The 68,405-nt window shown below is 40.0% G+C and overlaps 1 protein-coding gene across 1 annotated transcript; it reads left to right on the top strand.

The window, feature by feature from the left end:
- Nucleotides 1–7,700: 7,700 nt before the first annotated feature.
- On the top strand, nucleotides 7,701–60,940 carry LOC108920392 (B-cell lymphoma/leukemia 11B-like). The gene is made up of 3 exons (XM_018729120.2): nucleotides 7,701–8,522; nucleotides 19,453–19,785; nucleotides 57,733–60,940. Exons 1-3 carry the CDS (start codon nucleotides 8,462–8,464, stop codon nucleotides 59,703–59,705), a joined length of 2,367 nt encoding a protein of 788 aa, XP_018584636.2. The 5' UTR covers nucleotides 7,701–8,461; the 3' UTR covers nucleotides 59,706–60,940.
- Nucleotides 60,941–68,405: the final 7,465 nt, after the last annotated feature.

The raw sequence follows: 68,405 nt of genomic DNA, 5'->3' as shown, positions 1-68,405 counted from the left end.
GAGCCTACCCGGCAACACAGGGCGCAAGGCAACAAGTTGAAAAAGGTCACATGTTGCAGTTGTGCCTTTTTTAGTGGATGTCAGTATCAGTCAGGGCTGTTGGTACTGATGCAAGGTTTTCAGAAATGATCTTCATTTCTTTACTTAATGCCTTGTAACTTGTATCATTTTATTTTACATTAGGTGCAACTAGTAGTTAAGGTATTCCAGTCAAACAAGGGCATTTTTGTGGTGGAACTGAAAAAAATCTGTCATAAAATTGGAAACAAGCCTACATTTACATATTTAGCTGACACTCTTCATCAACACAAGCTACTTACAACAATTTACCCATTTATATAACTGTAGGTGGGATTTGAACCTGCAAATGTTGGTCCCATAGACAGCAGCTTTAACTACCATGGGACCAGCTGATGGATTTGACATTTATATACAATAAATAATTACTGACCTGGCCATCCCCCATGGCATTGCCTGAAGGAATCAAACTCCTAATGCTCTCAGAATTTGGATGCCATATTTTATTTATGACATTTCTTACACAATTAAATCAAGACTCTTCAAAATAATTTCATTGTATCTGACGCAGAATTAGGACTAAGCTAAGCACCCTTCAGCGGTTTTAAGCACTGCAAACTTTTATGTTAAGGGAACATTTTAACTCTTTGATTTTTTTCTTAAGCTCATGCTTACTGATATTTCAACACAGGGAACTATAGCAATATGAGAACTGGTGGACTCATATTTCACACACACATTGTCTGAAGCTACAGCAAACTGGAGCCCAACCCAGCAACAGAGGGTGTAAGGCTGGAGAGGGAGGGGACACACCCAGGACAGGAGGCCAGTCCGTCACAGGGCACCCCAAGCAGGACTTGAACCCCAGACCCCCCAGAGAGCAGGATGCAGCCAAACCCACTGCACCCCCTGGCTCATGTTTCTGCTTTATTCAAATAATATTTTTATCCTTACCCTTTGTACTGGTATAGTAAATGTGCTGCAGTCATTATACATTGACTGAAGATTCTCCCTATCAAATTATTTCCCTTCCTGCTGTATAATCAATCTGACATCTTCCTTTGAGACTGCAGGTGTTATAGGGATTTGGCCAATAGGTGGCAATCATTCCAGAGAAATGTAGTATTTTAAGAGAACTAGAGTATATACTTCAGGTAATGGAATCTTTGGAACTGTGACACCACATATTGCGCATAGATACACACGTGTATGTATATGTAATGTTTTTTGAATATGTATATATCAATGTAATTAATAGGAGTAACAGTGTTGAAATGTACATAGTAGAAAATTAAAGAATGTTCTCACATGTGTTTTTATTGCAAGCTTTTTGCCACACACATAGTGCAAAATTAGATGCATTTGATGTCCCCTGTGTAGTATTAGTGTTTTTCCTATATTTTTCTTTCGTAACTTTATAACTTATTTTTAAGGGCTCAAGGAAAAATTGGTGGAGAAATGTTGAAGAATAGATTAAAAAGGCTTAAAGACATACTTAAGATAAACTTCAATGAATGAGAAGACGGTCATACTAGGACACCAAAATCAATTCATATTTATTTCATAAGAAAATAAATGAACCTTAATCAGAAAATAATTAAATTTTTTTTTTAAAAAAAAAAAACAACAACAGTTATGACAATATTTAATTCAGGTGACAGGTCACTTTACAAAATAAAACGCCAGTTTACAATATGCCTTTGGGAAATTACTACCTCATGATGCATATTATTGTAATTGGATACATACACTCACAGACCGCTTTATTAGGAAGAACTCTACACCTGCTTATTCGTGCAATTGCCTAATCAACTAGTCATGTGGCAGCAGCTCAATGCATAAAATCATGCAGATACAAGTCAGGAGTTTCACTTAATGTTCACATCAAACACCAGAATACGGAAAAAAATGTCATCTCAGTGATTTTGACTGTGGAAAGATTATTGGTGCCGGACGAGCTGGTTTGAGTATTTCTGTTGATCTCCTGAGATTTTCACACACCACACTCTCTAGAGTTTACTTGGAATGGTGTGGAAAAGAAAAAAACGTCCAGTGAGTGGACAGACATGCTTTGTTGATGAGAGAGGTCAGAGGAGTAAGGCCAGACTGGTTTGAGCTCACAGAAAGGCTGTGGTAACGCAGATAACCACTCTTTACAACTATGGTGAGCAGAAAAGCATCTCAGAATGCACAACACTTTAAACCTTGAGTTAGATAGGCTACAACAGCAGAAGATCATGTCGGGTTCCGCTCCTGTCAGCCAAGAACAGAAAAGCTGAGGCTACAGTGGGCACAGGCTCACCAGAGCTGAAAAGCTTAAGACTGTCACAGAGAAGGTAGGGTCAGAAATGGGCATCAACAACATGAATCCATAGACCCAACCTGCCTTGTGTCAACAGTCCAGGATGGTGGTGGTGTAATGACGTAGGGAATGTTTTCTTGGCACTCTTTGGGCCCGTTAATACCAATCAGTCATCGCTTGAATTCCACAGTCTATCAATATGAGTATTGTTGCTGACCATGTGCATCCCTTTATGGCCACAATTTACCCATTTTCTAATGGCTGCTTCCAGCATGATAATGCACCATGTCACAAAGGAAAAATCATCTCAAACTGGTTTCATGAACATGACAATGAGTTCAGCTTTTTTATTTTATTTATTTATTTTTATAGAGTGCTCTTCTCACGCAGTGACACAGAGCGCTTTAACACAGGCATAAACTAAGAAAAACAGATACAAACAAAGAAGACAGTCGACTAATGGTTACCATAATGAAGAACTTATTATAGAACTATAAGCATACCTACGGGCCACCGGGGAAAGTTTTTTTGAATGGCCTTCCCAGTTACCGGCTCTGAATCCAATAGAACACCTTTGGGATGGGGTAGAACGAGAGATTTGCAGCATGGATGTGCTGCTGATAAATCTGCAGAAATTGCATGATTCAGTCATGTCAATATGGACCAAAATATAAAAGGAATGTTTCCAACATCTTGTGGAATCCATGCCATGAAGAATTGAGGCTGTTTCGAGAGCAAGAGGAAGCCTTATGTAGTATTAGTATAGATTTCCTAATAAAGTGCTACGTGAGTGTATGCTTTCAAGTTAGTTGCTTTAGTTTTTTTCTAATTATCTGTCACGCCTTCCACCTTGGCAATGAGGAACACCTGCGGCTGATCAGGGTCCAGACGCATAAAAGGACAGCCCGGAGCTCAGAACATTGCGGAACCATGTTCAGCCTTACTGCTCACCAGTGTTTCTTGCATTGCCCCGTTTACCTTTGCTGACTTCCCTTCCCTAGCTGCCGTTCCTCGATCCTCTTCCTCCTGATTTTCCTTGTTTCCTTTGACCCATTGCCTGATCTTTGACTCACAGTTTTTGGATTCTCCTTGTAACGATGTCTGCACCTCAGTGACCCTTGCTAGTTTCCTGACCACGACTTTCGGATCCTCCGCATCACCTGGTGCGCCTCTGTGGTGCACTTGGGTCTGATGACCCACTTTCCAGATGGAAACATGACAATATCACTGTGTTATATTATAAAAATTCAAAGAACAACCACATATTCTGTAAATAATTTTTAAGTAATTTAGATTCAGTTAAAAAATTATAGACATCTATCAAAACCTATTCATTAAGCGACTTAAAATGATTTACCCATTTATACAGCTGGATAATTTCACTGTATCAGTAAGTACCTTGATCAGTGGTACTTCAACAAGAGGTAAGATTTAAACCTGGGATCTCCAAGTTCAATCGCATTGGTTTTTGACCAAAATGTGACATGTTGCCCCAATTAGATATACTGTTAAAATACATACATATACTGCCTATGTATTATACTGTATATCTTTACTTTTGTTCTGCTTTATCCAAATTAAAACATGTTTTAAAAATATACAAAAATTTAAAATATAATGAATGTCAAGATAACTAAAAGAAATGCAATTTTGGAACTTGATAACTAATGATTTTTAAATTGATATTCAAACAGTCATGAAAATACAGTTACCATTTAAAATCTAAAATTTGTTTCTGGTTCTTTCCATTTATTACCCATAGTAGGAGATTCAAAATTATATTGTTTGCTTTAATTTTCCTTTTCTTCATGCTATTAATATTAATCTGGTATTCATCAGACAGACATGGGTTTTAATTACTTGATAATTACATTGTTGTTATTAAGTGGGTTAAACTGCAAATGAAAATTACATAGGGTCATAACACCTTTTGTTATTATTCAGAAATCATTTGGAGAAACTCACCAAATATTTACACCTTACAACTTGCGGGTAATACAGCATATTTACATTACATCTTATGTTGCTGTCATTTATGAATATAGCTTTAAAATGTGTATGTGTGTGTGTAAGGTGGATAGAGTAGGGATATGGGGTAATGGCATCAAAAGCACATCACACTGATAGCCAACAGAGGGTACTGTTGCTTTAGAAGTTTAAAGTAGCCGAGCTATTAGAATGCAAAATATCAAAATTCCCATCACAAAAGAAATTTAACATGGTCACACATGTATTCTAAACAAAACATTACATGCTTTTGGAGTTCCTTTAGAGTAGAGGTTCTGCATGAATAAATTTAATCTGATGTGTTCCATTTTAAATTAACTGTTTTTACTCATTTACAACAAGTGACCCATGTATGTAGCTGTCTATTTTACTGAACTGTGTGTGCTGATGTGTCTTATTTTTTGTTAAATATCAAACCAGCTCTATGCATCTTTAATTAAATTGTGATGAATTACTGACCATGAACGTTACATGTTCACATTATTGAAATTCCTCAGATCAAAGCTCAAACGGGCACAATGGTGAATGAAATCATTTCATATCACTAATAAACAAAAATGAAGTGTTGCAATAATAAATTGTCTTAACTATATGACTCTGTAAAAGCAACTATATGGAAGAAACAAAGAAAAAATAAGGCATTAAAAGTTGCGCAGAAAGACGGCTGTGTGCGGTGTCTGTACGTGGTGTCTGATTATACTATGTATCAAGGTCAACCAATCAGTGTAAAAATACCTCGCTATGTAAGCTGTATTTACCAATTCAAGGGTCAGTATAACATGGGATGAATATGAGTTTGTATCAGAATATAAAACCTTTGTAATGTAAATGATCTGTTATTTGTGTAAGATAATTTTTTTTAAGTTAGTCTCAACAAATAATCTTTAGAAGAACACATCAGATAACGGGCCAATCAAGCTTTGTGATTTTATATTTTGCAGTGCTTGCCTTGGCTAGCTCAATTCAAACATTAACCACACATGAGAAAGGTGCAGTAACTGAATAAAACTAATCCATATTAATATTTTCTCATGGTTGTATGGAACAGACTCCAAGGACTCCATGATGCCTAGGTCCTTGAGCTGGATTGCTCTGAGGAACATCTGCAAGCCCTTGTATGACGGCCTTCATCTGGCACTGAAGGTGCTTCTGCGGAGCAAAGGGCATGTGGAGGTTTCCCCTTCTAGTTCAAGGTGAGTACTTTGCTTAAGTGAACTACAGTGAGAACAAGGATTCAAAACTGGACCCTTTTAGTGTAAGACAGCAGCTTTAACCACTACTCCGTCCAGACATAACTTCGGCTCAAATGCATGCTTTAAATCATCCTTTCCTCAGCACCAACTGCTTCTGCCTTAACTGTAAACTAAAACAGCATTTGTTTGCTTTATCATAAGGGGTGAAAGTAATGATTTTTAAGAAGCTATACTACATTAAGTCGGCTAAATTAGATTAACATTTAAAGTTAAAGTTTTATACCGTTAAACAAAGGTAAGTTAAAGGGACATCAGATTCTGTGCAGCACTGTGGACTCAAGACTGACAGGGTGAATGGAAAATATGCTGCTGCTGGATACGCCTTTGGACTATGACTGACATACCATTGGACTGGGTCCTCCCTCCAGGCTGGTTCACCTGAACTAACTTTGTTCAGAGGTTTACTTTACTGAGGGTGTATTGAAAGCACTGCTAGACAGAATTTTAAAAAGTGTACAGGCTGGCAAGCAGTTGTAATAGTGAAGAGGAGATTGCCAAGTGTCTGGGGGTCTGGTCAGAGGCGGAGAAAGAAATTCCTGCAGAAACCAGAATGTGAACATCAGAAAATCGAGAAAGGCATGGCTGGGAGACATGCAGGGACGCAAAGAGAAAGTAGGGAAAAAGGAAGACGAACACATCTCAGTGGAAAAAGGAAGGAGGGCAGACAGTGCCCATATCAGCGCTGGTAATAAGACAGATATCTGCAGACACCACCTCATGGTATGAAGAGCTCAGATGTTCAGCCCTACAGACACCTAAAGCCCCTACCCAGCACAGGCCATGCTATTGCTTCCAGTCAAAAGCAGCCACTGTGTAACTGAACTTCAAGGGATGCTTCTAAAAAGGGACATTTCTAGATTTGTTTAGCCTGAAGAGTAAAAATAGCCACTAGGCGATAAATATCTCGCGTACATTTTCGGCATTTTCCCCATTCACATTATAGCGAAGTCAGTGGCATGAAGAAACTGTCACTGAACTTATCAGTGTAAAATTCGATCTCAGAACCGTCTTAATTGATAAAAGCGGTATGTTACCTCATTTTCGACCCGACTAACCCACTAACTTTCCGCAAAAAATCTAATTAATTATCTAATCATTTAGAATTATGAAATGAAACAGAAAATAAAAGACCGCATTGACTGAATTATTTTATAATTGTAATGCCAAGGTTACAAAAGAGCTAGTGTGGTCTAATGAAATAAAAGGACTTGCACTTCAGTTAACTTTAAATATTTATACATACGTCGATAAACGGATGTCAGTTTTCGCAAATTATAAGCTATTCTTCACTGTTATTTTTTCAGCATTGTAACGTTATACGCAACAAATGATAAAACAACGCGTCGTCGTTATAGAAAAACACATTTTAACACTGAATTTTATCTGAGTTAGTTGTCTAAAGAAATAAAACTACAATTAGAAGTTAATTTATCTTTGCTTCTGTTATATTATAAAAATGTTACTGCCACGACGATTTATCCACTTCTTATATAGCGAGAAGTGTAATAAATATATGTATTTTAAGAAAAAACTCACTTGTGCTGCTTTTTCTTAACAGACTTGGTCTTGGAACGCGCCTGATGTATCTGATTGTGTGTTAATTGCTATTGTTATTTTCAACTGATAACTACAGTGAATGAAACGTTTTCACTTTTTCGGACTAAAGGTAAGCGCTGCCTTACCGCTCTCCATTTTCGGTGACGTTCACATACGTTGGTTGGTGAATCTCGAGGCAAAAGTGCCGTGTTAAATGCAAAGTTCACCGCAGAAGAAACTATTTACATTTACATTTGCTTATGCAAATATTTAGACTTGATTTTTTTTTCTCAGTGTAGATGCACATGCTTCTAAAGTTCCCATTACATCTGTCCGTTTTATGAGGCTAAACCACTATTCATTTGTACCGCATAAACTCGCTTCTTGTAAGCACGAAACCCAGGTGCTCTGCGGTGTCCGTACGCGCGCGCTCAGTCCGCGGGGGGCCCATAGATGTGCGGAGCGGCCGCTAGTCGCCCCCAGTGCTCTTGCGTGTCTCCGGTGCTCCTTTCTCGCCATATACACTTTAACGTCACGTCCGCACTTGAACTTGATTTTTATGCCACTGTACGCAGGCAGCTCAAGGCACAGACACAGAGAGAGCCGTCGAAGAAGCACAGTTCGCAATTTCACCATAAAAAAAAAAAGAAAAGAGGAAGAAAAAGAAGCCGTGCCGTGGGTTTTGTTTGGAAACAATCCCCGTCCCACGGTCTCGTCCATTACTGTGGAAGGAGAGCCAGTGCCAAGAGTTGGGATTTCCTATAGCGGTGCCAGGGCAGCAATCCACAGAGGTGCCAGCTGCTGACAGAAGACTGGATTTTTAAATACACTATTATATTTTGTCTTGTTCATTTTTTGAAAAAGGTTACAAAAGCAGACAGTGACCCAGCACAGTGAGCATCGCTCTGGCGAACACTGGCACTAAAGGGACCCTGCTGTGAACGCGCTTGGCCCACATGCGCCCAGTGGTCATCGTCGTGCGCGTTTCTTCCCTCGCAGCTGTCGGAGCCCCGACACCCTGATGCTTCTCCGCGCTTCTTCTACCTGAGCACATTGGTGGACCATCATGCACTCTTGCCAGAAGGTTTCACTTAGCGGTGCTGAAGCCGGACTGCCGCAGGGTCTATAATCCCCTTCAGCGATCACACCGCGGGGCTTGAGCTCCTTTGCTGAGCGAATTAACTTCAAGTGACTCGATCTCTCCGTATCCACAGGCTCTCTTTTTTTTTGGCAAGTGCAGGAAAACGTTACGGAGAGAAGAGGGAGAAGAGAGAAGGAGGGCGCGGAAGAAAGACGGCCGATCGAGTGCGAGTGCCCTGGCGATGCCAGTGTAGATGCCAGGGCAATGTCCCGTCGCAAGCAGGGAAACCCGCAGCACTTGTCCCTGTCGCAGAGAGGAGCGCAGCGTAAGTACGGCCGCTCACTGTTGTTAAATGAGCAGTGTTAAAAAGAAAGAAAGAAAGAAAGAAAGAAAGAAAGAAAGAAAGGTGTAGGAACACGTGGTGCACTGATACACTCAAGCACTAAGTTTTTAACGAAAAGAATGTTTGATAAAGTAACACTTCCGCGATGAAACACTAAGTTTAGTTTGGCATGAGCGAAATAATGGGAGAAACGACGCTGTGTAGAAAACACAAGTGAATAAGTGTCGCTTTTTCTACTGAGTTCATGCGTGCGAGTGCAGAGCTCTGAAGGAGCCGAGGCCCTCCGCGGTAAGACACAGCGGAGCGCGCTGCGCGCCCAGGGGCTCTGGAAACACACCGGGGAGACGCGACATGTGCGACATGCCAGCACTGCTTGGGCTTCCTTCTCTCACACAGCACATGACAAATTAGAACATGAGTTTCCTTCGTGAGTGAGTGTATGCGTGTGTATCATACTAGGAGTGAAAAATACAATGCACACACCAATCCAGGTGACGAACTCAGACGTTTAAAAATGCACGCAACTCACAACTTATCATTGAGATACTATTTTACTGAACCAAAACGGAAACTGAACTCTTCTGTGAAGAGAGAAGTTTGTTTAACAGTTACATTTTTTCCGTTAGTACGAGTATCAATCAGTGTCAAGCCGGTGTTTCGTACTTTGGACCAAATTCTGAGTGTAGCAAAAAAAAAACCGAACCGTTTTCAGGAACAACCACAAGAATAAAAATGTACACGATTATTAAAGTTAAAACAGGGTGTCATTAATTTGTTTCGACGAAAAGCTTAATGATTATCTCAATATTATAATAGTTTACGGCATAGCCATTTCAGTATTTATAATATTGTTCATAGCGTTAAGTACAACTGAAAACTATAGTATTTGATTACTTTTATATATATAATAGGGAGCGGCAGAAGATGTTGAATATAAGCAATCTGCAATTAGATTTGGACGTATATTACAAGTACTGTATATTATAAGTAGCGACCGTGTGTTCAGTTGAAAATAATACATTACTAAGATTAACAGATCGTCTTGTGTTGAGAAATAATTCTTAACGCTTTTATTTCCTAGAATTTATTAAAACGCCTTTATTTAATAACATTTCTGATTATTTGTGAAAGCTAATTTTGTTTTGTTGTTTCAGTTTGACATTTTTCAACCTCATGTGACAGATGAACATAGTTAAATGCACAAGGTGGTTCAACGCTGAAATTTCATGCATATTTATATTTGCAAACGTTTTAACGAACTTTTCTGGAAGAAAAAGAACGAAAGCACGAGGAAAGACATTTGCTGTGTGTCACTCCTTGTCTGAGCATATAGACACGTGCGCTGGCCTAGCATTGTATGAGAATGGATCATCATTTTGGAAGCTATAAGTTCTGCACCAGTAAATTCAACAAGCATTAGCTATTCAGTAGTTTCTAAAATGCATAGTTAATGCGTTTTCTTTTTACATTTCCTGGGTATTGCATGATTCAAATGTACATTTTCCTTACGGTTTTAAAAAAAAATATGTTACTGTTGTGTTATTGTTGAATAGATCTATGAAATATCATCACTCACTGTTATCATAATAAATATACCACGATGAGGAATGTGAGCAATCATTTGTCACTCTGTCTTCAATTAAAATCAAGACAGTATTATAGTATTTTTATTCTGTAGAATTTACTCTAACTAAAATGAAACCTAATAAAGCCAATTAAAATAATTTCAATTCAATGGAATTTGCAGATCTGAGCTATATAACTTCTCTGATCTATTTACTTTTTCTTTTGGATTTGGCATATTGCAGTGTATCCTTTAATTTATGAACTAATAATTTAAATTGGTGTTCTTAGATTTATTAATTCTTATTAATGTTTATTCAAACACATTCCATTTCTGTTTCTGTCCCGACTGGGAACCAGTGTTGAATCAGAGTATATACGGTCCTGTAATAAGTCTAAAGATCTATTCATTTTTACATGTAAATATATAGTAGTCATGATTATTTCCAACAAGTTTACCACCTTGAGAAAGTGTTTACGCAAACGAAAGGATAATGGTAACTTGAATCGTCACCAAAATTTTCAGCAATGAAAAAAAATACCACAGTTATATCAGGGAAATTTGGATAACAGTATCTGACAGTATATGAATGCCATCAAGTGTTATGATGGTGTTTTAGCTTTTTGCCTATTATAATTAGTACATATACTCCATGCACTTATGCACTATAATTAGTCCATATTATAATTAGTGCATATACTGCATATACTCACCAAACTTGTAGATAAAGGAAATGAGTAGACTCATAGCCATATATGAACACCACTGTTCTAGAACTTGTCTAAAGTGGCCAAAAGGAATTTAGGTTATCCTCAAAGGTACATACTGTACTCAAAACCTGCTGTAACAAAAATTAAGAACAAACAAACAAAAAAAAAGTAGGCTAATGAGTATAGTGTTAGGGGAAACCCAGTCCATCACTCATCATTAAACGTGTTGCTACAACGGGACACAGAACAATGCAGAGTTTCAAATTCATGAATTACGGGTCTGGTCTGCAGAGATATTTCACCTGAGGTGATGTGCCTGTTAGAAGAGGCCTCATCAGCACAGAGGAGCAAACAAGAATATCTGCATATTTCATGACTGAGGTTTCAAACAAATACAGACAGTGCTATTTGTGTTCGTTGTTGAACACACACACACACACACACACACACACACACACACACACACACACACACACACACACACACACACACACACACTACTGAACAAACAGGTATGCATGCATTTACTCAAGTAGGCTGTGTGCTGTTCTAACATGAACATGAAAAAGCTTTGCCTCCCTTTTGCTGCACAGTTTTAATCCCAACTGATCTGTATTGAAACAGTGTGACAATTACATCACAGTGGAACACAATCTGTATTTTTATCATTTCTTAATCATATAGCCCTATAACAAAAGTCTAATGAAATATTATCAGGTAAATACTGTATGGCATTGTCCTTAAGTCACTTTGGAGAAAATCGTCCGAATGAATGAATTTAAATGCAAATGTCAAATGGTAATTGGTTTTACACACATGCACATAGATAAAAAAGTACAGATTTCACTGCGCAAATATGCGGCTTTTTGTCAACGTGGTGTCTACAATATCTAAGTCTCGTCAGTCTGGAGTGCAGTAGTGAATTATTTCTGACTCAGTTGTGGTGACTGGAGTTCCTGAAGAGATTCATGTTAGTTCATGAGTTTTCTACAAATTAACGTATTCAGGTTGCTTGGAACCTGAATGCTCTGCTCTTTGCTATTTATTCTTTTGTGAAATTTCTGTATAATACAGCTGCTCATGAAAAAGTACATAGTGTTTTCTTTTTTGTTTGGTACATTTTATGTATGTACATTTGCAATGAATTCAATATATAGTGTTTTAGAAATTGAAAGAGAATTGAAAACCCCGTTCTGTGTCATGTTTAGTTTGTACCATTGCCTGGAACATTAAATGTGCAATGCTTTTTCTTGCTTTGTGATGTCCTGGTAGTGCAAATTTAAATTGTTTCCATACTTTAGGTGTACATGTTATAGAAGTAAATCTGGTATCTACTGATGCACACGTTAGAAGGGAGGTGCACGCCTTGCAGTTTGTTGAGACTGAATACTTATGGTTTAAATATTTTCTAAATTTATGAGTACCTCTAGGAGCATTCATCATCACACTGGAAATAATAATTCCAGTTTCAATTAAATTTAACACTATTGTTAGTATAATGGAATTTTTGGATAATTTTGGACCTTTCTGATGAATACCTACATTTCTAAAAAATAAAAAAATTATTAAAGAAAGCTTTTTAGCAGTATAAGAGTGGAAATCTAACTAAGCAGTAAAATGTAACGTCATGTAGTAGTATTTTATGAAAGCTTGGTTTTAATTTTGTCTTTACTATGAGTCTGACAGGTTAATTTACCACCTTTCATAAGTTATGCATTTTATATCACACATAATTTAATCATAACCAAAGATTTAAAAAAACAACAACGACAAAGCACGTTATTTAGAAAAACATTATCTAGCTACCCCCTTCAGGGTAAGGTCATTTTATTGTAGCAAAAGAACAAACAGAAAAATGCTTTTCCAGCCAGTTCTGTGCTGAGCTTAAAATAAAATAAAGCCGTTTCATTCCTTAAAACCATTCTAATGAAGAATGGAACATTTTTCTATAAATTAATGACTCTAGTCTGATACCATCTCTGGTAGGAAGATTATATAGTACATTTTTATTGTTTCCCTTTGAAACTTAGAACAGCTTTTTGGGTTACAATTGTTTCAACTTGTTGGTCATTAAATTAGGTGCTTTGCTTGTGTTGTACAGTACAGTGATTTTTTTCCTTTGGTTTTATGAAATGTGTTTTTCAGCACTCGGGCTGCCACAGCCTTGTTCTGCACTGAAGCTGCTAGGGGGCGTTCTTAGCCTGTTAGTTGGGGGGCCTGTGCGCATGATGGCTTTTTCACATTTGTCACTGTGGTCTGAAGGACCACAGGATCTCGTAAGATATCATTTTTTTTTAAGTTTCTGCTTTGGTGTTCCAGATTATGTCGCTGTATTTCTACCTAATCTGGCCTGGTGTAAACATAACCCGCCATTTTACGGTTTAGAAGCAGCCCATGTTAATGGGGTAGCTCTTGCCTGCATTACACCGGCACCACATTTACATTTATGCATTTGGCAGACACTTTTCTCCAAAGCAACATACATCTCATATAAAAAACATGAGTACATTACATCAACAATCACTTTATGGACATGTTATACATTCAGCTCCCTCCTGGCATTTGAGGCCTGTTTTAAACTAGTGCTTCATCAAACTTTTTTAGCTCAGGGAAAAAAAGTGTAATTTAATTCATAACATATAATTATGATTTGATGCAGAGTAAGGGTGTTTGTGGCACCGAGACAGATGTGTGGTGCAGTATGGTGAAAGAACTTCACATGACATGTCTGAACGCCACACCAGCAACATTTTGCTCTGAGTTGTTTGCACACCTTTGCTTTTCACTTTCACTGTGTGCTGGGGTATTTAAATTAATACCTGGAAATTGCAAATAAAACTGGAAAAAATAAACTGTCACTATAGTTCGACAGTACATTTATGCAAATTATAGGTTAATAATCTCTCTTTACAAGCATATACATCTGAGAGAGACTAAGAAGGCACTACACAGGCGATGGGATATCTGTTTTGTGAAACTAGAAGTAAGTGGCGTAAAATTACACAAGAAGTACAAAAAAATCACCAAATACAATTACAAAATCATAAATTAGGCAATTAAAAATACACGTTTTAAAATAATTTTTTCATAAAATTATTAATAGAGAGGGGGGCACGGTGGCGCAGTGGGTTGGACCGGGTCCTGCTCTCTGGGGGGTCTGTAGTTCGAGTCCCGCTTGGGGTGCCTTGCGGCAGACTGGCGTCCTGTCCTGGGTGTGTCCCCTCCCCCTCTGGCCTTACGCCCTGTGTTGCCCGGTAGGCTCTGGTTTCCTGCAACCCCGTATGGGACAAGCGGTTCAGAAAATGTGTGTGTGTGTGTGTATTAATAGAGAATTTTGACTGCTCCTGAAATGTACAACTCTTTTTTTAGAAATTAGTTTAATTTGTAAATGAGTGTTCATTGACAGTTGTACACAGTTCTAGTCGAAATGACTGAAATAAAACAATCAGAAGTTGTAACTGAAGATATTGTAACTAAAATGTAACTGAGTGCTTGTTGTTCACTTCTTTCATTTCATTCATGACATTGTTGTTTCTCAGAAAGGCTGAAAGGCTTTGCAGACCCAGTCCAAGCATTGTGTCTCTCAGCGTGGACACTTTCAAGATGGGAAGCGTTCTTTCCTTTTTTATTTACAGGCTGAGTTAAAAGACTTTCAAATGCTGAGACGTGGCCTGCAGTGTGATGCCAAAAGACGTGTGTTCCCGCTTTCTGTGCCTTGGTGACAAAATATTTTAAACTGGCTCATATGCAGTTTCCCTAGAAAGAATGAAGGAGCACATTCATGGCATCGTACGGAATATAATGCATGGCATAAATGATCACTTAGTTTTGGAATAATGAGGCACCAAGGCAAGTTCCCAAAATGTGGAGATTAGGAATTTCTAGCCCCTGCCCCAACTTCTCAGTCCTTCATAGGGAAAATATGGGATGGTGGACTGGCGGGTTGATGACACAACCCAATTTCCCCAGTAGACAATGTCATGCTAATCTTATTTTATCTTTAACAAGAATGATTTTCACTCTTTTGTTAATAATACAAAAGGCAGTTGATGAGGGAACCTGCTGTCAGATAATCCTACAGTCCCCCATTTTGTCATCTTGCAGATCCACACCCTTTAGTGGAAATTTACAAATATGTCACATCACATCTCTTCTATATTTCTCTGCATGCACTTAATACATACATAAAGAAACACATTTTAAAATATTTTTTTTATAATGCTGTTATAGGTGATTTTAACATCTGCCTTAAATATTGTCCTTGCCAACTTTTGTGATATCGGTCATTTAATCTGATGTTTAAAAAGCTTTGCTGTCAAATTGTTCAGAACATCTTATTGTTTTAGTTTTATTTGGTGATACTTTTGACTGTTGTTTTTAATTATTATATGTCTGTAAAGTAAAGAGAACATACTTTTTGCATTTTATTTTAATGTATTTGTTTGAAGAATACTTAGATTGTTGCACATCTTTTTTGTGATTCTAAGAGGCAACATTATTATATAGGTGTGCTGCTAGGAGGACATTAAGCCTCCTGAGACTCAGCAGATTGTTGCCTATGGTGTGTGATCTGTTCGAATAAATACAGACTATAGAGCTACCCCTTTGCCAGGCCTCTCACATACACCCTCAGACATATACAGGTAACCACTTCCCGCTCCCTTTCATTTTGAATGCGGTTCCTAGCAGTGAGCTTGCAGAGCCTTTTTAACAAGTCCCAGAAACGAGTCACAGTGGCAGGCATGCGTCTGTGGAAGAATCTCACCCCTACCTGGTCCTAACATGAGGTGCTGCTGACCTAGCATCAGGCCGCATGCATTCTGGGAGCAACATGAGTCATAAGCTATCATTGAAACAGAGGGAAGTTGATTTGGCCTTTATCATGATTTAATTATTCTTTTTCTCCCTCAGCATTCTTTTTAACATAGCAGTAATTACATTAATACTCATTGCTTGCTTAATTAAAAGGGGAGCACTTATGTCCGGAGCTACTCAATATTTACAGTTTTTACTTTTCTTAATGAAAGCTGTTTTGGTTAAGTGCCTTGGTCGACAGTGCAACAGCAGGATATGTCTTGGTTTTTAACTGACCATCTTATAGTCACAAGTCTAACTAATTAGGCTGTGTAATTTTAACATTTCTTTAAGTAAGGAGCATACTTAAAATAAAATCTTATTAAATTACTTTAAATCTTTCACATACATTTTTAGGAGGAGTGGTTGTTTTATGTTTAACAATTTCATATGGCTTTGTTGACTTTGTAAAACTGGGGATATGAATTATATTGCATGATTTTGTTTGGTGAGATTTCTGTAGCACTCTAACCACACACTGAAAACAGAATGTGGTGGTTTCCCAGTGCCGGTAACCTTATAGACACACACAGAAGCATTTGTTTAATGACATTGTGGTAGAAGCAGAATTTGGTAATGGCAATGTTTTTACTGTCTCTTTTCTCGAAATTAGAAAAGTTTGAGAAATGGCGTGGCAAGCAGCTTGTCTGAAGGGTGGCAGCAGATGGGTGGGTTCATCCTGTCCTATTCAACATGAACTTTGGGTTTGTACTTTTTTGGGCACCACTTTGGAACCTATCACAAGCTGCTGATGAGATAGGGAGAAACCTCAGACCTGTTCCACAATAAACACAGCTAATGTTTATGTAGTGTTTAGTGTGGTGTGCTGCATGGGAGAAAGACTTGTTTTAGTTGAAACCTGTCTGGAACACATAAATGGAAATATCCCTGTCTTTTTCCAGACATTGCAAGATGATGAAAAATAACACTTGACATTTCTAGGCACTGACTGATTTACTTGAAGTGTCTGTGGAAGGGATCAGAGAAATATTGATATAGTGTTACCTAGGCGACAACTGTTATCGATGGCAGGAGGGAAGGTGAGGCTTTACTGAAGAATTTTTCAAAGCCTGTAGTGAAGAAATAAAGGGTAAAGGAGGTGTGACATGTACAGCCTATGGACATGAATGAGAGGTCACAATTTTTTTTTACAGTTCCTGATTTTTTTTGAGACTGGTTTGTAAGGTGTAGAAAGCCTACTGTCTTGCATCTGTGGTGGGCTTTCTCAAAGCTTGGCTTCGGGGTTGCAATTTGAGGCTCTTCAAGTGTGGGCAACTCCTATGTGCTGCACATAGAACTTCAGGAAAATCAATGAAAAAATCTGTTATTTATATGTATGGTACATACAGGTCTGATGTTCCTCTCTCATAACCTCAGCCTCATGAGTTGTTCAGGTGTTTTGTATTATTCACAGGAAAAAAATGCCAGTAGTTCTGATCTGGGAATGAATGTCCATTAGCTTTTGAGACTCTGGGTGGTTCCTCTCAGTCTGGACTTTGCATATGTAAGTTTCTCTTTCTTTGAAGAAGGGCACTATATATTCACAGCTAATCGTGTAGAAGATAAGATTTAATCTGTTCATTCACCTAATTATGTTGTTCTGCGACATCAGATTTTCTGTGATTTACATTAAATGACATATATCTGCATTTCTAAAAACATCGAGATCTTATACAAAGAGCGATAAGATCATTCCTTGTGCTGTTAAATGCGTATCCTTCTCGTTGAAATCAGTAGGCACAGAGTCCCTGTCTGCTTGCTATACAGAGGCAGAGATACTGTGAGCCCTTGTGAATATTTATGACTGGCAACAGGATGGTTCACATGCTCCATCTTCTCCAAGTGGCCTCTACAAACCTTAAGCACGGATAGAAAGAAGCTGCAGAGTCGTGGAGCTCAATATCAATTAGCATTTTCGAACAAGCAATTTCCTATTCTAAGTGTGAGGGACACCTGTGCTACTTCTCTTATACGCTTGTTTTTAACAAATTCTGCGTTTGCATGCGCTTCAGAGCACACTGTTGAACACACAGGAAACAAAAAATCCACTCAGAGGTTGTCTCTGATGTCATAGAGAAAAGTATAGCGTACGCCCCGCTTGATTAGATCTCCTGATTGAATGTGATAAGCATGTTTATTCTTGGCATGAACATGCAGCCTTGCAGCTTCAACCACTGTATAGCAATGTAAATGCTTTGAGTACACGTAGCACTGAATGAACTATGAATCTTTTTTCACCTTTACTGAAGAAAAATTTAATATATCCTTAGTGTACTGTATGGAACTTTATGTAAAGCACATGGTGGCAAAGTGTGATTTTGATCCTTTACACATAATGCAATGATTTACAGTTACTCTGTAAATTTTTATAGTTGATTGCCTAATCCAAAAGAGCAAAGCCAGTCTTTCACCATTAGCTGTCAACAGGCTTCAATTTCTTTACTAATTTTTGTGAAAAAGAAGCAGTGGTATGGTACCCCCAATTACTGTAGTCATTGTAACCTTAACATTGTTAGTTGCTTTGGAGAAAAGCGTCAGCTAAAAGAATACATGTAAATGTAAATGTAAAAGCCCAAAGTGTTTTTTTCCCCCTTAAAGTGGTGGTTTGTGTTAGATGTTTGCACTTGTTGATTGGCATTTTACCTAAATTTAATTTAATTTAAAGGCTAAATTTAATTTATGAACACGGATTAAGGAATTGATATATTTTTTTTAAAATAAGAGCCTTAAAATGTTTCTTAGTAATAAAAATGGTAATAATAACTGTCAGATAATGGATATGCAATGCATTCAGAAACTATTCAGACCCTTTCACTTTTTTAACATTTTGTTATGTTGCAGTCTTATGCTAAAATCACACACACACACACACACATTTTCAGAACCGCTTGTCCCTTACGGGGTCACGGGGAACCGGAGCCTACCCGGCAACACAGGGCGTAAGGCCGGAGGGGGAAGGGGACACACCCAGGACGGGACGCCAGTCCGCCGCAAGGCACCCCAAGCGGGACTCGAACCCCAGACCCACCGGAGAGCAGGACTGCGGTCCAACCCACTGCGCCACCGCACCCCCATGCTAAAATCATTTAAATTTATTTTTTTCCCTCATCAATCTACACCCAATACCCCATAATGACAAAGAGACAAAAAAGAACTTTATAAACTTTTGTGAATTTTCTAAATTTATTAGAGCACTGCATTGTACCAGGAATATTTCCAATGACAATGGTAACAAAACTCAGCCTCTTTCTTAATATATTTTGGAAAAAACTACATTCCAGCGAAGTGTTCAAGGGAATGTAAGGTATAAATGTTCCTGCACTATAACTTTAAGATTATGCCCAGATCAATCCTTTATGCAGCTACTCCTGTAATGTAATGTTAATGTTTATATGTATCTCAAAAAAAAAAATACTAGAAAGGTGATCAGGAATCGTCGATATTCTGATAAAGTTATATGCAGCTACTCGTGTGATGAACATTGGTGCACATGGTGAAACAAACAAACTGACTACTTAAGAATCACACGTCTGCAACTGTCTCTCTTTCTCCTAATGTGATGTACACATTGTATTTTCTATGAGATGTACGTCACTTTGGAGAAAAGTGTCTGCTAAATTAATAAATGTAAATGAGCTAGCAGTGCTATGTCAGAAGAAAGACTGGCAAAGTGCAGACAATGTGAAGTTGATGTGGTAAATGTAAAAACAGTAATATATCATAAGTCAACATTAGTAGCTATTGCATGTGACAGTTTGTGGATTTCCTCTGCCCTCCTCAACAGCTGAGACAAATCATCTATCACATGAGCATCATGTGCTAGTGGCCCCTGCCGATGACCTGCTCACCTGTGGACAATGCCAAACCAACTTCCCCTTGGGGGACATCCTGGTATTCATAGAGCACAAGCGACGACTGTGTCCAGGCCTGAGTGCCGGGCCTGGATGCTATGAGAAGACTTTGGGTCGTAGCACCCCACCGTCGCCATCACAGTCGGAGCTACGGCGGCCTGCTGAGCCTGTTGAGGTGGGGATCCAGGTGATGCCTGATGATGAGGAGGAAGGACGGCTGACACCCTCCAAGGGTATCTGTCCAAAGCAGGAGACCATCCACACAGGTAAGAGGTACTTACCCGCTCAAAGGGCTCAAGTGCACATGTGTCAACTGGCAAACACGTTCTGCTTTTTTTCTAGAGATGCAGACCCTAAAACACACACACACACACACGCACACACACACGCACACACATACACACACACACACACACACACACACACACACACACACACACACAAAGAACTGCCTTAGTGAGACATGCAGCTCTCTGTCAAGATATCAACCCTGTCTGATAAAAACCTTCAAGAGAGATTGTTTTCATTTAATTGTGTGTGTTATCATGCAGAATGAAACAGCACATCATAGGCTCTAAGCTTTAAAGTTCTCAAGGATTGTGGCAGCTGAAACTGTAAAATATATGGCAGGCAACTCACCCAACAGTCACGAAGGAATCCAGCCTGGGCCATCTGTTTAAAAGGTGAAAAGCTCATTAAAATTCAAACACTCTGAAAAAGAGGGGGATTAAAAAGCCAGTTTCCTACTGAATAGGGTAAAGAGGCCATTAGTCTAGAGCAGCTGTGGGGGGAACACTCGTAGTTATCTTGTGAAACAGTTCAGTAAAGTGCTTTACTAAGAACCCTGGGGAACTTAAAAATTGGTCTCATAAAATAATATTTTGGGGTTGGAGAAACAGCAGGAAACTGCGAGGAACTCATTTATTAAACAAGCACATTGTCTTATTAGCTTTTTCTTTCTTTACTTAATTTTCATCAGGGTAAGGAAGGTACTTTTTTCACAAGATATGACACCTGCCATAATTCTTTATTTCATTTTAAAAATTGAGATTAAGATACTCAGTAAAGTATCGTGGCCAGCTGGAAAATTTTTAGGCATAAAAGGCAAAAAACGCTGTAGCGCAAAGTCATGAAAATTTGGGTTTTAAATTGCCTTGGAGTGGGGGTTGAGAAAAAAAGTGAACTACAAAATTATACTTGACGTTTGCTGTATTTGGAACTGTTTTGCCAAAAATGTGTGCCAAAAGAGTGTATGAATGATGGCTTACTGGTTAGTCAGTGCAATGTTCAAAGTTCACCTTTTAATAAACAAATGAATGTAGAAGGCATCCAGTGATAAACTGTCATGGAAGAACTATGGAAGATGGTCTAAAGCAATAAACTTACTGTATATGAATGGATCCAGACTGAACTGGTTCAGAAAAGTAATTTATTTATAACATACTGTCAACAACACAGATAGTGATGATATACAAACAGTTTTGGAAGGTAAGGATTTTGAAAATTAATGTATTATCATTTGTATTGTATCATTCTTGAAAAAACAGCAGTTTACATCAGGGCAAATTTAGTATGCACATATTTTTAACTTTAGTACAAGGAGGGAAAAAAGTCAGAATCTTGGAAAGGTTATTGAAACTGCCAGATGAGATTACAACTGAATGCCAAGCTGTGCAGTGTATTGAACTCTTATCCTAACTGACTTCTACTGGTAAATCTATTTTCTATTTTGAAATATTCCACCTGGTACCTGTTACAAAAAAGGAAGAAATGAAAAAATGCAATGCAGGTAATTGTTTCAACAATGAAGATCCGTAAAAGGCAGCATTGCTTTTGGATGTCTGGATTTTGACCAGTTCAGACCCTATGTTACTTGTGAATATGATATCTAACCTGAAACAATTCAGTTAAAAATTTATGAGAATGCTATTTTCGGTAAAAGCTATTATTTTATAAATGGATTTCACAATTTTAATCTCTTGCTCACTAGACAATGATTTTTGGTTTTTATTCTAGTTTTATTCAAGCTTTCTTGCTGAAAAGTGTATTGCCTTTAAGCAACAGGAAAGCAGCAAAGTCAGGGGTTTGAGTGTCATCACTTTAGCTTTAGATCTGTTGATAAGACATACATAGTACGGAAGTTCTAAGACTAGCAGCCGTGAGACGCTGCACTGATAGCTTGCAACCACAGCAGTGCCTCGCAGCAGACAGGCTTAGCTGACTATAATGTGTGTCTTTGACTTATTTTATTTTATCTACAAATTTCTTACTCTGTTGACAAGAAAAGAAATTTCTTTACAGATTCTGAACTCGAGAAAAGCTTATTTAAACTTCTTGCATTTTGAAACAAATTTTTGAGCCACTTTAAACTCTTATAAGTTGATAGGAGTGTCATCCACTGTTGTCATTTTTCTGGATTTCTCACCAGTAGTTGTGCTTGGGTGTGTCAGTAAGAAATGTGTGTGACAACAAGTTTAATGCATTTACTGCTGATTGACGCTTGTGGGAAAACTTTGAACAAATCAATAAAATTGATGATTATTTAAGTCCAAGTTCAGGGTTCAAATGCGGAAGTCCTCAGTTTCCATTCTGAACCTGGTATTTTATTCCTTTCCAGTAATAATCCTTGTGGCTTCAAGTTTAAGTTCAAGTTCAAGATGTTTTTATTGTCATTTCACTATATAGTTTGCGTACAGTGGAACGAAATGTCGTTTCTCTGGAGACCATGGTGCAACACAAAACAGGAGTATAGGACATTAAATACACAGTACGAAACAACAAAAGGGCTGTACTGAAAGCACTTTGTAGTGTATGGAGTCATACTGGGTTAGCTGTTTGACTGTGCCAGGTGAGCATTGGTAGGCAACAAGGTGTTGAGTAATTTGACTGCCTCAGGGAAGAAACTGTTGCGGAGTCTGCTGGTGGTGGCATGGATGCTCCTTTACCTTCTGCCAGATGGCAAAAGGGTGAAAAGTCCATGAGAGGGGTGAAAGGGGTCATCCACAATGCTGGTGGCTTTGCGGATGCGGTGGTTGTTGTATGAAGTGTCGATGGTGGGTAGAGAGACTTTGATGATCTTTTCAGCTGTTCTCACAATTTGCTGTAGGGTCTTGTGGTCATAGGCTGTGCAGTTCCTGTATGACACGGTCAGACAGCTGGTCAGGATGCTCTCTATTGTCCCTCTGTAGAATGTGGTGAGGATGGGAGGGGGGAGTTTTGCTCTTTTCAGCCTCTGTAGGAAGTGGGGGCGCTGCTGGGCCTTCTTAGCTAGGCAGGTGGTGTTGAGAGTCTAGGAGAGGTCCTCCGTCATGTGCACACCAAGAAACTTGGAGCTTTTGACTCTCTCCACAGTTGTTCCGGTGATGTTCAGTGGTGAGTGGTCAGTACTCCTCCTGATGTTGACAATCATCTCTTTAGTCTTATCAACATTTAGAGATGGATTGTTGTCTCTACACCATTCTGTGAGCTGGTTCACCTCTTCTGTGTGCTGACTCATCATTGTTGCTGATGAGCCCACAACTGTAGTGTTATCAACAAACGATGATATTCTTTGAAGTGTACTTTGCAGCACAGCCATGAGTCAGCAGGGTAAACAGCAGTGGACTGAGCACACAGCTCTGGGGAGCGCCGGTGTTTAGTGTGGTGGTGCTGGAGGTGAAGTTGCCGATCCTGATGGACTGGGGTCTCGCAGTCAAAAAGTGCAAGATCCAGCTGCAGAGGGAGGTGGTCAGACCCAACAGGCTCAGCTTAGTTATCAATTACTGAAGAATGATTGTGTTGAATGCTAAACTGAAGTCACATACTGATACTGAAATGGGTCCAGTGTGATGAGAAGACTGCTCTTTATGTGTTTTGTGATTAGCCACTCAAAGCATTTCATGATGATAGGTATGAGTGTAACTGGCCAGTAGTCATGCAGGCAGGATACAGATGATTTCTTTGTCACAGGGATGATGATGGTCATCTTGAAGCATACAGGGACAACTGCTTGGCTCAGGGAAATGTTTAAGATGTCCGTGAAGATATCTGCAAGCTGAACAGCAAATTCCCTAAGAACCTGGCCAGGTATGTTGTCAAGACCTGCAGCTTTCCGTGGGTTAACTCTGAACAGACTCTGCCTGGCGTCTACTGCGGACAGACAAAGCACCTGGTCGGTAGGAGTTGGGGTGCTCTTACCTGCTGGCATGTTCTGTGCTTTGAACCATGCTTAGAAATAGTTCAACGCATCTGGGAGCGAGGTGTCACCATCGCAGACAAGTGATGTAGCTTTGTAGTCTGTGATGGCTTGAATACCTTGCCACATTTGCTTTGTGTCCTTGGAATTTAGGAAGTGACGGTGGATTCTTCCTGCGTAGTTGTGCTTAGCCTCTTTCTGCTACTTTGAAACAGAAGGTAGTTGTCACCTTTGAGTGCATAAGAGTTCAACAGGTCATGGGCTTCCTCAACACATTATATTGCCACTCAGCAATCAAAAGTTTCAGCTCGATTAAATTATATTTCATGATTCTAATTTATCACAGTATTACATTCAGTGTGCCCCCAAGTAAGAGGAATAACTGCTATGGTTGCACAGATTCACTGTTAAATTCTTTGCAGCCTGGTGCCCTCTGACCATCGTATACTTCCCAATGGAGCTTTATAATAGCAATGATATTATTTTTGAAACGAGGAAAGCCCTGTAAGGGCGGAGGGAAGTATGGGTATCAGTGACCTTTGCAGTGGTTTCTGACTACTTCCATGTGTTATGTCATCATATCTCAGCTGAAGGATGAACTTAACCTGTCCAGGTTGTACTTTGCCTTTTGCCCTGAGCTGAAAAATCACATAAACTGTCTGGATAAGGAAATCACTGCATAAATGGGCAAAAGTAAAGTACAGGAAACAACTGCAGTAACATTTGTAGTTATCTGCCAAGAATGCTATATGTTTCATGGTTGTACGTGTGGAATGCCTCTTGTTGGGTAAAAATGGGTTAAGTCTGGTGGTACCTGTTCTATAGGATATCAGATGAGGAGCTGGAGGGCCCCTGTTTGTAGGTTTTTGTTGGAACAAGAAAATGGTGGGTGTTGGGGGGGCAGGTGCTCAGACCTGGCTGGGTCTCAACATACCTTCCCTGGGGGTGGCAAGGGTGGGGTACAGAAGAGTTGGCCATGACTGCCCACAGTGGCCTGGAGCGAAAGAGACACCATGTGACCCCCCCTTGCCTCAGCTTGTTCAGCAATGCTTATGTCTCCTTTATGTTGTTCTATATTTTGATGACAACAATAGCACAGCAGCAGGCATTACCAAAAGAAAAGCAGCACAGACCTGTAAATCTGCCTGTGACAGAGGAGGCAGGACAGGTGAGGTGCTCGTCTGTCGGCGTCTTTATTTAGGGCGGTGCAGGGGAAGATAACAGTGGGAGACGGGGGGAACTGGGAACTGGTAGAGCAGGGCGGTGCTTCGGGGTTGTGGTCGGGACTGGGGTCGTGGCTGTCTCAGGTCGCTCTCTTTCTCCTCCGTCTCTCTCTTCTCCTCACTGGCGGGTCCGGGGGGGAGAAATAGAGGTTGCAATTAGCCCCAGCTGCGGCTGGCTTACCCCAGACTCCGCCCCCCTTTCTGCCCGCCTCGGCGTGTTACGCTGCCTTTTTGAAGATAGTATTGCTTTTAAAAGTTCTGCTGCTATTCTTCTGAGAGTTGCCACACAAAATTTTATTGTATTGCATACAATGACAATAAAGTATCTGATCGAATCTTAAATCAAACTGGTTTCAAATCTTATAGCAAAACGTCTGTGTGGTTCAGCCAGAAAAACAGAGCCTTGTGTTCCAAGAGTTGGATAGCCCTTATGTAGTCCTTCTCCCTTCATGGTTGTGTTCCCTCAAAAGAGCCAGAATAGTGTACTCATGGCCCAAAAAGGTAACAGAAGGAATTTTGAACCTTTTGGAAGCAATATAGCAAGGAACCTAGTGTAATAAGTGTGCCAGCTACATCTTGTGGTATTCACAAGTTATTCTGCAATCATGTTGCATTTCTAAATATGACATTGTAAATCTCCTATCAGATTTCATAGGGCTCACACTCAATTGTGGAAACACACTGGAAAGCAGGAACAGTGAGCTACACCTGTCATCTAAGCCTAGAGAAGCAAAACCTGTCCATTAGGAACAGGACATCTGCACCACTGTTACATTCATTCCACGTCATTAACTGCATGACAATAATTAACTAAAATTTAATGTGGGATAAAGATGTATGCCAGAGATCTCTAGGAGCCTAAGAGCAGAACTGCTGAGAGTTTGCTTTTTAGGTAGTGATTCATTTTGTGCTTTATCATGTTTATATGAATTGGAGCAATAATCTATTGAGATGGCATTGCTTTTAGTGATTTTTCCACACAATGCAGAAATTTCCTCATATTTAAACTTTGCAATTTGAGAAAGCATACATTTCTAATATGAAACAAATGAATTTCAGTGAAGTACATTTTGTTAATAATATGTGGAATTTTAAGTGACAATGCAGGGTCTGCAGCAATATGAGCTCAGGTCAGAGACAGGATAGTTGCTGATATAGTGTAAACACAGAGATTGAAAAGTGGAGTGTGTTTCTGAATCAAAAACAGCTTTTCCGCTTTCCTCATCAGGGATCAAAGTCATAGGAGTTTGCATTCAGAATGGACCGGTGCTTGACTCCAAATTTGTCCCAACTGAACAGAACATAATGCATGTTCAGGGAAGCCCATGTTTACACTTGGCTCTGACAGCACAGGAACAGGGGCCAGTGGGACTTCCCATGTTCAAAGCGGTTCCTCCCCACCTGTATTTGCACTTTTTCCCAGAGAAAAAAAATCCAGATGAAGTCCACCCAGCCATTTGGGCACTGGACCTTTTAGTGGGCTTTTTTTGTATAATTAGTGCTCATGATTTTCTAGTTTTCAGTTACCATGAACAAATAAAAACAACAAGGTATGCACACAAAAAAGTGGAAGACGTCAAAATGAGAGACTCATGGGAGGTTGAATGACTGTCAACATTGCACCCTCTAAAAAAAAAAAAAAGAAAAAAAACCCACACAATTTCCCCATTCACTATAAAACGAAGAAAAATGAGAGAAACAGCATGCAATACAACAAAAGTCAATAAATTACAAATCAGGTAGTGTTAGCACTGGCTTAGGTCTTCTGTTTGACAGTGTAGACACCGTTTCTATTTAAACATTAAAGCTTCAAAGTAGTTACTGTACCAGGATGTTTGTGCCAAAATCCATGTGTTAGATTCATCATGATGTTTAGTTAGAAGTCTGATAATGCTAGGAGAGCCTCGTTGTAAAAGACACTTTTGCTAATTTCTTTTCATGTTCCTCACTCTGCTCACTGAGATGTTTTGTTTTAATTTTCAGTTTATTTTCTCTTGTTCTTTTGGGCAAGTTATGGCAAGACCATGATTAGGATTGAGATGCATTTAAAGTGAGTCATCACACCTCTGCAACACCTCTGCAGCTGTTGGGATCTTAGTTCAACAGTGTTGAAAGGGGATACAAGTGTAAACTTTCAGAATGTTTTGTCAGTCAGACATGAGTGGCATTGTGCTGTTCAGATTTGTATTTTATATGTCAAGACTCAAAGTGCTTCTGTAACTTCATCAAGCAAAGGATCAGAAAATTGCTTGGTTTGCTTAGGTCATAAATAATACTGTGTTTTTGATTTGCATATATTAAATGCTAGTATAAAAGAGTGATAGATTTCATAATAATTTGTGTTTATTTCTTCTTAAAAATATTTTATATATTATGTTGTACCATGGAGGAATTTTCTCAGTAGATTAAATTTTCTCATTACAAATTTTGATTTACTGAAAAATATATCAGACATGTCATTTTTTGCTTGATTAGTTTTGATCCTTCATGTCTGTGTCACAAACCAGTGGTAGATTTTTTAGAGCTCTTTGTGTTTTAACACTTATTCATTATACATTATTTCTATAGCAGATCTACCTCAAATGTGAAATGCATAAAAAAGGAATATGATTGTCCTGGGGATGTGCATATTAACATTGGGCAATGTGTTTACTTCCCGGGCAGCATGGATTGTAGAATCATAAGTACAGTGTCACCTATGTGGTAATGAATGGGACTACTTGAGTTGTGGGCTTTAATTTTCTAAAGACAACAGCATGTGGTGTGCAAGACGAAAATTATTTAATACTGTTAGCATTACATTTACATTTACATTTACATTTATTCATTTAGCAGACACTTTTCTCCAATGCAATGTACATCTCATAGAAAATACAATTTGTGCATTACCTCAGGAGAAAGAGACATAGCTGCAGATGTGTGATTAAAAAGTACAGTTAGTTTGTTTCCTTCACCATATGCATCACACAAGTAGCTGCATAAAACTTTACCAGAATATCGCCGATTCCTAATCACCTTCCTGGTAGTTATTTTTGACATACTGTACATATAAACATTTTCATTACTTTGCAGGAGTGGCTCTGTAAAGGATTGATCCGAGCATGATCATGGACATTTATACCTTATATGACCTTAAGAGCTCGTGCGTGAAGTGAGTCCAGAAGAGATGAGTTTTAAGACCCTTTTTAAATGTGGACAAATATTCAGCAGTTTTGATCGAGAAGTGGAGGTCGTTCCACCACAATGGAACCAGAACCGAGAACCTCCGTGCTTTAACTTTTGTGTGTAGGACCACCAAGCTGGCAGATATGGAACACTGTAGCAGTCTGGCTGGCGTGTAGTGAATGATCAAGTCTTGATCAAATAAATAAAATTTTCCTGAGCATTAAATAACTCTTGCTTGGCTTGTCTGACTGATGTCTGTGTCAACTTTGATGAGCATGTAATTGAACAGATTGAGTAGTCATTGTATTTGCAGAAATGCAGTACCTACTCCATGAGACTAGGGTGAGTTCTGAATCATACTTACTGGGTTCATTGCATATCTTCGGAAAAATGGAGACAGTTTTTGGTATTTTCTAGGTCATGAAAAAGGCAGACAACTGATATGTATAAACATGAAATCTTAATTTTTGAAATTTTTGCTCATTGCTTTTTGCTGCTAATCATTTTTTACGGACTCATTTCAATAGAGAATTTTTTTTTTTTTATCATCAACGGCAGTAAGCCTAATGCATATTCATATCTGTTCCCATCCCCTTCCAGACTTACAGGTTTTTTTGTCTCACTCTAAATAAAACTCATTATTGTGAGTTTCTCTCTGTTCTGGTACTGTGCTGTTATAAAATAAAACACTTTACATAATAAGCTCACTTTATTGATAGAATAGGAGATGAGTATAATATTAGTGTCTGTGTATATATAGCTGGATGTCCTAGAGACAGTATCATTAATTTTGTTGCAGGAGACTGGGGTTTGAATCCCAGTCAGGGTGAGCCTCCAGTAACAGTCCACAAGCTAAGTCATAAGTCAAGCTTTATTGTCATTCCACTACATGTGTGGACATACAGTGGGACGAAATGTCGTGTCTCGCAGGACCACGGTGCTGTGTAAAATAAGCATAAATATAAACATGCAACACTAGACCTAAGGACAGCTTTTAGACCTACATAACTAATTTACTAAGTCGATAATCTGAATTTAGTGCAAATATACATATACTATAAACAGTTAACTATACAATACAAGTACTTACATAATAACTGTGCAGTAGAGGTATTTAAGAAGGAATAGTGCAATATGATTTGTAGTGCATTCACAAGTACATGATATTTGTGCAATAGAGGTATTTAAGAAGGAATAGTGCAATATGATTTGTAGTGCATTCACAAGTAAACATTTGTGTTATCTTGTTAAGTCCTTGTAACATTGGAGGTTTTATAAGATAGTGTCTGGTGCATATAGAGAAAGAAAAAAAAAAAAACAGTTGGTTTGCATATGGAAAGGAAAAGAGTGTGTTTCCACAGGAGGTATCCAACAGTTTACATGTGGTGCGTGTGATGTGATGGGTTGGGGGGGGGGGGGGGGGGAGTGTATCCTGGTTTCAGGAGCTAAGGTTGTGGATGAGGTTTCAGAGGGTGGCAAGGTGATTGCAATTGAGGGCTCTCACAGCCTGGGGGAAAAAGCTGTTGAGCAGTCTGGCAGAGCGGGCTCTGATGCTCCGATACCGTCTTCCTGATGGCAAGAGCTGGAAGAGACTGTGAGAGGGATGAGTGGGGTCTTTCACGATACTGGTGGCCTTTCTGGAGCATCGTGCAAGGAAAATGTCCAGAATGGAGGGGAGAGGGGCACCGATGATCTTTGCAGCTGTGTTCACTGTCCGCTGTAGGGTCTTGCGGTCTGCTGCACTGCAGTTCCCGTACCAGACAGTGATGCAGCTGGTTAGCACACTCTCAAAAAAAAGCTTAGACTCCTAATGCTATACGCAAGTCTACCTCGGAACAAGAGCCAGAGAAATATAACTGAAGCTATACATGAACTAAGGGTTACATGCACCATATGTGGGAACTATGGGTGAACAGAAGACCAACATCCACACTAACCAAAAGCATCTGGTAGCTCAGTGCTTAAACATCAATAGAAGGAAGCTGCTGCCCCAGCTGAAGATTGAGAGGCTCCAACAGAATGGCTATGGTTCTCAGCACCATGGAAATGAAGGGCTATCTCCTGATGGAGGAGAGTAGGGTCACAAAACCAGCAGACACAACCCTACCAACCATGACAGCTGAGTCCTCTGAGCTGACCTCATGAATAATGGCCAGACTGAATACAGTCAATCCCTGGACCCAACTTCCCTGGTTCACTGACAAACTCCCATCAGAACAGATGCTTGCAGATGTCAACACAACTCTGCTCACTATCCCCACTACCACCCTCGCAGAAACCAATGAGATTGTATATGCCACTGCAGCTGTAATCCTGGAGGTGCTGGGCTATAAGACCAAGTTTGCAAGATGCAGAGAGTGCTCCCCATGGAGAAAAAGGCTGGAGGCCAAGATCAAGGAAACCCAGAGCAATGTTATCTGGCTAACAGAGGTGCAGAAGGGTGTGATGAAAGACAGATCCTGGATGAGAAAAATGTACAGCAAGAGTGTACTCCCAGCTGCAAGGGAACAACAGCACAAGAGCAGACCCACCCATCCATCCATCTTCAGAACCGCTCGTCCCATACAGGGTCGCAGGGAACCGGAGCCTACCCGGTAACACAGGGTGTAGGGCCAGAGGGGGGAGGGGACACACCCAGGACGGGACGCCGGGCCATCGCAGGGCACCCCAAGTGGGACTCGGACCCCAGACCCACCGGAGAGCAGGACTGCGGTCTAACCCACTGCACCACCGCACCCCCCAGACCCACCCATGCCTGAGCAATACTGGAGGTGTATATGGGAGAAGGAGGCATCACACAACGTTGATGCCCACTGGCTGGTGGACCTGAGAGCAGACCACAGCAACCTCCCAGAGCAAGAACCAGTCATCGACACAAAGGTAGACATCCAACAGTGAGTTTTAATTATGAAGGGCTGGAGAGCACCAGGACCTGACATGATCCACACCTACTGGACTAATTGCACTAATGAATGCATGGCAGCACAAATGAATGAGCTGCTAACATCAGGGTCTCACCCAGACTGGGTAACACAGGGCAGCACAAACTTGATCATGAAGGGGTACAGCACCCTCAAACTATTGGCCGATAACCTGGAACATGGAAGCTCCTCTCAGGCATCATAGCAGCTAAGTTGAACAGGCACATGAGTCAGTAGATGAGTGAAGCTCAAAAGGACATTGACGACAACAGCGGAAGGTCAAAGCACTAGCTACAGGCTGACAGAGTAATCTCCCAAGACTCTAAGACCAGACAGACTAATGTGAGCACCACCTGGATTGATTATAAGAAAGCCTATGGCTCAATGCCCCACACATGGGTACTGGAGTGCTTGACACTATACAAAGCCATCAGGACACTGAAAACATTCTTCAAGAACTCAATGTGGCTCTGGAAAACAGCACTAGAAGCTAACTGCAAAGCCATTGCACAAGTGACCATCAAGTTTGACATATACCAAAGTGATGCACTGTCCCCGCTGCTGTTCTGCACAGGCCTCAACCCCCTCAGTCAGATCATTGCAAAGAGTGGATATGGAATGAATATGGAGTTCAGAAGTGGAGTAACCATAAGCCAGCTCCTCTACATTGATGACATCAAGCTGTGTGCCAGAAGTGAACGAGATATCGATTCACTGATCCACCTCACCAGGATATACAGCAATGACGTCGGGATGTCATTTAGACTGGATAAGTTTGGTCAAATGGTAGCAAGAAGAGGGAAGATGATCAGGACTGAAGTTACCAGACAGCAGAACTGCAGACATACAGGACAGCTACAAGTACCTGGGTATCTCACAGGTCAATGGGAACCACTACAAGGCAGCAAGGAGGTCAGCTATAACCAAATACCACCCACACACACACACACACACACACACACCCACCATCTGAACCACTTGTCCCATACAGGGTCACAGGGAGCCAGAGCCTAACCCAGCAACACAGGGCGTAAGGCTGGAGGGGGAGGGGACACACCCAGGACGGGACGCCAGTCCGTCGCAAGGCACCCCAAGCGGGACTCAAACCCCAGACCCACCAGAAGGCAGGACCCAGCCCAACCCACTGCGCCCCCCACTAACCAAATACCTCCAGAGAATAAGGCAGGTCCTGAGAATTCAGCTCAATATTGGGAATAAGATCCAAGCCATCAACATGTTTGCCCTACCAATCATCAGATACTCAGCTGGAATAATAAGTTGGCTACAGGAGGAGATAGATGCTACACATGTCAAGACATGAAATGCCTCACGATGCACAGAGGGTTCCACCTGAAGTCCAGTACCCTGAGACTGTACAATAAGCGAAAACAGTGAGGCTGAGGGATAGTGAGTGTCAGAGTCACTATCCAGAATGAAAGAAGGATCATCCAAGAGTACATCTAGAAGATGCCCCCAGGACAAACCACTAAGTGAGTACCTCAGGCAGTAAAAGACAGAGGGGGATGACGAAGAGGAGGAGACATTGTGGAAGACCAAGCCCCTTCACGGGCTTTACCTTTGACAGATAGAGGGAGCGTCTGACATCAAGAAATCTTGCCAGTGGCTGGAAAAGGCTGGTCTGAAGGACAGCACAGAGGCTCTGATGATGACAGCACAAGAACAGGCTTTAAGCACCAGATCCATAGAGGCTGGGATCTACTATAGCAGACAGGACCCAAGGTGCAGGCTGTGCTCAGATGCCCCTGAAACAGTCCAGCACATAGTAGCAGGGTGTAAGATGCAAGCTGGGACAACGTACACTGAGAGGCATAACCAAGTGGCTGGGATAGTGTATAGGAACATATGTGCAAATGGGAGACACCACCAAAGGTGGTTGAAAACATCAGCGCTCAAGTCCTCTGGGACTTCAAGTTTCAGACTGACAAGAATTTGCTGGCCAACCAACTAGACATAGTGGTGATCAACAAGGAGGACACACACATACTTTCTGAACTGTTTGTCCCATACAGGGTTGCAGGGAGCCAGAGCCTAACCCAGCAACTCAGGGCATAAGGCTGGAAGGGGAGGGGACACACCCAGAATGGGACATCAGTCCATTGCAAGGCACCCTAAGCAGGGCTTGAACCCCAGACCCCCTGGAGAGCAGGACCCAGTCCAACCCACTGCACCACTGCACCCCCAACAAGGAGGAGAAGAAGGAAATTGTGATATATGTAGCAATCCCAAGTGATAGCAATATCAGAAAGAAGGAGCATGAGAAGACTGAGAAATACCAAGTGTTGAAGGTCAAGACCAAACTGGGTCCAGTGGTAATACAAGCACTTAGGGCTGTGACCCCCAGTCTGGGAGAGTGGCTCCGGCAGATTCCAGGAACATCTGAAGTCTTTGTCCAGAACAATGCAGTCCTAGGAACAGCTAAGATACTGTGCAGAACCCTCACACTCCAAGGCCTCTGGTAGAGGACCCAAGCTTGAGGAGGACACACACACCACCCCTTATGGGGGTGAGAGGGATAAGCACACACATGCATATTCTACTTTTCATATATACACAGGCTAGGAGGGTTACACCCTGAATGGGATTTTAGGGTAGTTGTACATGCACATAGTCACTCATGCAATACAAACAACTTAGTGTTACCAACTGACCTGAATCACGTGTCTTTGGACTGTGGGAGGAACCTAGAGCACCCAGGGGAAACCTACACTCTAAGTGGGGATTACATGCAAACTCCACACAGCACCACCGTGTTGCCCAACCTGTTCTTCTCTATGGCATTATTTTCTGTGACCTGCAAGAACTGAGTGAGAAATGTGTGTATGGGATGTGAGGGTATCTTCTGTATATATGAAAGGGCATCATTATAACCTTTGTTCATGTCTTTTTGCCCAAGTGAAAAGAGTTCATTCTCAACACAATGGAACATATGTAGAAAAACATTTGAAATCATGGCTGAACCTCTGAGAACAGTTAATTTTACTTTTAGTTTAGTTTAATTTTCTATTTGTATAACTTTTGGTTAATAGTTTAATTTTCATATATTCTGAAATATTTCCCGATGTATTAATATCTGTTTAGAGTCTGCGATAATAAAAAAAAGTGGTTCATTCCATTATACTCTGTAATTTATTGATACCTTTTGTGTCATACTTTTTCCACCAATTTTGTTCCAGTGTGGTATAAAAAAGGACTGTGTATGGATTTTCAAATTTTGAGATGGTCTCAGAAGAAACTATGTGTGTAGGTTTTTAATGTTTTTCGATGCTGTTGTTGAACATAACAGCGCTGAAGGTACAGAGTTGCTTCATGTGTTTATGCTGTCATTCTGAACATCCATACTCTACAAATCACATATGAAATAGATTTGCACAACTGTTCAGTGGAAAGATAGCCCATCTGGTCTTTTTTGCAATCATACTTCTCTGCTGTAGATCATCTTCCTGAAGACTTTGATCAATGACATTCACTTTAAACCAGTGTTTAGGAATGACTTACAATACATAGCACTGCTGACATTATTTTAACATTACATTTAATGTTTTAAACATGCTGCTGGGGCAGCAGTAGTTATTTTCAATTAAGTCTATACCACGTTTAGAAATTAAAGGTTTCACTTAAACTTTTTTGATCTGGTCCCTTGAAGTTTATGAAGCAACTGAAGGAATGTTAGTCCTTTACTTGTGGTTTTGGCAGGCGCTCCACATGTGCATGTGCGCGTGTGCATTCTCTGGTGGTCTTCCCACTGTTTAAAGCAGCACTGGAAATGTGCATTGGCTGGGACAGCTTCCAAAGCAAACACGCACACACTGCCACAACACATTTTAGAAGTTGACAAAGATGGGCCAAGACTGCACTCACAGGGCATGCCAGCAATAAAATTAAGCATGTTATAATTTTTACAAAACAAAAACATGATCAACTACAAAGTCCCTGGTTGTGATCTTAAGTGTAGACAAGCATCTGCTAAATAAATAAATGTAAATGTAAATGTTTCAGAGTGGTCTGTTCAGCCAAGTTTAGTAATACAACTTGATTTTAAAAATACTGATGATTTTATAGAAGACTGGAAACTTGAAAAAATTCCTTAAATGTAATATATTTTTAAGTTTTAAGTAATTTTCTTCATGGTTTTTGGATTGTAATTGTTAAGTCTCTCTGATTTGAAGGAAATAATTAACTTAAGTTGCATTAAACACAGAATAGGCACATATTGTATTTATTTTTGTCTTACATTTGATTACTAACAGAACAGATGACAGGTGTTTCTGAGGTATTAAAAAAAGTTTTTTTTACTATACTAGTATATTAGTATATAGTAATATAATATTTTAATACATTTATTGTTACTTTCATTCTTTTAGGAGAAGAAGATCTCATGTTATGTCACAGAGTTCAAATTTTAAGTTGAATATTAGCTCTCATTTCAGTACGTATGTGTTATTCTATGAAGACTGCTCAATTTTTGAATTCATAGCACCCTCAAAGAAGACTTGAACTGAAAATCACTCTGGGCATTGTGGACGTTCTTGAAAACCTACGTTTTCTGTAGCCACAACATTGTTATTGCAATTGCAAAAAACTCAAGCAATGATCAAATTCCAAAGAGCAGAACAGTACCAGAGTACAAGCCCTGATCTTTTAAAAAGTCATTTGCAGAAACATTGACCTTTGCAAAGTGGTCCAAAACAGGTCTTTAACTTCATGTTGGTCTTTTATCCAAGCTATCACAACTGCCAAATTAATTAACAACACCTGTCACCATGGTGAAGGGAGCTGTTGTTTCTGTCATAACTGCTGTTTTTTGTTTTTAAATGTGAAGAACTATAATTTGCGTTCAAGTTGGAGAAACCCTGTACAAATAGAAAATTTCAGATCATGATCTCATGTTGGGGGCCTGAATGTAAAGTAACAGGTAAAAAGACTCCCAAGGCCCCATTTTGGGGGTGTGGGGATATAGGCTCTGGCTTGTACTGTTTGCTCTTGGTCCAATTCTATTGGTGCTGGCTGGGAGAGCCATATTCAGGGCAACAGCATGCTCAGAAAGCATCCGCTACAGGAAGTTAAGAAGTCCCACATGCAGGCATCAAACAGTCGACATACCAGCTAATGGTAGTCACATGGCACATGAACTGATATTTTTCCTACCGCAGCAGGAGAAAACTTGCCACTAATTTGGACTGTGAAGGCTGCAGCAGTTTTTAGCATTGTGATATTGTTGTCCAGATGTGTGGATTTTTTTTTCACTCCAGTCATCCTCCAAAAACAAGGAACACACACACACACACACACACACACACACACACACACACAAACACACACACACACACGCACACACTTTTTCTCGGTGTCACATTTGAATGGACAGGATTTGGTCCTGAAGATAAAACAAGAGCATTTAAACCAAATGTATAAACTGAATGCAGGTGCTGTTTGTACAGAGGGCCCCCATAATACTCTGGCAAGCCTCCCAGCTTGCATATTGGACTGGGAAATGATAAACTACAAACCAGAATTCCAAAGAGTCACAGTTAACAATCCATCCAGTTTCAATAACCATTTTTCCTCAGCAGGGTCATGGTGAACCAGAACCTACCCCAGCAGTATTGGGCACAGGGTTTGCGGAGAACACCCTGGACAGGACACAAGTCTATCACAGGGTAGCCATACATGCACACACTCAGTCATCAGTTCACACATTAAAGGCAATTTGGTGTTGCCAGTTCACCTAAACTTCATGCGGTTAGGAAGAAACCCATGCAGAGACAGGGAGAACATGCAAACTCCATAGAAACCATGCAAAGATTGAATCCATGTTTTCTTGCACCACCTAGGTGCTATAAGGTAGCAGCAGTACTTGCTGCACCACTGTGCTACCTTGTCACTGCCAGTTCATCAAGTGAAGCATTTGCCATGGTATAAGGTCATTTATATGATAATCTGACAAAGGTCCCATGATCCAGCAGTCTCTAGATAATGTGCCTGAAAGGCAAGAAATTCTAGTAGAACAGGCTGCTGTCCAGGATGCAGTAGGTTTCTTACGCTGCTGCAGATTCAGAGTGACCAGAGTGTTGACATTAAATTCTGATTGGGGCGAGGTCTCTCAGGCCACATATTTTCTGACTTGTTATTCCTTGAGATGAAACACTGTGTAACAAAAACAGACATCCAGGATTAGCAGGCAAGGAACACATAGTGCAGATGCATGGAAGTCAAGACACAACATTATAGAACCTCCCTGTCTATTGACTGACTCCATGAAGAACAGAGAACTATGGGGCATGGAGGGACTTATTCAGACAGACTGCCCTAAAATCAGTATGTAAGGAAACACTGCTGTTTTCCAGAGATGAGTCAAAACTTTTGAAATCCTTTTATTTTGAGGATGTTTTTATGTCTGCTCAATTTTATACACTGACCATAGCTAACAGCCAAAAGACTTTTGCAGCGGCAGACTGTGATAGTTGCACTTATATTTTACATCCCAGGCTTTTGTCATTCTGACACAATAGTAAGGTAGAGGGTCATGCGTATGATTATGCTAGCCTGTTGACCCATTTATTTTCACCAGGACAGGTAGTGTTTTTGCTGGGAGAGAGACAGAAACTGAGGTCACCAATGAGGCTTTTCTCCCTTTTAAAGGGTTTGATGGTCCTTCTCTGTAGTAAAAAGCAGTTGCACTGTGTTCGTGGGCTGGTTTTTCCACTGCTACAGTATACCACATGACCTCTGTTATTTTTCAGTTATTTTTACCATTTTGGACATTCTGGTGGCAGTGCCATCAAATAGGAGAGACTCATTCATCTCATAATGACATTTTTCACTATTTTGTAGATTATTCATAAATATGCTCCTGTACACATTCTGTCCCTGTATAGTCATTTTGCATCTTTTTGTTTTACTTATATTTTGTTCAATAAGTATGATATCTATACGTAATGAACCTGATAGTGTTCAAAACATATGTTGTTTTACTTTGGTTTGAAATAGTATGCAAGATGTCGATAATTTGGTACGGCAGGACAGGCTCAAAGTCAAACTCAGGCAGCTGTGATTAACACAGAAACTCAATTGCAAAATTAGTTAGGCTTTAAAAAAGTCTTGCTTTTTTAATGTGTAGGTTAGCTGTAGAAAACAAATCCGGTGATTTCCATTCATGTCAGAATTGCTTGCTACGTGCTGTGCAGAAGTATCCTGCTGGTTTTGAGACTGATGTGGTGGGTAACAGAGAGGGTTTCTGACTGGAAGCAACATGGTAATGTAGCCAAAACAGGTAGCTATTGAGCTTTGAACACAATAGCCTGATAACAGACAGGAGCAGAGAAAGCAGCCATCTTTGGTGGTGTGGACAGCCCACAAGCAACCACAGGAGAAACCTAGAGCTTAATCCAGCCAAATTGTATATCTCTGTGTGGGACACTAGGGTGTGCGGGGTGGGGAGTTATAGGAGAACCTTGTTATTTTAAGCTAACACCATGGTTGTCTCTCCGCAAAAGCGTTAGATATACCTGACATTCGGTGACAGATAAAAGACATACCTTGCAGAAGATTATGGGTTTGGGTGCCTTTGTGCCATTACACTGTTAGTCCCTAATTACGTCTTTTTCCTTTTAGTCCTGGATCTGGGCCCCTGCAGGTTTTGCTAGCCCAGGACCACCCACGCTTTTACTCCTTGCTACGAATTGTTTTCCCCACCATCCTGCCCCAAGCTAGCATCTGCCAGGAATATTTGGTTTTTCGAATGGGAGCCAAGCATGGGTGGGGTACAGGGTGTGGGGGTGTGTTCACTGTATTCAAGCACATTGTCTTGCAGAAGCTTGTTATTGCTGTTGAACGCTGGCCAGTCCACTTATAAGTGTCCCATAGAACCTTAGCTAAGGATTCTGAAAGCGTTGGTTTGATGTGGTCTTCAGTTACATTTATATTTATTCATTTAGCAGACAGTTGTCTCTAAATCGATTTCCAATGAACAGTGTAGTACTATCAGCTTATTCCCCTTTTCAAGGTGACCTACAATGCTAGATATACTACTTACAACGAGTCACTCATCCATATACCAGTGAAACACGCTCTCTGTTTCTCACACGCACACACAATGGATGATTTTAGAGTCACTAATACACTCAAACAGCATGTCTTCGGACTGTGGGAGGAAACCTGAGCACCCGGTGGAAACCCACACATACATGGGGAGAGCAGGCAAAATTCAAACAGACTGAGCAGGGATTGAATCAGCTACTCGTTGTGCCACCATGTCACCCTTAGAAATCTGCTTCAATGAGAAAGACCTACATTTTGAAATAGACTTTTAGAATATGTATAAATACAGTCTTCCTACAGCACATAAAGAAGTGAAGACATGAATTTGAAGATGTCATTACATTTAACAGAAAAAAAATTTGTGCATTTGAGACCCAAAACTGATAGCCTTATATTCTAAAATATGACTACATCCCATTACAATGGACACAATTCCTCAAATATTTAAAATTAGTTATCATAATAACGCAACACAAGGCAGTTTCCCCTTTTTACTTACTTTGTAATAATATAAGACTGTTTACCTGTGTTTACCTGTTTGTTCAGTTCTTTTATAATTATTTTGCACTTAACCCTCACAAGCAGTACATGTGGTAGTCACTGTTTAAGTATTAAAACTTATTTTTTCATTAAATTAATATAACCTTTAATGAAAAAAAAACAAAAAAATAGAAGAGAAAAGACAAAAGAAATAAATGAAAATAAATGAATTCACATTTGCCAAACAAGATAACAAAATGTTTCACAGGGCCATAGTTCCCCAACCTGTGTGGAGTTTGTGTGTTGTCTCCCATGGTTGCATCTGTTTCATTCCACAGTCCGCAATAATGCATTTCAGGCAAACTGGTCCAAACTCAGAAGGCTGAAGCAAATTGGTTCACGTAAATCCCATACATTTTCTTTGTGTATGTATTTTGTATGTACTGTATGTATGTGTAGCTCCGAAGTGGTGGAATGACCTCCCACTCTCATTCAGAACTGCTGAATCTCTCACTACATTTACAAAGGGTCTCAGAACTCATCTCTTTTGACTCATTTGTCCGTTGATCTTTTAAGAGCTGTGATTGTAATTAGAAACTAGTGAATTATGGATTATTATGGATAAACCTTTATGCAACAACTTCTGTGATCTAAATATTTTTGTTTAATAATTTTGTGTGTAGAAATTTTAGAATAATGAATAAACCTTTATGCAGCTACTCATGTAAAGTATATTGGTTCATATGGTTGAATGTAACAAATTAACTGTACTTTAGAGTCACCTGTCTGCATCCAAGTCTCTCTTTCTGTTGATGTGATGCACCCATTGTATTTTTCTCTCAGATGTACATTGCTTTGGAGAAATGCATCTGCTAAATGAATAAATGTAAATGTAATGAGTGTGCTACATGCTGTATAGAAGAGTGAATGACTGTAGGGTGTAAACTGTAGTGTCTAACACTAATCCACTGTTGATAAAGACGATATACCTCAAAATACTAGTCAATAATCACAATACGGTTCAGAGAAAAGAATGTAATAAATTAAAGCAAGATAAATATGTTGCGCTGCCCAGCTGTTGGGATGCAGGTGAAATTCAAATTATGATCCTTGTAAATGCAAATAAATGCCTCATGAGCTAAAGGAGGGGTACTAAATGAAAATACTTGCAAAATCCAACTCTTCCATTCGAACAGGAGCATTGAGGTATGACAATATATGAATACAAATTTGAAATATGAAAACGCATATGAAATTGCTCTATAAAAAAATCTTTAAACCATGCTAAATGCATTTTTTCAACAGAGGTGTAAGAAAATATTCTGCCAACAATAAGGACTCATGGGGACACATAGTTATTTGTATAGGGCAGTGCCCAGAACTGCTACAGTGACAAACTTTTATTTACAGTGATACATTCTACAAGTGTTACTTAAGATATGCTTTGAGCATTGTGGCTTACATAACCTCGTATTCACAGTTTATTGATATATGTAGCTGGATATGAAACGGAAGCAATTTAGGTTTAATTCCATGCTTAAGCAAGCACTATCATGTTTTCTTGTGGATCATTGAAAATGCAAGTACAGAGCTGTGTTAGCACTATGGGGCCAACCAGGTAGCTGGCGCGGGGTGTGCGGGCACGGGCAAGGTCCTTTACCTCTTGCCTGACAGTGGGCCACCAGAACCTTTCGGAGAGTAACTTGAGGGTCTTACTTATTCCTGGATGTCCTGTACTAGGGGAATCATAAATCCAATGTGAGATCAAATCTCAGAGGGAACATAATCTTTATTCGGGGGCTGTTGCCTTGTTCCTCTGGTTGGGCAGCTCTGATTTCGCATTGGAAAGGGGGCTGTGAAACAGGTGATTAGAAGGATGGGCTCTGTCGGTTCCTGTCCTGGGGCAACTTTATACATTCTTGAGTGTCTGCGTTACCGTTTTTGACTCCTGGGCAATGTGTCTCAATAAAGAAGAAACCATCAGAGGCTGGGGAAATGGATATCCAAATAATCAGTAACGCTTCTGTCACATAAGCTTCCATAACTCCCTGTTCCAGTTAGGACAGTGGATAGAGTCTTCTCCTGAGGAGTGTGAAACCTGGTAGAAGATCAATGGCACAATCCCAAGGCCTATGTGGAGGGAGTTCTGCTGCCTGAACCTTGCTGAACCTTGCTGTGTTTTATCTTTGTACTCAGTGGGAACGTGAAATGGGGAGTCTGCACTGGGGCTCTGTGCTGAAGCAGATCTACGTGGTGGATTAAGACACCTCTGGGAGCACTTTTTTTTCCATGAGAGTAATTCCCCTGTGCTCAATGGTAATACCGGATCATGCATAATCAGCCAGGGGTAGCCTAAACTTACCACGTTGTATGGGAGCTTAATCACATTGAACTGAATCCATTCCACGTAAATCAATCCCACTTTGAAGCTAAGGGATGCTTTACTGTGCCTGACTCAGTTGGTTCCCCATCTAGGCAGCTAATTCTCAAACCTTGCTTAATTGTGTCTAAAGGAATTCCCCAGGCTTTGGCTACTGCAATATCTTAAAAAGTTCCCAGCAGCACCAGAGTCCACCAAAGTATCTACTTATTTTCATTGTTCCAACCAGGACATTTATACTGATAAAAGTAACTGGGAGGCACGGTTAGTGACACCACTTGCCACAGGGGTGCTGTTGGAAGTTCCTGTGGTGGGCACACAGGGCACAACCTTGGAGATGGTCTGGAGAGCCACAATAGAAGCACAAATCATCTTGGAATTGACATCGGCTCTCCTCCTGGGTCAGATGTCCTTTTTTTCAATGGGGGTTTACTTTCATTTTGTGAGGCACTTTCAGGTTTCTGCTTTCGGGTTTTCAGGTATGCTTTCTGGCAGGCACTGTCTGTCCTGTGGACCTGAGCTAGTCATGAAAATTCCCTTCCAAGTGAACTACATGTTGCAGATGTGGATCTCTATGATAGGAGCTGGTTTATCTGTGTAAGGGTGTCATTAAAGCGCTGAAGTTTTATTTCATGTGTACTGAGAAGTTGTCAGTTTTTACTTAAATTTCTCTGTATTTCTTCAAAGTCTGCTATGTTTATCTGAGGAGCAGAATCTTCTTTCATGTGTGTGAGAATTATTGAAAACGCAAGCACAGAGCTGTGTTAGCACTATGGGGCTAACATGTAGAGAAAATGTGTAATGGGATTGTGGAGCATCATATACAGAAGAGGCCACAGACAAGATAGGGTTTGGTTTTGTGGGCGTGGGTCCAAGCCATGATTCAGGTCACGGTCCGAAAAACAATGGTCAAGGTCCTGAAGAGCCGGTTGAAATCTGGTGGTCGTGATCTGAAGATGTGCGGTTGTAGTCCGAGGAACAAGAGTCGAAATCCAGTGGGTCTTTGTCCGAAAAGCAAGGGATGAGCTCTACAAGGTTGTGGTCATGATCTTCGGATCAAGCAATGGTCTTAATCTGATGTGCTGGGAGCATAGGAAAATGAGCAAAGGGATACCGGAGGAAGGGCATGTGTTCTGAAATATATTCCGCAACCCGCTGTAGTTGGATCTCATGCTTATATAGTGTGTTTAAATGTGGCACAGGTGTGTGAAATTAACTTAAGAGTGGTCAGAGCAGCAACCCGTATGGTCTTCTGAGGTGTTGCCACCTGGGGCTGTGACAGACACCATCAAAGCCCTTTCTGGGACATGAACCACACGCCTTTTTCAGTTACTTAGTGACTGTGCCACTTGTTGCCGTCTGAGAATTTTTTTATGCCACTTTGATTGTACTTTAAGTCTGACTGATTGCCTGGGGACATTTCATATATACTCTTAAATGGGGTATTATAGTTGGTGAAGCTGGATCTCATTAAGGTACATGCACAAACACATATGTCATTAATTCCCACCTGGCACATGCTGGTTTCCTGCAGAGCAGAGGCCTTGAAGAACAGCCTTGTAGCTTTCGGTAGATATCCCAATATGGTATTATCATTTAGGATGAAGACATATGCCCAGAGTTTGAATGTAAAGGGAGGAATGGAAAAGGCAGCAATTTAGTTTTATTCTGTACAAAAGAGGAATACATGGTACTTGCATACACATGCAGCTACAGTGCTTACTATTTACTCTTTAACAGTTTACTTTTTGTAACTTTCTTAATAGTCAGCATGTGAAGTGCCAGCTTCCTTTTTGTAAGCCCCTACCCTTAACCACTGTGCTACCTTTTGTGCTGTTTTGTGCTTTTGTCTGTTTTGTGCTGCTGGCTCATCAGGTGGGAAATACATAGGGTGAGGTAAAATTGTATTGCGGAGCTCTGAAACTAGACTGTTTTTCTTCTTTATTGTTCTTTTTACTTTTGCCAATTTGGGCTACCACCAGTCAGTCACTCTGGTTGATAGACATGAAAGCCTTCACTTGCCTAAAACTATTGGACAGAAACACTGCACAGAAGGTGTAATTTAAATTAAACCAAAATGAAAATAAAAGCTTAGCTAATTCAATGTCTGAGGTCCCAGATTTACTTTTTACTGAAACAGTGCCAATAATCGTAGCTCTTTCAGACAAAGAGGTTTTTCCCATTATTTTTTTACCCACTTACACTCTCTGCCTCCTCTTTACTCTCTCACAATCTTTGTCTCAAAAGAGAATTAGCATGAGGGAGTAACTTTTGCTTTTTCTGAAGTGTCACCCTTTAACTGGTATGTCTTTACCTATTGAAGGGGGGCACAGTGGCACAGTGGGTTGGACCAGGTCCTGCTCTCCAGTGGGTCTGGGGTTCGAGTCCCGCTTGGGGTGCCTTGCGACGGCCTGGTGTTCCATCCTGGGTGTGTCCCCTCCCCCTCTGACCTTATGCCCTGTGTTGCCGGGTAGGCTCTGGTTCCCCGCGGCCCTGTATGGGGCAAGTGGTTCCGAAAATGTGTGTGTGTGTCTTTACCTATTACTAATTTTACTCTTCAACCGTATGAGGTGTTGGTTAGGGACTGGGAAATGCAAGGATTAGAATATGTTTGCATGAATTTATTTAGCAGAAACTTTCAGCCTAATAGTTCAACTCCTTTGTGTGTTTTGGAGTTTTAAGCTCTGGTTCCTTGAAGTGTAAGGTGAGGGGAGCTTAAAGCACTGAGGTGAAAGGAAGTGACATAACAAAAAGCATTACCCAGCGTTTGCAGTGTCGTCCCGTCCCTTGCTGTACTGTCCCCTTCAAGCTGACAGCCATCAACACCCCCACCTTTTAGGGAAACCAGAATGCTGACCCTGTCTCTTTAAAGGCATGACTGTGGCTACCCCCCACACCATACCAACCTCCATCCCATTTCTTACACAACAAAACACATTGGAATGGTTAGGGCTATAGGGCTGTTTTCAGTTATACTGGAGCCAGCCGTACTGTTTTGGTGTCATACTCTCAAGCACTGCCATTCTCCAATGGGTCCGCAATCCTTGACATGTTTTTTCCAGAAGTTTCAGAAGGCTTTTTGTTTTAAAAAAAAGCTTTCAAGAACCCCCGTTTTGTGCCTGGGAATTAAGCAGAAGTCCCTTGTTATAATCTTCGTTATTCTAAGTGTGTAGGTTTAAATGATGCTGTCAAAGTGCCAAAAATGTTGACAAGTAGTAGAGCGACCCCTGGGTATTAATCATAACTTTATTTTGCAGTCATTGCAAGGAGTTATGTTAATATTATGATTGTCATCCTGTCAAAATTAAGACTTTGTTCGGCATTCTCTGAGCCTCAGAAAAGCCAAGTGCCAGTCCCCTTAATGCTATCCAGACGTAGCCCTAAACCCTCTGGAGTGAACTTGCCCTGTCACTTTGTATTCTGCAGAGGAGCACTAAATCTTTATAACCTGTCCTGCAGATTTTAAATCTTCTTTATGGAGCTTATTCGACACATATGCACCTTTCTTGTCTCCTGAGCTGCCTTCTCAATAGGCTGCTTGCCTCTGCACAAAGCTGTGCCCTGGGATTTCTGATTTAGGGAAAAGGCAGACTTGTGTGGTTAGGTTGTAACGGGAAATAGTGAGTGTTAGTCTATCCCTGTGGTCAATTTCCACTGTTCGCCAACAGAGAATGGAAAGCCAGCATAATTACCCAATGCATTATATATGGTTACCTATTTTGATCAGGTGCTTGTTAAATGGTCGTCTGCACTTGCTTACTTCTAAAATTTCTCCTAATTCTGGGGGGAGCAGAGTGACAATATAGATAAAAGCCCCCTTGTGTCGGATGCTCTCCTTTGCTGAAGGGGTGTGCCTTATAAGGATTAGTGGAGTACAATATTGCACCATACTGTTTCCACTGAATGTATTGACCCCCATCTGGTCTGGATAAGTGGCCAGATAAATTCCATGGCAGTACTGGAAGCCTTTGCTTTCTATTCATGTAGCCTTTTTGTCAGTGAATACTATAGCTTTTCTTCTCTTGTTTTGTCATGTTTTTTTTTCCTTTTTCTTTTATCAAAGTGAGTCACGGTGTTTTAACAAAGAATAATATTGCCATTGATCTCCTCCGGATTATGAGCGACTGACACTGAAACAGTCTCCAACAAACACTGTGTACCCTCACCTTGAGCAGCATCTGAAGTAGCAACTGACTGTGCTGAACTCTCACCCCTCTCACCCTCAGACTGTGCTATGACAACCTCAAACAAACACACACACACACACACACACACACACACACACACCATCTGAACTGCTTGTCCCATACAGGGTCACAGGGAGCCAGAGCCTAACCCAGCAACAAGGCCAGAGGGGGAGGGAACACACCCAGGACAGGATGCCAGTCCATAGCAAGGCACCCCAAGCAGGACTTGAACCCCAGACCCACCAGAGAGTAGGACCCAGTCCAATCCACTGCACCACCACGCCCCCCAACCTCAAACAATGAAGTCCATTTCACACTCATAAATTATATAGCTTGCTCAAGTGCATTAACACATTAGTGACTCTGCTCTCAGCACAAGAAAAAGTGTGTGTATGTGTGCATGACTGTGTGTGTGTTTGTACTGGGGAGGGGGTGTTTATGTGAGTGTATATGTGAAATATGGCTCATTTTATTGGTCTTGAACAGATGGAAGCAATTACTATGAAGGCTTTGAAAGAGGAATCAAGAGAATGCCCTCAGCTACAGTGAAGATGTCGTCCATGTAGATGTATTTCCATGAGCCCCTTAAAAGAGCACCTACTCTTCAGCCTTGAAGCAGTGGTTTACATTAATTTGGCCTAACAATCCCATTGTAAGAATACAGATCTCATTATAATCTCCAGATATTAGCCTACATTTGTTCTTGTTTGAAATGTAGTGGTACTGTAGTATTGTTAATTACAGCAAGCTTAGAATGGGAGTTGAACACTTCACAGTATTACACCAAATAAGTAAAGCCTCCTAAAATGTAAAACAGATCAAATGAATGCGGAAGTGAATAGAAACATACAAACACTTTAGGTTACAGCAGTAAGCAAACAACAAAATAAATACAAATCCCACAAGGAATCAGATGAGTTGATAGAATGGAAAAGAAGAAGCAGCTGGGATAGCTGCCCCATACTGTTTGTGTACTGAAACAGCAGACTAATTCAGAATCATAATCAGAATCAGAATGAGCTTTATTGCCAAGTATGTTCACACATACAAGGAAGTTGTCTTGGTGACAGAAACAGTGGAAATTCACTTCTCTTAACCATAGCAGTTTAGCCAGGATTCCTTATGCTATAATGTACAGCGGTATTCACACACAGGAATATGTAGTCACATTGAAGTGAGTGACAGTGTATGGGTATATGGTCTAAATGTGCCTGGGCCACCTTTTACTGTTACTACCAGTTGAAATGAACAGAATTCTTAGCATTTGGTATGCAAAAATTAAAGAGTAAACTCTTTCAACATAACATTCTGGCAGAGGACATGCTGTTATGTGCATGCCTGTACTTGAGAACACCAGAGACTATATTAAGTCAGGAATAAACCAGTGCAATACACAATGCTATTTATATTTATAATTATATCTATTTATCACATCACATGTCTTACATTCCCTTGCATTTGTATAGAACATACCTGTACATACATATAATGTCTAGTGACTACTTTTTGTATATTGTGCACTTTATATTTTTATATATTTTTTATCCTTCATTCACATATTCTATCTTCTCATTTGTGTCTTGTCACTGTCATTCTGTCTGTGCTGTGGAAGTTTCTGTCACCAAGACAAATTCCTTGTATGTGTGAACATACTTGGCAATAAAGCTCGTTCTGATTCTGATTCTGAATAAGTAATAAGCATTGAGAAGGTGAAGAACTGGAGGCTTTGGGCACCTCCGGATCTCTGGCATGGTAATGAAGTCCCTGTGTAACAGTAAGGGAAACGTCAAGAAAACTTTTGACAATTGTATCTCAGGGGAGTGTGAGTGCGCAATCTTGAACTGGGATTTACTGTCCCTTGTGAAAATTCTCCTCTTGCCCCTTCAATCAAAAAGAATCCAAAAAGATTTTGATTTGAATGAATTCCATTATGCTGCTGCTTTACTAATAATATTACAGTAAACATTTGTAGGAAATACAGTAAATAAAAAAAAAAACTGATCACCATTTTCAAACTATGACTTAAGGGTTTGCTAAAATGATTAATAAAAAAAATAACTCTGCATCTTCCTGAAATGCTAATATATAACACAGAAGATGTAGAATTTATTTGCAAATATAGCCTTCCCAGAATAGTAAAAATACTCTGCCTTACACTGGTGTAATTACAGTACATTGTTAAAACAAAGTGAAGGTATATGTTATTCCTTTTTTAATTTATTGTAATTATTACTGGTAGTATTTTCCCTATACTGGACTGGTGTCCCATCCAGGATACACTCTGACTGTTGCCCTATGCTTCAAAGATAAGCTGTTAACCACTGCAACCTTGAAGTGGACAAATCGTCACTGAAATACATGGATGGATGAATGGATTATTAGTCTGTCTAGCAATGTTATAAACAACTGCTGAACTGACTTAAAAGTCTTTTTTAATCTAGAGTGCCCAGGAGGAGTGGGCATCCACTGGCACTTGGACTCCCAGAGTTTTTTTTACTCCCTTCCCTTTTGGTTGGAAGTATTTTTTTGTTCCCTTTCTTTGTGGCCAGTTGGCTTACTTACATGGTTACTGTGGTAATTTAATGTATAGCCAACATTTTATTTGTATTATTCTTCTGATCCTTTCTTCGGTGCTCTGTGTCACTGTGAAAGAAGAAAGCTCTATAAAAATAAACTGAATTTTGAAATTGCAGTATTATCGCTCAGATTTCAGCATTGCTGACTTTTAGGACATTTACAAACTTATTTAATACATTTTTATGTATCTGAATGATGTACTGCAAGAACAAGTGGGACTGTGGTGAGTTTGGTGATTGTTTTACTTTCAGTACACCACCCTGCTCTAGCCAAGGTCAGCATTTTGCTGCTTTTCCTTCCAAATGATGTGTTGTCTTTTAAGGGCAAAAATGATGGTTGTTTTTATATGTAGTTGCCGTTTGCCATTGAAGGGAAAAAACAAATTTCACTGAATACAACAGAAGTGAACAGGGTTTTTATACATTTCCTGTTTTCTTTTAACTTGGCCAAATTTCCTGCTGCACTGTGTAATGAGATAAATGATTCAAAATAATTAATCAAAATGCATACGAAATTACATTGTTTATAACCAGTAATGTAGTAGCTCATTTTAAATTATTTTATTTTATGCAAGGGGGGTGTGGTGGTGCAGTGGGCTTGGCTGGACCCTACTTTCTAATGGGTCTGGGGTTTGAGGCCTGCTTGGAGTGCTTTGTGGCGGACTGGCGTCCCGTCCTGGGTGTGTCCCCTCCCCCTCTGGTGTTGTGCCCTGTGTTGTTGGGTTAGGCTCCTGTTTGCCACAACCCTGCTCAGGATAAGCGGTTTCAGCCTCTGTGTGTGTGTGTGTGTGTGTGTGTGTGTGTGTGTGTGTGTGTGTGTGAGTGAGTGAGTGAGTGAATGAGTGATGCATAATACTGGGGGGGTTTGGTGGGTTTGTCTGGTGCCCACTGTGTGTCGGTTTGAGCCCTGCTTGGGGTGCCTTGCAACAGGCTGGCATCCCATCCTGGGTCTGTCCCCTCCCTCCCCGGCCCTGCGTTGCCGGGTACGGCTCCAGCTCACCATGACCCCACTCGGGACAAGCAGTTGTTGACAATTCCTGGCTGGCAAAAAATTGGTCTTGGACATAAATTTTGTCTTATTGGGAGAACGTAGGGGGGTGCGGTGGCGCAGTGGGTTGGACCGCAGTCCTGCTCTCCGGTGGGTCTGGGGTTCGAGTCCTGCTTGGGGTGCCTTGCGGCGGACTGGCGTCCTGTCCTGGGTGTGTCCCCTTCCCCTTCCGGCCTTATGCCCTGTGTTGCCGGGTGGGCTCCGGTTCCCCGCGACCCTGTATGGGACAAGCAGTTCAGAAAATGTGTGTGTGTGTGGGAGAACGTAAGGAGGCAAACCTTTCTTGTAGTGCAGCACAATTCAGCCTACAGTGATTCAGTTGAGCTATTTAACCAGTAATTCCAGGAATATTTATTGAAAAGTGAGGAGAGGAAATTGGTCCATTAGGCGCTGACAATGAATAAATTGAGATGAAAACGAGCACTCATAACTGGTAGTTGACCTTCACTATTTGCAGCAGTTTTTATTAGCACTGACCATAGTAATTATTGCAAACTGAATCATAGTGAAAACTGAAATCAGTCCATAATGAGCATTTTCATTGGTTAGTACACTTTACACTTTACATTTACATTTACATTTATCCATTTAGCAGATGCTTTTTTCCAAAGCGAAGCACATTTCATAGAAAATACAATTTGTGCATTTACCTTAGGAGAAAGACACATAGCTGCAGATGTGTGATTCTTAAGTGCACTTAGTTTGTTTTGTTCACCATATGAACCGATCTTCATCACAAAAGTAGTGCATAAAACACACACACTGGCTGAAACCGCTTGCAAGGCACCCCAAGTGAGACTCGAACCCCAGACCCACCAGAAAGCAGGACCTGGACAAACCTGCTGTGTCACCGGGTGCCTTGCAATGGAGTAGTGTTTCGTCCTGGGTGTGTCCCCTCTCCCTCCAGCCTTACGCCCCCTGTTGCCGGGTTAGGCTCCGGTTCGCCGTGACCCTGTTTGGGACAAGTAGCTTCAGCCAATATGTTTGTGTGTGTACGTATGTGAAGGATTGATCTGAGCATGATTATGAACATTTATACCTCATGAGCATGAACATTTAGATCTTATGTGAACTTTACAGAGAATATTGTATAGTAATTATATTAACAATAATTGTATATTAATAACAATTAATGACTTTTTAAGAGTAAAGAAAGTTTAGAAAATAACAGGCCCAAAATATGGATAATTTCTATACATTTCTGATGACTTTTTAAAAATTATAACATAAGTATAAGCTTACATACATGTATGTGTGTGGATGCATCACATTTGTGCACTTTACTGTTTGTGTAAAGTTCAGTTTACATTTACATTTACATTTATTCACCTAGCAGACACTTTTCTCCAAAGCGACTTACATTGGATACTATGTATTGTTACTAGCCCACACACCTTATTCACCAAGGTGACTTACACTGCTAGATACACTACTTACAATGGGTCACTCATCTATACATCAGTGAAACACACTCTCTCTGTGTCACTCACACACTAAAATGATGAAAGATCCAAATGGGCTCCCTCCAAGGCTGTGCATGAACAACAGCCAAATAAAACACAGGCAGCTTTCCATGCCACTGCATCATGCTTCCACTGAGAGTAGCTCCCATTTGTACTCCAGCACAGCAGTCACTGGACAGCAAAAACCTTTAATGCCAATGCCTTGCATTTTGTCAGCCACATATCCATTTAGAAATTAATCAAAAAGATAAATACAGGTTTCATTAAGGTGGTCAACACTAATTTCCTAGACAAACAGGGTTGAAAACACTGTGACATTCAATCATGTAAAGGAAAACATGACTTCAGATTGGTTCTGACTAAATTCAAAATACTTTGTTGCAGGACAAAATAATCAGTGTACCTGTGTACTGCTGTGTGTGTGCCTGTGTGCATTTGCATGTGTGTGTGTGTGTCTGTCTGTGAAAGACAGACAGAAAGGCTGGTTCACAAAACCAGGGCTTCTGATACATACATGAGAGGACTTATCCTCTAAAATCCTTCAGAATGGGGAGAAATGCTGCAGGACTTTTTGTGTGGAAAATGCAAAATGAAGGGGTAATTAAACAGGGCTGTTTATTAATGTACTGCTGACATTACCTGTAGTATAATGCACTGTGGCTGGGGGCTGTAGTTTTGTGCTTGCCATTTGCTTCAATTCTCTGGGCTTGTGGATGTTCTTTCTGCCTAGCGAAGGTGCTGAGGGGTGTCTCATTAGCTGGTGGCTACATGACTCTCTGTGGTATGTAGACAAGTATTTCTAACCCCTGTGTCCTCAGCAGGTTAGTTTCTATGTTACCTTGTATAAGTGTTCCCACAGAATATGACATAAGTAAAATCAGGAATTAGACAGGGAGCTAGCAAAGGAGATACCTTTGCATATTTTGTTTATTTATTTATTTATTTTTTTTTGTGGAACACTAGCAAATTTAATCCCTCAAATGAAAAACTGCAGTTACACTCTGAAACTCTCATGCAACACAAATGGTATCCATGATTCAGAACCAGGTGATGGGTTTGTTGTAATTAAGATGTCAGGTTAAGGGGATGGCAAGTACACAGTGTCATCTTTGTATGATTTTGTTGTAATGCTAACACTGAATAGGCATTATGTTTTGCACAAGTATGCACTAGTGCATTTCTTTAATACAGGCAGCCCTTGACTCGTGTTACTTATGATAACCCAGACTTACAATAGGTGTAACATTAGCATCATTATATTATTTGAAAATCGTGTCATGTCAACTGCTCTGTCTATGGTGTAACATCAGCTGGACGAGCTACTGCAAGGATCCATATTTCTTACTAGCTCAGTTATTTACAAAAACATTTTACTTTCTTTCTTCCATTCAAATAACTTTATATTTATTCATTTAGCTGCCATTTTTCTCCAGAGTGACTTACAATGTTAATTTACCCACAATTACTTACTTATTTGTACAGCTCGGGAATTTTTACTGAATCAGTTGCAGGGTAAGTACCTTGCTTACAGGTACTACAGCCAGAAGTGAGATTTGAACCTGTGAATTTTGGGTCCAAAGCTTTAACCACATAATGTCCCATTATTTAAGATGGGGGGGGTGCGGTGGGTTGGACCGGGTCCTGCTCTCCGGTGGGTCTGGGGTTTGAATCCTGCTTGGGGTGCCTTGCGACGGACTGGTGTCCCGTCCTGGGTGTGTCCCCTCCCCCGCCGGCCTTACGCCCTGTGTTGCCGGGTTAGGCTCCAGTTCCCCGGGACCCCATATGGGACAAGCGGTTCAGAAAATGTGTGTGTGTGTGTGTGTGTATTTAAGATAGCTAGTGAGTGAAAACATCTTTATTCTGGTAGTGCGAAAAAGCAAAAGAAATTTCTAATTTAGACTTGATTACAGATTTAGAAAGGAAAGTAAAAATAATATCACAGCATGAAAATGTAGCACTTTGCTGTATTTTTGTCGCTATTCTATGATTGCATTATTTTAACATTTATAACATGTTAAATTAGTGAAAAAATATAACAATCCACTATCATACAATGTAACATACACACATGCTAAATGTTTATCTATTTTTATTGTTTGTACAATATAGCACAAGGGAGTTTGTCAACAGCATTGACTTACGATAAAGAATTCGAAACCCCATTTTAGGCCGAGGACTACCTGTATCTTACCCCAGTCGGGATGGCTGATGCCATTGAAAATTAATAAAATGTTAGTTCTGTAAAAAGTTTGAAAGAAAGTAACCTGTGGAAACAAAATATATGCACCTAGATCCATCTGGTCAGTATACAAGCTTAAACATGGTTTCTTGAGCGGAAAAAAAATTGCTTTTAATATAATACTATTAAACTATTAATATAATGCTGTCACTTGTCATAAAACAAGTGAAAGCTTGTATTATCTTATATATTTGCTTACTGGTCAGCTAAAAGTCAATAATTAGAAAATGAATCTTCTGTACATAAACAATGACACTGAACAGATTTTATACCTTTTAGAAAATACTTATTACGCAGAGTTTTGACTTTATGCAAAATTACTACCTTAAACTTGTATTTGTTTTTACTCTAACTGAGCAAATACTGTATTTTAAAAATGAATTTGAATAATATATTCTTAAAACACCTTCAAGGTACTTAGAATGTGTTAGCATAATAACACATTAATTATGCCACATTCTTGCAAAGTGAAACCAGAACGTGAGAATAGTACCAAAACTTTTCAGGATTTTTTTTTAAGATCGCTTGTCCTAAATATCATTTTAATTCACATATAGATAACCTTTTCTAAATATTATGATTTTTTGAGCTGGACTCCCTGACCTTATTCCCATTTTGGAAGAAAAATGGTATGCTAAATTGATAAAATAAAACACTAAGAAGTCTTTGGTAAATATATACAAAGTTATGGTGAGACTTGAACAAATGCTGAATCAAGTGACCTTTGATCCAGGCAACTATAGGAAGCCAATGCAGTGAGTCAAGGAGGAGTGATACATGAGAACAAGTTGGCAGGTCAAATACAACTTGGTCAGCAACATCCTGTAGCAGCTGGAGAGGTTTGATAGCAGAGGCTGGAAGGTAGACAGGGAAGAGTTGCAGTAGTCCAGGCAAGGTATCGCCATGGCCTAGACAAGAAGTTGCATAGAATTTGTTGTGAGATGGGGCGGATCCTGTGGATGATATGCAGGATGTATGTGCAGGACTGGGTTGTGGCTTCAATATGCTGAGACAGATCTGAGGCAATCATGATTCTCAGACTCATAACCAAGGAGGTAGGTAACATGAGCAAGTTGTAAGAGGTGATCAGACATACAGGCAGAGATGTCTGAGAGGCATGCAGCAATGCACAAGGAAATGTCTGTAACTCTGAGCAGAAAGGAGAGGAAGAGCTGGGTATCGTCCATGTAGCAGTGGTTGAGTGAAGGGGGATAGTTTGAGAAGCATGGGCCCGGTACTGAGCTCTGTGAGAGACCACTTGAGAGAGGCTGAGGTAATGATCAGGAGCCACTTGGTTGGATCCACCTCATAGGTGGGACTCAGACCATTTCAGTGCAGATAGGAAGTAGAATTCGGTGGTTCACAGTGTCGGATGCTGCAGACAGGTCAAGGAGGATGAGAACCAAGGAGAGGGAGGCTGCTCCAGCTTTGAATCCAGACTGATACCCCTCAAGAAGATCATTCTGGATGAGGAATGTAGATAGCTGATATTATGTTGCCTGCTACAGAGTTTTTGACAGAAGAGGGAGGAGGGAGGCAGGCCTGTAGTTCTGGACTAAGTCTGGATTCAAAGAGCGTTACTTTAACAGCAATGAAATCAGGGCAATTTGAAGGCAGATTGGAAGAAATCAAAAGAAAATGAGGAGTTGATGATCTTGGAGATGAAAGATGTAAGTTTTGGGGGAAAGTTCTGTAGGAGTGGCTAAGGAATCGACTCAAGGGAACAGGTGGTGCGACATCAGGAGGTCAGAGATTTCAGTTTCTGAAAAGGGATTAAATGTGACTTCCAGCTAAATCGGGGCAGGTGGATGCCAAGAACTTTTCTGTGATGAAGTTGACTTTGTCTTTGAAAAACAAGGTGAAATCGTCAACAGTGAAAGGGGGGCGGGGTGGACGAGGAGGAGGAAGAGGAGGATTGTTAATTGCAGACTGCAGTTTGTTGTTGAAGAAACAGCAGCGTGGAAGTTTGCTAGAAGATCCTAGTAAACTTCAAGGTCCATAAGAGTCTTTAATTTCCACCATCATCACTCTGTAGCCTGGAGTTTTGTCTCGTTAATACATATTACATTAGATAGCTGTGGGGTGGAACTGAGGAATGCTGGTCTATACGTTAGAGGACAGAGTGTCTAGGGAGGAGGATACAGTTCAGAGGAAGACATTAGTAGCATTGTCTGTGGACAGCTCTGAGCATTGTGCAGCAGAAGAGAGGACAGTGCAACAGAGGGGACAAAAAAGGGTGAGAGATTTTAGGTTGTGGTGGAAGGTGACAGGATACAGAAACACAAGAGGAGTTAGAAGTGGTGATGTAGGGCTCTAAGGAGATTAAGAAATTGTCAGACACATGCAGCAGAGCAAAAGAGAGGGCAGGAGAGTCACTGTTTTGACAGAAGACAAAGTCGAGGAGATCTCCGGATTTGTGAGTAGCAGAGGACTGGGATGGAGAGAGGTCGAAGCACTGCAGGAGCGACAGAAGATTGGGGCGACATGGTGGCACAACGAGTAGTGCTGCTGTCTCGCAGCACCTGGGTGGTGTGAGAGGACATGGGTTTGATCCCCCCTCAGTCTGTGTGGGTTTGCTCTGGTTTCCTCCCACATCCAAAGACATGCTGTTCAAGTTCACCCCTAGTATGTGAGTGACACAGAGAGAGTGTGTTCCACTGATGAATGGATGAGTGACCCATTGTAAGTAGTGTATCTAGCAGTGTAAGCCACCTTGGTGAGTAAAGTATGTGGGCTGATAACGCTACATAGAGTTCATTGGAAGTTGCTTTGGAGAAAAGTGTCTGCTAAATAAGTAACTTTCATGAATGTCCCTGACATGCAGGTTGAAGTAACCCAGGAGAATCAACAAAGTGTTGTCCCCTTGGAGAAAGCTCAGCAAGATGTTGAGGTCATCCAGGAAACAGCCAGGAGAGTGATAGAGAATGATCCACAATGAGTGTGGTCAGGGCTGTGATGGAAATATCATGAAATTCAAAGGAGGATAGGTGAGACAGGTGGTGAAGGAGAGCAGAATATTCCTGCTGCCAGAGGGATGAGCAATGTGGGAGAAGGAGTAGTTTGTGGAGAGGGCAGTAGGTGTAGCTTTTTCTTCAGAGTTAGGAGGTCAACTGAGGTGGGAGGGATGGGCCAGGATGAAGTTAGTTTAATTGAAATAATATAAGTATATATACCTACTACAAACTTGTTTTTCATTGTCATTGTTAAGTGATAATTTCATCATTTTGGGTTTTAAAGCAAATGCCTAGTCCTTGTATAGCACATAAAAGTGTCCTGAAACCATTGTACTTGCTGCAATATGCTGTAATTGTACCAGCTTGGGTTTGAAAACTCACAAACTAAAAATCTGTAAAAACATTTTTTAACATAATTTCTTTTTGTTTTGAAGACTATGGAAATAATCTATTTTTAAAATTCAGTTAAATCCCCTATTTAAATTCAAAGACACAATTTGCAGAGTGTCGCATACTTAACACTCATGTTGCTTTTAAAAAAATGTAGTTATCCCTGTTATACGGACTTAATTCGTTCCTGAAAATGGTCCGCATACGCAAAACCCAGTAAACGGAGAGGTCCTTTCCTGTGATTTTAAATGAGGAAGAAAATGATGTGTTGCTGGACTTTATAGACATGCAAAAATATTTACACAAACACCTTCCAAACACTCTCCTTAAAAACAGTCTCAAGAGATTATAAGATACTGAATATAAAGAAGGAAATGAACAGATTAGTTTTTACTCATACAGCTCTTTATACCCTGCTAAAGTACTTTCCATGCTATTTATCACTGTCCTTTTCAGTGATGATGTTCCCAATTTGCTCTGTGTAATCAAACATTTAGTTTAAAGTTTTCATATCGAGTCCAAGGATGTCATTCTTTCCTTTCTTTTAGTTTTACTCCTGTCATTCCTCTGACGGCTAATGTTTGTCAAGTTGAATTAACTACTCTGTCATTAGTTGTTCTGAATTACATTTCAGCAATTCTTCAATATTTTATGAACTTGATTGAACCAAGCACTCTTTTCTTCCTTGAAATCTGCTTTTTGTTGTAATGAACATGGGTGCATCTTTTCATGGGCCATTATATTGAAAGTTTGTAAACCAGGAAATCGTATATGGGGTATATTATTAAATAAATATTATCCCAGTCCTTTAGGACCTTATTCCTTTGTGCAATAAACATTGTGCACATTGTATTTCTTAAAACTGATATTTCTGTCTTTTTAGTTTTATAGGAAACTAAACGATCTAGATTTTGTGAAGTGCTATGTATTTATTTTTGTTTATAATTTTTTGCAGGCAGAGATGAGCCTTCAAGCTACACTTGTACAACTTGCAAGCAGCCATTTCCGAGCGCCTGGTTCCTCCTCCAGCATGCTCAAAACACTCATGGAATCCGCATCTATCTGGACACTGGCATCTCCAACTGTGCTCTGACTCACAGAATCAATATCCCACCTCCCCTTGTGGCTGACTCTCTACCCCATCCCTCCCTCAACAACTTTCTTGGTGATGGAAACCCATTCCACCTACTGCGCATGGCTGCGCCCATGCTCCGAGAGCCACCGCCTTTTTTAGAGAACCGCTTGCCTGCCACACCCCCCTTTGCCAGTCCACCACCCCGTCACCACCTGGATCGCCTTAGTGCTGAGGAAATGGGCCTGATTTCCCAGCATCCCAGTGCCTTTGAAAGGGTGATGCGTTTGACGCCTATGGCTATCGAGTCCCAGTCCATGGACTTTTCCCGGCGGCTTCGGGAACTGGCGGGTAACAGTGGACCCACACCACCACTGTCACCCAGCCGTGTCAACCCTATGCATCGCTTGCTGAATCCTGGCCTCTTCCCACCTGGCCCTAAGCCGCCATTCCTTATCACCCCACCACTGCCCCCTATGCCTCCTGGCAGCACCACACCACCACAGCCACAAGCCAAGAGCAAGTCCTGTGAGTTTTGTGGGAAAACCTTCAAATTCCAGAGCAACCTGGTGGTGCATCGGCGCAGCCACACGGGTGAGAAACCCTACAAATGTCAGTTGTGTGACCACGCCTGCTCACAGGCCAGCAAGCTTAAGCGGCACATGAAGACACACATGCATAAGTCTGGCTCCACAACAGGCCGCTCTGAGGATGGCCTGTCCTCTACCAGCTCCCCAGATGTTGTTGGGGATCGTGTAAAGGGGCATGGAGAGGATTTCCGCAGTGAAGGCCTTGTTGCAGACAATGAGGAGGAAGAAGAAGATGATGAGGAAGAAGAAGAGGAGGACCTTGAGAATGACAGCAGGCCAGAGTCAAACTTTAGTCTGGACTCAGAACTCAGCCGCAACCGGGTGAATGGTACCAAAACTTCTGATCATGAGAAGAACATCCCTGGGGGTAAAGCTGATGAAAATATAGGTTTGACTGGTGTACGCCAGTACAGTGAGTTTGGAGCTGACAATCAGAAAAGGCTCCCTTTCCCAAAGGGGGAGTCAGATGAGCAAAGGGACACAGGAGATGAGGACTCAGTAGTTGGGGAGACCGATCCGGTAGTGCAGGCTGCAGTAAATGGCAGAAACTGTGGCTCAAGGGATTCTTTCTCAGGCCTGTTTCACAGGAAACCCCCTCTCATCACCAGCCCCAGTCTGTCTAATTCTTCAGCGAAGAGAATAAAAGTTGAGAAAGACCTAGACCTTCCTCCAGCTCCAGTCATCCCATCAGAGAATGTCTATTCTCAGTGGCTGGTAGGCTATGCAGCCTCCCGCCACTTCATCAAAGATCCTTTCTTGGGCTTTGCTGATTCCCGGCAGTCACCCTTTGCCACCTCATCGGAGCACTCCTCAGAAAATGGCAGCCTGCGCTTCTCCACACCACCTGGTGATGCGCTGGATGGAGCCTTCTCAGGCCGCAGTGGTACAGCCAGCGGGGGCAGTACACCTCATCTGCGAGGTGGGCCTGGCCCAGGGCGGCCCAGCTCCAAGGAGGGCCGCCGAAGTGACACATGCGAATTTTGTGGCAAGGTTTTCAAGAACTGCAGCAACTTAACGGTACACAGGCGGAGTCATACAGGTGAACGGCCCTACAAATGTGATCTCTGTAGCTATGCCTGTGCCCAGAGCAGCAAGCTCACTCGCCACATGAAAACACATGGCCAGTTTGGCAAAGAGGTCTATCGCTGTGACATCTGCCACATGCCCTTCAGCGTGTACAGTACTCTTGAGAAACACATGAAAAAGTGGCATGGGGAACATTTGATGACAAATGAGGTCAAAATAGAACAAGCTGAGAGAAGTTAGGCTAGTTTCTCTATCTGCCTCAACACTTTTTGAACAGCTGGATAAGATGGTTAGCTGGATAATTTTTTTGTAGATATTAATTTTTAACTAATTTGATGTTTTTGCCTAACAAACTGCCAACTGAGAAATATTAACACCAGAAAAAATTTAAAGTGAAACTGGCCTAAACTGCCTCATTTGGAATCTCCTTTTCAAACAGTCTGTCTAAGGATTAAGCAGTGATGAATTTATGGAGCCTTTAACTGTGCAATAATTTGTGTATTTATTGGATTTCTGTAATGATGTTTGGCTTGTGCTGGTACATTTCTTTTGTATTTCTTTCTTTGATATTTTCTGTGATTTTGATTTTAGAACCCAGATGATATCCTGAGATCCTGAGCAGAACAGAATACTATTGTCTTTAAATGATACTATAGGCCTCTGTTTCAAGGAAATTGAATATGTAAGCTACACTGAGAATTTCTTGAAGAGGACCCAAATTTAGAGACCCTATAGAAAGCTATATTTTTCATTGTTATACGTGGTAGAATTATCAGTGAACAATTTCTGAAGCTGACCTAACTGGTTATCCAGTACAGACTGTCAGGAAAACAGCATGATACGTAAAATGTGGACAAAAATTTATCTAATTAAAATGGGTTAATATAGCAGCTGCTTTTAGTTACGAAGTCATTAATTGTATTAAGCCATGGCTTAAACTTTACTTGACTATTGTCATACAGGAGTCTAATTAGAGGACAATATTTCCAGCTGTTTACATTAAACAAATTCTCCTGTATCATTGTTTCTTCTCAGTGTGCACCATGCATGCTTAATTGATACAATAATATTTAGACTTCTGCTTGACAGTAACACCACTTCAGTGTTTAACTGTAAAGGTAGACAAGTTTACCAAGATGTTTCAATCAAACATCACTATTAAAAACAACCACAATATTTATGTTTTTTTTTTTTTTTTTTTTCAGTTCTGGCAGCCATTTACAATATTAGCATCTGGTATTTTACTTCCCCAAACTCTTATGCTGCAGTGCATATAATTGTCTTAAAATGTGAAATAGTTTGGCCCTGAATGTGTGAAAAATATGAAATAGTTTTACATTTTTCCACCATTTCATGACAAAACTTGCCTTATGTATGTCAGAAAATTAAACTACAAATTAAAAAGACAGAGGATATATATTGAATGGATAATTTTTTGCCAGTCATGAAAAAGATCAGGCACCTATTATTTATAGTTTATACCCTGGTGTAAATAGTATGACTCCTTTTTTTCAAAAATATCATCAGAAATATTTGCTCTATTTGTCCCCTATTTTGTGATATATACAGTACCAATGGTACTTATTTGAGCCTTTCAGAATTAAGGTACCACATAACCTTATACTGTATATTCTGCAATAGTTCAATTAAAATTCACAAAATGATTTGGAACCTTTAAGAATGATATTTTAATTTTTTCTAAGTATGGACACATTTGATTAATTGAACCAGAAAAGTGGTACGTTTTTACAAATCAACTAGATACACACACCTTAGGCAGTTTGGTATATTGCACAGCTGCAGTAGTATTAAATAAATACATATTTGAGGCAATCCTAAAATGTATTTTCCCTACTTTTCTTTTATTTGTATTTTGTGATATGAACAATGCACTGCTGAATTATTGGACTTTTTAAACATGTGAGCACCCTGTTGCCTCACTGTAAAATGTATTATTTAAAAAATAATGCATTTTCCCAGGATCCTCCTTTATGGCCATTTAACTTTTTTAACATAGGCACCTATTTTAATCTGAAAGAATAAATTAATAAATAAAGGATCGACTTTGTTAAGAAGCACTTTATGTTTTAAAGAAATTTAAAGAAAAAATTACTTTGCATGTAAACAAGAAATCATATGTAATAAACTTGCAAAGGAGCTGTAACTGAGGGATGAGCTGTAACTGAGGCTCAAGTCCCAGTAGTGCTGAATGTGGTATTCACAGTGCTTGCACTATAAATTTAGAAGATATTTAACTCCACAAACTTTGTACAGTCTTCTGATCTTCCTTCAGACTGTGTCTTGACACAAATGCAGTTTTTCTTAAACAAAAAAAAAAAAAATATATATATATATATATATATATATATATATATATATATTTTGCCCAGGGAAAGATTAAAAATAGTGTAGAGTCAATTAATCCACCTAATCCTATTTTATATGAAAATTTTCTATGCCATATCCAGGCAGAATGAAGCTAAAGGTGCATTTGAATAAAACAATGCATTTTATGTTTGTGTATGAATTTGATTGAGTGAGTGTGCGTCAGAGACAGGCGGATGAAAAACATGCACATGCTAGAGAACATACATTTGTAAAGAATTCTTCACTTCAGGAAAAGACTGCATCCCTTTGAAGACATGTTGCTGGAGTGGATTGTTATACTGGAATTTCTCAAGGAATGGACTGGACAAAAACAGCAAAAACTTTAGTGCACTCTATCTTAAAATATGTTTACAGTATCAAAAAGTACAAGGGTGAAATAAGGGTATTTTGAGTCTTTACTGATTTGCTTATAACATTTTTTCAATGCCTTAGTGGCCACATGCACATTTTGTTTGTTTTATTCTTGATGACAAGTGTTTCAATGACTATTAATTAGTGTATATGAATATGAACTTTTTAACTGTTAATGGATACCAGTATTTGTAATACTGAACAATGCCAGTGGCATTTCACAAAAGTAGAGAAAAAAAGAAGACTAAAGTATAAAAAAAACCCTTTTATTTTGCAGACCTATAATTCCAGGACTATTTTTTTCTTTTTGCCACTATCACAGTAAAATCTTGAGCTTTAATTGTATCTTGCGTGTGAAAAATATAAGCAAAATCATCAATTATGAAAAACAAAACCTTGGGAAAGAGGGCCAACTACAAACAAAACACAACAAAATGCAATTTTGTTATTGCTTTTGAGAAAACAATGCCAATAAATTAGTTTTTTTTTTTTTTTTTTATTTATGGAATGGATTTTTCTGTGTTTGTTTTGAGTTTATACTTTAACTTACACATTCTTTGAAAGAATTGTAGTAAAAGTATCCTGTCCTTTTCTTTTTGAAAGGAATGCGCATTATTAAAAAATTACAAAAGAGGTTTTTTCCCTATTTGACATGACAAAATTGTGCATAAAATGACATTGTATTCTTGAAATGATTCCTACTGTACAAAGACTATTGTCTGACAACCTTTTGCTACAAAAAAAATCAAACTGTATTGTTTTACTAGTGTATTATTTCAAAATATTTTTGTAATTTAGTGATTACCTTGTTTGTATATTTTAATTTTTTCTGCTTTAATTTGTTTCATATTCTCATAGTTTGAACCACTATATGTGCTATGTGTGACCATCTTCATAGTCAATATGTGAAACAATTTTTTTTCTTGTTAGCATCCACCTACTTTTTCCTCAGCATGAAACATGCAGTACAACAGGACCATGGCTTTGACTTAATGTGAACCCCCTTTTTTGTTCACCTGGTAAAGCTTATTGCAAGACCAGTGAGAATCAACTTTAAATACAAAAGGACTGGTGTTTAACAATATGTTAAACCGTACATTTTTCATTTAAAACAAAAAAAAGAAGAAAAAACTCATATAATTTTGAAACACATGGGGAAGAAATAACATGAAATCTCCATTAACAGTTCTTAAAGCTTCAGGAATTCTACAGAGTACACAAAGGGTGCTGTAAAAAGTCACAATTTGGCCCTCCATATACATGCTATAGTGTCGGAGAATTTAAATGACCATGAAAATTAAACATGCTTAGATAGGGCTGAACTGGATTTCATTTCTTTTGTTAAACAGAGGAAAGGCAAAAGAACCAAAAATTGTTCTTTAAGCAGTCTTGCTTAGCACATATAGGTTTTTTTTCTTCTGCTAGCAAAGAGTATTCACCCTTGAGGGCTGCAGTTACATCTTGTGCAAAGTGTTGTTATCCATCACCAGTTGCCCATCTTTGCATTTTAAACTTTGCTCAGTTTTGTTCAGTTCTTTACAAATTTATTTTCAGGAAGACAAAACACCTATCATTAAGAAATGACAGTCCTGATCAAAGAGACAGAATGTGATAACCACAGCCCACAGATATTGCAATTCTTTAGTTTAAAAGTTAGCTTTGCAGCAGTCCACTTTTTTATTCAAACTTCTATTATTACCATTGCTTTCCTGATTATTGTATTTAATAATTATGCAGGGTGGGATGAAAAGTAAATTGTGATTTTTCTATATGATGTTACATAATGTTGGGGAAAGGGTGTGGGGAGGGAATGGGGAGGGTGTAGGGAGAGGGTTGAGCGGAGTTGTTTTGCATACAGTGTGTCATGTCGCTGTTCTCAGGGCAGAGTCGGCCCACATCGACTCATGACAGTAAACAATGCCTACAGACTTTACCTGATTTCATTCTTCTCTTTATTTATACTCCATCACTGGATACTTGTTTTACTCTCTTTTATTCTCCTGTGTACTTCTAAGCCAAAGGTGCTGTACAAAAACATTACCTCAACTGTAGTGTTACCTATATGACATACTGTCACTACTGTGTATATGCATAGCAGTAGGTAGAAATGAAGTCTGAATACTGCAAGTTCCAGTCTCCTCAGTGGTTGTACCTTCCATCAAGGTAGTTAAATTGCCCCAGTAAGAATACCTAGCTTTTGAATAGGTAAAATTACAAGCTGTTTCAAATGAAAAAAGTATCAACCATGGAACAATGTAACAGTCATTTTTAAACTACTTTTACATGATAATTTTTGATGCACATTTGTAAAATGGTGTCATTTAACTGTAGAAACTGAAATTAGGGAATTGATACAGTGCCTTGCAAAAATATTTAAGCCCCTTGAAAGTCAGCACCATTTTCTTGATTTCAAATGATACATACACATGTTTTTCCAGTAAGCATTTGTGTTGTAGAGCCCCATGTTCTATTGGTGCAATGGCACAGTGGGTTGCCCAGGGCCTCCTGTGTGGTAGGTTTAGAGTTCAAGTCCTGCTTAGGGTGCCTTGTGGCAGACTGGTATCCCATCCTGGGTGTGTCACCCCCAGCCTTATACCCTGGGTTAGATTCCTGTTCACCTTGAGACAAGTGGTTGTGTGTGTATGCTCTATTTTTTGTCAAAATAAATTACTTCTCAATAAATTAAACTGGAAAAATATTACATGCACATATTTAACCCCTACAGATTAATATTTAGTTGAGCCTTCCTTTGCTGCAAAACAGCTTTAAGTCTTTTGTCTTAAGTCTGAACCTACTTTGCACATTGCTCTGGAGTGGTTTTCTCCCATTCTTCTTGACAGTTTCTCTACAGATCATTCAGAAAGGTTGGATGGTGCTTCCAGCCTACAGTTTTCAAAATAGTCCCACAGAGTCTCAACAGTGCTGAAATCAGAATTTTGACAAAGTGATTAACTTTCTGTTGTTGAGGAACTTGTGTTGCCTTGGCCTTGTGCTTGAGATTGTTGCGTTACTGGAAGGTTAACCTTCTCCCAGGTCTCTGTTTCCGAGCTGACTGGAACAGGTTCTCATTCAGCATTTCCCTGTATTTAGTCCCATCCACACTTCCATCAGCCTTAACAAGATTCTCAGTCCTTGTAGAGGAAAACCATCCCAACCACATTATTCTGCCACCATCATACTTCACTGTAGGGGCAGTGTTTTTTGAGGCATGGACACTGTGTGCTTAGAAATTTCACTGAAATGTTCCATCTGAGTTTCATCTGATCACAACACCTTTTCCCACATTCTAGCTGGGTCCCTCTCATGTGCTGTGGAGAACTACAGTCTTACTTTTTCACTAGGACACCCAAGCGCTTAGATTTTTTTTGCACCCCTTTCCTGACTTCTGCATTTGGATCACTGTATTTCTTACTTCCGTGGTATGCTGTTTAGTATTTATTTTCACAGTGAGTTCACAGCCTAGCTAATGACCCTTACACATTACAGATTTTTTTAAAATCTTGATTAATGTGACCTTCACTTTAATTGCTCACTGGTGGAAACTGATTATTCTATTATGTCCAAACAATTTGGGAACAATTTGGCACTTTAAGCTTTTGCAGCACAGGGTTTTGAATGTTTATGCAAGCAATATATTTAATTTTTGTTTTTTATTTTTAATTTCTGAAGACAACTAATTTTAGCTTTTAAAATAGACTGTTAGCATGAATAAGGTGGTATAGTGGCATAACAAGTCGCACTGCTGTCTCACAGCACTTTGGTGGTGTTAGAGGACATGAGTTTGATCTCTGCTCAGTTTGTGTGGAGTTTGCATGTTCTCCCGATGTCTTTGTGGGTTTCTTCCCACAGTCCGAAGACATGCTGTTCAGGTCAGCTGGGGAATCTAAGTCACCCATACTGTGTGTGAATGACAGAGAGCGTGTGCTTCGTTACATTTATATTTATTAATTTAGCAGACACTTTTGTCCAAAGCGACGTACATCTCAGCAAAAGTACAATTTATGCATTACATTGAGAGAAGGAGACATAGCTGCAGACACGAAAGTCTCAAGCAAACCTAGTTTGTTCCCTACCACTTGCTGCACCGAGCTTCATTAATGTATGAATGAGTAACTCATTCTAAGTAGTGTATATAGCAGTGTAAGTTATCTTGGGGGTGATGTGTGGGCTGATAACTATACATAGTGTTCACTGGAAGTCACTTTGGAGAAAAGTGTCTGCTATATGAGGTTGTGTAAAAATGAATATGTCTCATTTAAACTAGTTACTGGGAGAACATTTCTATGTATCCTTTGAAATTCAGAAAATGGTGCTAACTTCTGAGGGGCTTGAATACTTTCGTAAGGCATTATAGGTGTCCTGTGGACATGTCATGTTTTTCTCCACTGTTGGATTTCAACTGACACCTACAACTTTTTCTGCTACCATTAAAAACTCACTGATACTTCCTTCTTTTATCCATCATGTGACTCTTCGCAGAGAACAAAATTTGCATTGAAATGAGTACAATGTTTTAATCACATAACGTGAATACTGTCCCTATTGGACACTGCCCAGGAAGTGATTTTGAAAGTGCTACATAATCATACCTGTGATAAATTATAACCTTTTAACCATGAGCCCTCACTCTATGTATGTGGATATATTTACATTTTCTTGGTGTACTGTCCATCTGTAGGCTGTTCTGACTCTGTGCTTTAGATAGTATTCTTTTTTTGGATTTATCTCCCTTACAAGACTAAAGTTTTTAGACAGGTTGATTATACGTTAGAAATAAATAAAATATTAAATGGATCAGTTTGAAACAGATTTTAATGACAAAAAATAAAAGAAAAATAATATTTACATAATCCAGAGGATTAACGTTATATTTGCATCGTGCCATGAAAATTGGATCACAGACTTATTTGTGACAAAGTTTAACTAGAACCTTCATGCTGGTAGAGACCTTACTGTAACCAAAGTCATCAAAGGGTAATTTCAAAAGGTACTCAGACAATGTGTGTGTGATTTGTCAACAGTTCTCATATCACATAGTATGTTTTCTTATTTTCCTTATTTAGATTGTCGATCAGGTTTATCGTGACTTGATCACTGCTGAATGTTGCTTTATCTAGGGTTAATAACATTGCTGTAATTTATTACGTTACCAACTGCTGCTATCCAAAACAAGCTTAAAAATGAATATTGTACAGCAGCAACTCACTTATATTTATTTGACACTTTTCTCTAAAGGGACTTCGTGTTGTTACAATTGTTTATACAACTGGGTAATTTTTCTTTTTTTTTAAAAAAAAGACAATTTATTTTTTTTAAATATTTTGGAGAGAGGGGGGTGTGGGGGTGCAGTGGCGCAGTGGGTTGGGCTGCAGTCCTGCTCTCCGGTGGGTCTGGGGTTTGAGTCCCGCTTGGGGTGCCTTGTGTCGGACTGGCGTCCTGTCCTGGGTGTGTCCCCCTCCCCCTCTGGCCTTACGCCCTGTGTTACTGGGTAGGCTCTGGTTCCCCGTGACCCTGTCTGGGATGAGCGGTTCTGAAAATGTTTGTGTGTGTGTGTGTGTGTGTGTGTGTGTGTGTGTGTTTTTGAGAGGTTTCTTGCTCAAGGGTATTGCAGCTGGAGATAAAATTTAAATCGGTGATCTTGGTATTCAAAGAAAGCAGCGCTAACCACTACACTACTTGCTGCCCAGAATTATGACAGTTGCTTTTCAGTATCACAGTAAGTCACCTACTAGGAACTGAACTGGCAAACTTCAGATTACGAACCTTTGTTCTTTACTTGTATAATAAGGACTGCTAATTGCTGAGATGCATACTTAAAATAAAAAACACCCTGAAACACAAATACACTTTGTTTTCCTTTTGCAAGCTTATAAGAAAATTTCACAATTTGCTATAGGAGTCATTTTCAGTTGATTTAATAAGGTTCCCTATACTATATATTACAGGTGGCACAGTGGCACAGCAAGTAGCACTGCTGTCTCAGTGCTTGGGGTGGTGTGAGAGGACATGGATTCGATCCCTGCTCCCTCTGTATGGAGTTTATATATTTGCCCGGAGTCTGTATGGGTTTCCTTCCACAGTCCAAAGACATGCTGTTCAGGTACAGCAATAGTGATAGAGAGAGTGTTATCCACTGATGTACAGATGAGTGACCCTTTGTAAGTAGCATATCTAGCAGTGTTCTTCATCGCTCGGCTGCTT

This window comes from Scleropages formosus, chromosome 1, assembly GCF_900964775.1.
Source record: "Scleropages formosus chromosome 1, fSclFor1.1, whole genome shotgun sequence".
NCBI classification, from domain to species: domain Eukaryota; kingdom Metazoa; phylum Chordata; class Actinopteri; order Osteoglossiformes; family Osteoglossidae; genus Scleropages; species Scleropages formosus.
Note: the sequence above shows the minus strand (reverse complement) of the source record. Positions and strands in the feature narration are given on the sequence as shown.

Excerpts from the sequence above, each read along its gene's own strand:
- LOC108920392 (XM_018729120.2), top strand. The coding sequence starts at position 8,462 with ATGTCCCGTCGCAAGCAGGGAAACCCGCAGCACTTGTCCCTGTCGCAG. Across the intron at positions 8,523-19,452 it reads GTCGCAGAGAGGAGCGCAGC|CTGAGACAAATCATCTATCA; the intron begins GTAAGTACGGCC and ends CCTCCTCAACAG. Across the intron at positions 19,786-57,732 it reads GCAGGAGACCATCCACACAG|GCAGAGATGAGCCTTCAAGC; the intron begins GTAAGAGGTACT and ends AATTTTTTGCAG.